Source organism: Helianthus annuus, chromosome 5 (genome assembly GCF_002127325.2).
Source record: "Helianthus annuus cultivar XRQ/B chromosome 5, HanXRQr2.0-SUNRISE, whole genome shotgun sequence".
NCBI classification, from domain to species: domain Eukaryota; kingdom Viridiplantae; phylum Streptophyta; class Magnoliopsida; order Asterales; family Asteraceae; genus Helianthus; species Helianthus annuus.
The window spans coordinates 87242064-87314152 of record NC_035437.2 but is presented as its reverse complement, the minus strand read 5'-3'; the positions used below and the strand labels follow the sequence as shown (position 1 = coordinate 87314152).

General features: G+C 40.2%; 2 protein-coding genes across 3 annotated transcripts; both read left to right on the top strand.

Annotated features, from left to right (window-relative positions):
- Positions 1 to 14840: 14840 nt before the first annotated feature.
- Positions 14841 to 58029, top strand: LOC110940361 (sucrose transport protein SUC3). Of its 2 annotated transcripts, XM_022181908.2 has the most exons (14): positions 14841 to 15356; positions 17753 to 17818; positions 36221 to 36319; positions 36402 to 36466; positions 54371 to 54455; positions 54543 to 54576; positions 54697 to 54796; positions 54919 to 54994; positions 55718 to 56026; positions 56085 to 56228; positions 56820 to 57050; positions 57139 to 57202; positions 57295 to 57338; positions 57513 to 58029. In XM_022181908.2, the coding sequence occupies exons 1-14, from the start codon at positions 15126 to 15128 to the stop codon at positions 57681 to 57683; spliced, it is 1719 nt and encodes a 572-aa protein (XP_022037600.1). In that variant the 5' UTR covers positions 14841 to 15125; the 3' UTR covers positions 57684 to 58029. The 2 variants fall into 2 exon arrangements, with proteins under 2 accessions (XP_022037600.1, XP_035846099.1); XM_035990206.1 differs by lacking the exons at positions 14841 to 15356; positions 17753 to 17818 and having other exon boundaries at positions 36253 to 36319; positions 36427 to 36466.
- Positions 58030 to 61401: 3372 nt separating this feature from the next.
- Positions 61402 to 62118, top strand: LOC110942955. The gene has a single exon (XM_022184717.1). The coding sequence runs from the start codon at positions 61402 to 61404 to the stop codon at positions 62116 to 62118; it is 717 nt and encodes a 238-aa protein (XP_022040409.1).
- The last annotated feature ends 9971 nt before the right edge of the window (positions 62119 to 72089 follow it).

Sequence of the window (72089 nt, the reverse complement as noted above, 5' to 3'; positions counted from 1 at the left end):
TGACACTGATGTGATATTGTTTTTGACGGGGGTGATGTAGCCCCTATTTGATTTGTGATTGTATGATACAGTGACGTACTGATACCCTTACCACATTATGGTCTCGATATATATAACAATCGCCGTATTCTCACCATATCTGATTCACTTGATTGCTTATTTATGTTTTGTGACATGGGATGTTGTATGTATGATATTTGCAACATGGGATGTTGGGACATGGGATGTTGTGTGTATGATATTTGTGACATGGGATGTTGGGACATGGGATGTTGTGTGTGATATATAGATAACATGAGATGTTGTATGCTATTATTATTACTATATACGTATATTTATTATGGCCTAATCGACGTACGCATCTTTAGAAGATGGCACCAAGACGTCAACCGCAGCCGATGCCCACTACTCCTGAAGAACTACAGCAAGTTATTGCAGCCGCCATTGCTCAATATGCTGCCTCGCAAGGAAGACCAAGCGGAAGTAGCTCGAACATCAACGGCAACCAAAATCCTCCTCATGGGTGCACCTACAAACAATTCTTGGACTGTAAGCCCATAAACTTCGACGGCACAGGTGGTGCTGTTGCTTTCGTCCGCTGGGCAGAGAAGACCGAGTCCGTACTTCGCATGAGCAAGTGCGCTGTGGATCAGCAAGTCACTTACATCTCAGGGCTATTTGTGGATGGAGCCCTATCCTGGTGGAATCTACAGGTCCAGACCCTTGGCGAAGCCGCAGCTTACGCACTGACCTGGACAGAGTTGAAAGAGCTTATGCGCAAGAAGTACTGTTCTCGTGCTGAAATTCAGAGGTTAGAGACCGAATTCTGGCACCTAAAGATGGAAGGTTCCAAGATAGCTGAGTATGTCCAGAGGTTCCACGATTTGTCGCACGTGGTACCCTACATGGTTACACCGGAGTTCAAGAGGATTGAACGCTTCATCTGGGGATTGGCTCCTCAGATAATCAGCATGGTGACTTCTTCCAAACCTGCAACCATCACAGAAGCCATTGATCTGAGTGTGGCTCTCACCGAAGAGGCGATTCGGTTGAACAAGTTTGATGGGGTTGAGCCCAAGAAGAAAGAGACTCATGTGGAGTCATCTGGTGGTAATAAGCGAAAGTTTTCGAGTTTCAAGCAGAGCACCGGGATGGTGGTTAAGAAGGGAGAATCGAGTGCGCCAGCTCAGGATTCAGCTGGTGGTAGAAAGAAAGGGAAGGGATACATGGGTGCACACCCCAAGTGCAACACATGCCAAAAACATCACTCTGGTCGTTGCAGCCTGAGAGTTTGTGAATCATGTGGGAAGACTGGTCATACGAAGGATTTCTGTTGGGCTAATGCCGGTCGGGGAGGCCAAGGAGGAAATGGGAATAGGAACAACCGTGGTGGTGCTGGGAACCGCCCACAAGGAAACTTGGGAGGTGATGGAAACCGTGCCAACAATGCTAACCAAGCAGGCGCCATGAATCGGAACCAGGGAAACCACCAAGCTGGGAACAATGGTGGAAACGGGCAGAGGCCCGGATGTTTCAACTGTGGAGATCAAGGGCATTACAAGAGGAATTGCCCAGAATTAAACCAGGCACGTGGAAGAGTGTTTAACATGGAAGCCAGGGAAGCGCGCCAGGATCCCAACGTTGTCACTGGTACGTTCCCTGTAAACCAACGCTATGCATCCGTTTTGTTTGATACTGGTGCCGATTATAGCTTTGTATCGCTAGAATTTAAGAACATGCTTGGTTTAGCCGCTAGTAAGTTAGATATTCCTTACTCGATCGAATTAGCGAATGGGAAGTTAGTAGAAGCTAACGAGGTGATTCGAGGTTGCGTAATCAAACTGGGAGAGCGTGAGTTTGCTCTCAATCTACTACCAGTCCAGTTGGGAAGCTTCGACGTGGTAGTAGGGATGGATTGGTTATCGAGTAATAGAGCGGAGATAGTTTGTCACGAGAAGATTATTCGTATCCCGACCGATGATGGTGAGACCATTGTTGTTCATGGGGAGAAGCGTGAGACGCCGTTAAGGATGATTAGCTGCCTGAAAGCAAGGAAGTGTTTGAGGAAAGGATGTGTTGCTTTTCTAGCACACATTATGGATAAGAAGGCTGCTGAGCCGAAGATCGAAGACATCCCTGTCGTGAGGGAATACCCAGAAGTCTTTCCAGAAGACTTGCCTGGCTTGCCACCTCAAAGGCAAGTGGAGTTTCGCATCGACTTAGTTCCAGGCGCTGCGCCTGTGACTAAGGCACCCTACAGACTCGCTCCGTCTGAGATGCAAGAACTGTCGACACAACTTCAAGAGTTGTTAGATAAGGGTTTTATCCGACCAAGCTTCTCGCCTTGGGGAGCTCCAGTTTTGTTTGTGAAGAAGAAGGACGGTAGTTTCCGTATGTGTATCGACTACAGAGAGTTGAACAAGCTGACAATCAAGAATAGGTATCCCCTGCCAAGAATCGACGATCTGTTCGACCAACTTCAAGGTTCGAGCTTCTATTCAAAGATCGATCTTCGATCTGGATACCATCAGCTACGGATACAGGAGGAGAGTATCCCGAAGACAGCCTTCAGAACTCGATATGGACACTACGAGTTTCTTGTTATGCCATTTGGATTGACAAACGCACCTGCAGTGTTCATGGATTTGATGAACCGAGTTTGTAAGCCATACTTGGATAAGTTCGTGATTGTATTCATCGATGACATCTTGATTTATTCGAAGACAAAGGCTGAGCACGAGCAGCATCTTAGAGCCATTCTGGAGCTGCTAAAGAAGGAACAGTTGTATGCCAAGTTCTCTAAGTGTGAGTTTTGGCTACGTGAGGTGCAATTCCTTGGGCACGTGGTGAATGGAGATGGAATCCACGTGGATCCCACCAAAATCGAGGCGATCAAAGATTGGGAAACACCAAAGATGCCAACCGAGATTCGGCAATTCTTGGGTTTGGCTGGCTATTATCGAAGGTTCATCGAGAACTTTTCAAAGATCGCTCAACCGTTGACACTCCTCACGCAGAAGGATAAGAAGTTTGATTGGGGAATCAAACAGGATGAAGCGTTTCAGACATTGAAGGATAAGCTTTGCAACGCGCCAATATTAGCTCTACCAGAAGGTACTGATGATTTCGTGGTATACTGTGACGCATCGCGTCAAGGATTGGGTTGTGTGTTGATGCAACGTCAAAAGGTTATCGCCTACGCATCATGCCAACTGAAAGTGCACGAAAAGAACTATACCACTCATGATCTGGAGCTAGGCGCAGTGGTCTTTGCTTTGAAGATCTGGAGACACTACCTTTACGGTACAAAGTGTACGATCTTCACAGATCACAAGAGCCTCCAGCATATATTCAATCAGAAGGAATTGAACATGAGGCAAAGACGATGGGTCGAGTTGTTGAACGATTACGACTGCGAGATCAAGTATCATCCAGGGAAGGCGAATGTGGTCGCTGATGCCCTAAGTCGTAAAGAGAGAATCAAGCCCATAAGGGATAGGGCTATGGAAATGATAATTCAAACCGACCTTTCCTCGCGCGTTCGTGCAGCACAGAAGGAAGCTCTCAAGGAGGGAAACCTTGAGGCAGAATATCTCCGTGGGATGGAGAAGATGTTGGTGCCAAACAGGGAAGGAACATTGTGTTTTGGGAAAAGGATTTGGGTTCCTCTGTTTGGTGGTTTAAGAGAGGTTATCTTTGATGAAGCTCACAAGTCGCGGTACTCTATCCACCCTGGAGCGGATAAGATGTACCAGGATCTTAAAGATTATTACTGGTGGCCTAGGATGAAGGGCGATGTTGCCATTTACGTGAGCAAATGTTTAACTTGCGCCAAAGTTAAGGCGGAATACCAGAAGCCTTCAGGACTTCTGCAGCAATCGAAAATTCCCCAGTGGAAGTGGGAAGAAATCTCCATGGATTTTATTACGAAGTTGCCAAGAACGCCAAAAGGCCATGACACTATCTGGGTGATAGTGGATCGCTTAACGAAGTCAGCACACTTCTTACCTATCCGCGAGAAGGATAATACAAGCAAATTGGCTGAAATCTATATGAGAGAGATTGTTACACGCCATGGAGTACCTTTCTCGATTATTTCTGATAGAGATGGGAGGTTCGTATCGAGGATATGGCAATCCTTCCAGGAAGCTTTTGGCTCAAAGCTGAATATGAGCACAGCTTTTCACCCGCAGACCGACGGACAAAGTGAGCGGACGATTCAGACGTTGGAGGACATGCTGAGAGCATGTGTTATGGATTTAGGCGGTAGCTGGGATAAGCATTTACCCCTGGTTGAATTTTCATACAACAACAGCTACCACACCAGTATTGGTGCCGCGCCGTTTGAAGCTTTATATGGACGCAAGTGCAGGTCGCCGCTCTGTTGGTCTGACGCAGGTGATAGACAATTGGTAGGTCCCGATGTAGTTCAGGAAACTACAGATAAGATTGCGCAAATCGAAGATCGCATTAGTGCGGCTCGTGACCGCCAGAAGACCTACGCAGATCTGAAAAGGAAACCTCAGGAGTTTGAGGTTGGGGATATGGTTTTGTTGAAGGTATCACCCTGGAAGGGTGTGGCACGCTTTGGGAAGCGTGGGAAGTTGAATCCACGCTACATTGGTCCTTTCAAGGTTTTGGAAAGAATTGGGACCGTAGCATACAAGTTGGATCTACCTGCCGAACTGAATAATGTTCACGATACATTTCATGTATCCAATCTGAAGAGAAGTCCAACTCAAGTTAACGTTGCCATTCCTACCGACGAAATTCATATTGACGACACGCTCCACTTCGTTGAAGAACCTGTCGAGGTCACGGATTGGAAAATTAACAAGACCAGCCGGAGCAGTGTCAAGCTCGTCAAAGTTCGCTGGAATGCTAGACATGGTCCTGAGTTCACCTGGGAGCGTGAAGACCAAATGAAAGAGAAATACCCCCACTTATTTCCTGAGAACCCTGCTTCTACAAGCAGAATTTAAAATTTCGGGACGAAATTTATTTAACGGGGGGAGAATGTGACAACCCTCACCAAACCAGGTATCCGTACGACTTAATTTACTATTAATTGTTGCCTAATTACTGTGCTTAACAGAGATTTCTGATAAACTGCTACTTGATTGTTGATACTTGTACATATCTGCATCATACTTTGATTTCCTGTCACTACATTATTTACTTACTAAACTCTAGTGACAAACATGATGCACAAAAGCACAGTAGCATTTGAACGGATAACCTATTGAACATGTTGATATAGCCAGCATCAGGCAAATACTGCCTCTAAAGGCCTGTATGAGCCAGAAATATTTTACTGCACCCATAGTGTGTGTAAGGATACAAGGGTTGTATAATTGCGTCTCTAGGAATAAGATATAGAGATTGGATGTGCCTAAAACGTATTCTAAGCACGAAACACAGCACTTTCATTTACATACTAGCTTCTAGCTAACTAATAAAGTGCCAAAACATGAGGAATTATTCCTGACACTTTGCAGAATAAATTGTGTCGCTAAAAATATTATTTACGACGCTTAAAGGATTACTTAAGCACTTTAACGGATTACTATCCAACTGAACAACCGGACTATACCCGGAACATAAAAATATTGCCAGAAATATTATTGGTATTTTTCTGAGCCAGTTAGGGTCCCTGATTACCCTAACACCCGCTTTATAACGCATTAAACAACTAACGGGGTTAATCCCTAAAGTTAACCGACTTAACCAAACTAAACTCTAACTGAACGATCAAGATCCAACCGGGTGACCCCACCCCCCTTAGGGCCGGTTTGGTCCCTTTGGAACTAGAGGGTACACCTTTTTATTATTTTATTAGTTTCGTGGATATCTAGAGCATGAAACCGATGGACGATGGCACTTGATTTTTCTATATAAACACACACACACTACACAAGATCACACACACTAATCACCAACTCTCTCTCTCTTGCTCTCCTCCCTCTCTCGGCCGTAAACCACCACACCCAACCATCCATCTTCGAGTTCTTGTCTTGCCATTCCAAGTGTACACAAGTGTTGGGGATCACGTACGAGGAAGCTTGAAGCAAACGGAAGTTGGAGGACCACGTGCATTTGCTTTTATCCACGCCATTTTCGCCAAAGATCTTCCCTAGCCCCGAGCTAGAGGTATAACATTTAAAACTTGTTCTTGAACGTATCTAAAGTGGTTAAAAGGATTTTTAACGGTTAAAAGTCGGTAACCCATCTTTTGAATCTAAAAAGTCTACAAAAACTCGAATATTGTTGGTTAAAAGCATATAACGCGTGTAAAAGTCGTAGTATTCGAATATGTTGGTTGTAGAGACCCGATCTACGATGTGGTGGCTCTTATCATCGTTTAACCCGACTTTGTTAAGATCCCGAATCTTGACATACACTTGTTTCTTTTGTACAAGGGTTAAAAGGTGAAACTCCACCACACGAGAAACATGAACTTGTGTAAAAGTGTTTTGACATGTAAAATAGTATTTAAAACGAGCCGATCTACGTATATACAAGTGGTATATTCGTAGAACCGGGTGTCGAGAAAATCATGTTTTATATAAGTTGGATAACATGTTAACAAAGATGATTTTTATAAACTACAAGTGTATAAATACTTGTGAAACGAAAGATCCGACAAAATAACAATTTTTATAAAAATTGTCGGGAAGTTGTAAAGAGTGATTTGTTCCAAAAACGGGGTTTTTGCAAGACTAAACTATTTTATACATAGATCCACTAAATGTAACGAGATCTACACAATAGTTTTAGAAAAACTACAAGTTCATGTAATAATGTGATTTTACATACTAGTCTACGAGTTAATGTGTTGAAACTAGTTTGAAGTGTTGGAAATTGATTGGTTGATTTAAAGAAATTGTTGAAGTGATTTTGTAAAAGAAAATGATACGCTTGAAAGCGTGGCCACCTCCAGTTACAGGGGAAACTCTGGCGAAATTTTTCTAAAAATCTAACACTTAGAATTATTTACAAGTGTTAAACTATTTTGAAATGTTTTCAAAATATATTTCGCCATGACTTTATTTATTAAATAATCGGAGGTGGGATTTTCACAAAAACTAAACGTGATAAATATTTATTCGATAAATATATTTTTCATCACACTGTTTATGATTATTTTGTGAAAATATATAAATATTATTTTTAGAGTAAAAATAATATTTACAAACTTTGTCGAACCCAAAATAATACCAACGCCTTCACGACAAACATATAAGTACAACGGTAATTACTATTACCACTTAATCGCCAAAACGTAACTTACGCTTTATACGGAAATATTCATGAATGCGGATATTGTCAACGTATTATTTTGAAAAGTATTATGTAAAAAGAAAATATATTATTTTTGAGAAAAATAATTATATTTTGGAATGAGAAATAAAATATATTAAGTGAGACTTAATATTATAAACGCACATGTATTTATTCCCCCATCCTTGGGAAGGAAATTAACTACCAAATATATACAAGGAACAGTTGTCGAACTGTTTCCCGAAAACTTAAACTATGAAGCTAAAGCACGGCCATCCGTCTAATAGAATTAGCACATGTAGGTCGTTGCACAGCTTTCGGACATTTGGAGTGCTTGATTTAGCTACGCACTGACTGTGAGTTCATGTCCCCCTTTTCTCTTAACTGTTTTCAGTTTTATAAACTGCGGGGGTGAAATACATGTTACAATGATTATGAATATGTTTATACATGGTATGGTTTGCGTAAGGAGGTTTGTTACTCAGATCATGTGAGTGGGTAGGCACAACTTGAGGCCATTAATCCTCGTAGTAGGACCGAGGGACAGGAGCGGTAGATCTATCTGGGTGTAGCGAGCCCAGCCCCAGGTCCAGCATAACGGACCTCGGGGTGACTTAGTGCCCGACGCATAAATCCGCTAGGTTTGAGTCATCCCTACTTGCACTTCACACATATCAATGGCCTTGCAAACCATTGGTGATCTCTTTTCTTTTTCCTTATTTGCTACATACCAGGTTTTTGATAAAGATAAAGGTTTGTTTACGCACTTTCGCATGAACTCGCTCAACATTATTGTTGATTTTTCAACTTACATGTATTTCAGGAAACTAACGATCTGGCGCGGTATGGCTTGTTTTCCGCTGCATTAGGCCCGAGGTCATCCAGGGTTCGAGGCTTGTGACTCTTTCCTGGACAAGTCACAGTCCTTGAATCATGTTTATGTTAAGTTTGCATTTGTAATGTTTAGACAAGTTATGGTTGTTGGGTGTTAACCCGTTAAGACAATGTTTTACTATTTTACTTTTAATGGATGATCTTGCATATTTTTAATTCATATAGCTTGTTATGATTAAGCTATGGTATTAAGAAGTCACACCAAATTAACCACGCTTCCGCAAAGCCAGGGTGTGACAGAAGCATTGTGAGCAGAAGAGTCTATGCACAGTAATCAGTCACATCAACTGATACCTCACCAACTCAGGTGAAAAAGTAAACATGTGCAAAAGAGAACACCCTTTTGTCCGCGGGTCCAAAGCCTTCAACCTCTAAAAGGGTAAGCCCCCTACTGTAGCAAGGTTCACTATGTCAAAGGTTTCCCCTTTGGGAGAAAACCTTCCCTATAAATGACACTTCATTGAATGCATTTCGGACATTCTTGATCAGCTCAGATCTTCTTAGGTCTCTGATCTTTCTTCTTGTCTCTCGAGAACTTGTTTCATACAAGTCTCTCTTCTTCATTCCAACACACATAATATACTGGCCCTTGCATCCAAGGTTGAACACCCTTCAGCCGAGGATCTTAAGTAAATAACAAACATAACTAGTGAACCTCTCTCCACGTCTTGCAAACGTGGGGGGACCCCACGACCTGCGTTAGGCAAACTTCAACCCTTGAAGTCTTTTGCCTAACCAGTCTGATCACTACTTCAGGTCTCATTCTCTTTATAACAACAGGTTCTGCATGGACTTTTCAACTTCCCATTTTGTCCAAATTAACCTGATCGTAGACTTGGTCCATATTGCTTCCGACCCCTCTCCATTTCCAACAGCTAGCAATTTCAAGCATACTCCTACCTGTGGTGTTTTACCAGGTCGTTACCACTATCATATCTTCACTCTGATACTCAAGCGTACTACCTGTGGGGTGATGCACAAGTAGTTCATTGCAACATAGATGGTGTGACACCGACTGTAACAGTGAGACTAAATCACGATGTCTTGTTTGGTTTACTCTACAAAGTACCTGATATATGTTCAACCGCTGATGGATCGATCATACCTTATTTTATGGTGGGTGGTTTGTGTTATGCTTGTACACCATCTCATATCGGTTAAGGATTCAACCAATTTCCGTTTTAAGTATATGACAAGTTTTTTGGCTCAATGAGTATCTTGGTTAATGTGACAACTTTTAGAATGTTATCATGAGTTTACAAGTGTTCATTTCCAAGTTTACAAGTTCTGGAAATCTGTTATTTACATGTTTACATGCTTGTTGAGTTACCTGTTCCCGAGAATTCAGGCAGCTCCAAAAAACGTGCCCCAATTGCCACCCAAAGAAACATTAGATGTTGTTTAATTTTTTTTTAAATCAAATGGGTACTGGGCTATATAAACATAATGGGCTAACTTCTAAAACTTAAGATTTGTTTTGTAATATGACTATCAATAACTTGGTCTTTGTATAAGTATACTAATTAAAAAAATATATATAACATATATATATATATATATAGGATAGTGTTATATGGAAAACCCTTGAATTTGAGAAAACCTTGCAACCCAATGCATGGTCCACATTTATCTACGTGTGCATAGAAAAAATCATCTTACATTTGTAGAGAAGGGCATAATTGTATTTTTACTTCTGACTTACTTTACCCAAGAAGATTACTTGCTACCTTTGATTTGACAACCATAATTATACAACTCACTTCCCAGTGTACTTTCAAAACCTCCATCTTTATCTTTTACCTTATAATAAAGACATTTGAGTAGAGTCCATGAACTTCATCTCTGAAACATATATTCCTTCCACCATTAATGTCCATGGAGACTCCACCAACAACGCATGAGTTAATGTCACCAGATCGTCTGATCCCAACAATTTTCATCTTGTTCATCTCGGGTGTGTTCATGCTTATTTCGAATCTGATTTTCGGGTGTGTTCATGCTTCATCTCACGTCGTCATCTTCATCTCGGTTGTGCTCATGCTTGTTGAAAGCTGATTTCTAGAGTGAGAAACAACAATCTTCATCATGTTTATCAAGAACACCAAGAACACGCAGAGAGAAGCAAGTTTGAAGATCTTCATTGTGTTCATCACATGGTTCTAGATCCGTTAAGTGTTTTAGAGAGAGAAAGTTGCTGTTTTAGAGAGAGAAACAACAATCTCTTGAGTATTTTATTTTAAAAAAATCATTTCACACTTGATGTTTTTGTTAAAATGGTTGTTAATAGGTTTTTGTGTAATGATTGTTTTAGAGATGAAACATGATTTTTTTTTTGTTAAAATGGATCTTAAAAGGGGTAAATGTTTATGTAATTTGCAGGTTTTTATTTTTGTGTTAAAAAGTTGTGCTTGGTTTGGTTGCTTGTTTGGGCTTTTGATCTGAATAGTAACTGTTTTTTGTTGGTTTGGTTGCATTGTTTGGGGCTTTTGATCTAAATAGTAACTGTTTTTGTGATGTTATTTGAGAAAAAAGATTTTCTGGCTATGAATGTGTTAATATTTATGTCTGGTTAACGACTTAACGGTTATCTTATCTTTTTGTTATTAGGACGGTGATGGATACAAGGGAAATAAGATCCAATTCTCGGGACCGTTGGTTTCGTCAAATGTGGATCAGATGCTCAAGGATCATGACCATGTTTATGTTACAGCACAACACAACTAACACGTGTTATAGTTTGAACTTCTCGGACATGCATGTGTTACATGTGACATGAAACCCATGTACAACGTAACACGTGTTACGTGTGACATGAAAACACATTTTTATAACTTCCCTGGCATACGCACACCCACATGTTTACAAACCGTTTCAAGACCGACCCAAACAATAAAGCAAGGGTAGCCGCTGAAAAGCTAAGGCAGCAAAGGTAGTCACTTAAAAGCTAAGGCAGACTGTCAAAGGAAGCTCCACCATTTTCTTAGTGCTATGTATTTTCGTTTACTAGTAATATGTAATGTGAGACTCTTATTGTTTTGTCTAGTACATGATGTTAAAACGGTATGGACTTAACACATTCTGGAAGTCTTAACACACGTTATAAAAGAGGCTTAACACACGTTATATCAGGTATACTATGTTGTTATTAAGTTAATATTGGAGTTTATGCATCCATTCTGGAAGTCTTAACACACGTTATAATAGAGGCTTAACACACGTTATACATGTCAGGCGCGTAACACATGTTACAGTATGTATATACAAATCCTGGTGTTTTGGAAACCACTAGCTTATACATGACACCATGTTGGGTTAAACCAAGATTATAATAGAGGCTTAACACTTGTTATCCCAGGTATACGGTTTTACAATATTAACTTGTATGTTCCATATTAACTTGTACACGTGTTACGATCAGTATATGCACATCATGGTGTTTTGCAAACCACTTTCATATACATGAATACAAGTCGGGTTATAATGGATGCTTACATGTTATCATATGTATACAAGTAGGGTTACAACAAGATTACGATATTAACTAAGCTCACCATTAAACTCATCGCCCCCGTCAACTGTTTTCACCCTTGTCACATGTTAAGCAATTACATGTTCCGAACAGACAAATTGTAACACATGTTAGATCAGTATATACACATCATGATGTTTTGTAAACCACTAGCTTATACATGAATACATGTCAGGTTACAAAAAGATTATAACAGAGGCTTAACACATGTTATACATTCCAAAATGTGCAAAACAAATGACCTATTTCATATTATATATTCCAAAATTATCGGTACATGTGTTACCATAAATGGCTCGTTTCATATTACACGTTACATACTAACTTGTACATTTATTACTTGTACAAGTTTTACGCTCAGTATCCACATTATCGGATATTTTAAACATCAACAAAAATAAAATAGATATTACTTGCTTTTTTTTTAATTAACAAAAGGTTAACACACGTTATATATCATTCTAACAGGGGCTTAACACATGTTATACATGAACACATGTCAGGTTACATCATGGTGTTCTGTTACAGCATGAACCACTAACACATGTTATAAATGAACGAAGAATTCTTTCCCAAAGGATGTGACTTATTCAATGTCCCCGCATTAACGTCGCCTACATCCATCCAGCTTGTCAATTGAATATCTTTTATGGATCTGTTTCTGTAAATCAACACACGTTATATATCATTCTAACAGGTGCTTAACACATGTTATGGGTCTGTCTCTGTAAATCAAGCAACCCAACAAAAAAACACTTATTGTTCAGATCAAAAGCCCAAACCAGCAACCAAACCAACAAAAAAACAATTATTGTTAAGATCAAAAACCCCAAACAAGCAACCAAACCAACAAAAAAACCCGTTCAAAATCTCATCCTAAAGTTTTGGATTTATTTAAAATACATGAACATTAACCATTACTAGAACACTTTCAGCCTACAAAAACATATTAACAACCATTTCAACAAAAAATCAATTATGAAATGATATTTCAAGAACACTTACCGGATCTAGAACCGTCCGATGAACACGAAGAAGGTCTTCAAACCTTCTTCTCCCACACACACTTGAACATTCAACTCTCTCTCTCTCTCTCTAAAAAATAAAGATTATTGTCTCTCTATCTAAAACATCAACTCTCTCTCTCTCTAAAAACATTCATCGTGCCATCGTTCTCTCTCTAAAACAACAAATTATAGAGACATTCAGACCCTTCATTTGCTTCTAAAGGTTGAAGCTTTTTGTAGAATTAGACGTAGAGGAGATAGATTGGCGTGGCTATGGTTGTTAGATGAGTTGAAAATTGAGGAGAGAGAGGGCCGGAGAAGAAGCCCGGTGAGTTTCGCCGGAGGAGGTGGTTGCTGGTGGTGGTAGTTTGTTTCTCTTGGAGAAGGTGGTTGTTGGCGGTGGTTGTTTCTCCTGTTTGTTTCTCTTCAATATTAGGGAAGAAGAAATGGGAAAGAGAAAGAAGAAAGAGAAAGGGGTAAGAGAAAGAGAAGCTTTTATGGTGATTTGATGGTACTTTCAAACTCAAAAGTAACGTTTTGTGTTTTCCAAAGTCAATAAAGTCGCTTTTTCATTACCCATATTGCCCTTAACTTGTACTAGCATGGACTATTATATTGTTTTTAAAGGCAAGAATCCTCTAAACAAATGAGGGCCATTGATCTATTTAGATCTATTTAAATCAATGGATGAGGTTGGGTTTCCAAGATTTTCTCAAAAAGATGGGGTTTTCCATATTACCCAACCCTATATATATATATATATATATATATATATATATATAGGGTAAGGTTCTTGCGAGAACCACCTTTATTACGAGAAACGCGAGAACCAATGTGAACACAACCTAAAATAGCTAAAAAAACCTACCCCCCCCCCCAAAGCTGAATGGTAAAAACTAAAACCCCCAAAAAACCTAAAAAAAACCTAACCCCCCCCCCCCCAAGCTAAAATGCTAAAAACTAAACCCTCAAAAAACCTTAAAAAATCTAAAAAAAATAAAATAAAAATCTAAATTTTTTTTTAGTATTTTTTATGTTAAAATCGCTACTTTTAAAAAAAAATTTAAAAAAAAAAATTTTGGCTACTAAAAGTAGCGATTTTTTTATAAAAAATATTAAAAAAAAAAAATTGTGTGTTTTTTTAGCTATTTTTAAGCATTTTTGGTTGTGTTCACATTGGTTCTCGCAATAAAGGGTGGTTCCTAACGGATCTTTGTCCTATATATATATATATATATATATATATATATATATATATATATATATATATATATATATATATATATATATATATATAGGGTAAGGTTCATGCGAGAACTACCTTTATTGCAAGAACCGTGAGAACCAATGTGAACACAACCTAAAATAGCTAAAGAAACCTAAAAAAACCTAACCCCCAACCCCCCCCCCCCCACACACACACACCCAAAAACCTAAACCCCTCCCCCACCCCTCAAAAACCTAACACACCTCCCCAAGCTAAAATGCTAAAAACTAAACCCTAAAAAACCTAAAAAATCAAAAAAAAATTAATATTTTTTATGTTAAAATCGCTACTTTTAGTAGCCAAAAAAAAATTTTTTTTTGCTATTAAAAGTAGCGATTTTTTTATAAAAAATATTAAAAAAAAATTTGTGTGTTTTTTAGCTATTTTTAGGCATTTCTTTTGTGTTCACATTGGTTCTCGCGGTTCTCGCAATAAAGGGTGGTTCCTAACGGATCTTTGTCCGATATATATTGTTTTTTTTAAATGTGCCGCTTGGAATCACGCCCTGGCCGGTGGTCCTCCTTGCACACCCTAGGGCCGCCCATGTTTTGGACTTTACGACTTTTCATGTTTACAGGATTAGATGCTTACACTGTCGCATGTTTTACAGGATTACATGCTTACACTGTCACATGTTTACGAATTTCCAATTCTGCAAACTTACATGTTTACAAGTTTTGAGATTTGAAAGTATATATACAAGTTACAAAATTTTGAATACTCTCAAATTTACAAATCATGTTATATCAGTAGTGTATCTGTATTATTATATTATAATTATCAACATTATTTGTTCACTTTCATTATCCGTTGGTGGCATTTGCTTCTTTGCTTTCTTTCTTTTCAAAGTGATAAAAGGGGAACGGTGAAGAAAGCTAAAATTCACATAGCTAACAGCATAACTTTTGACAATTAGTAATATATTTAAAATATTAGGATCTTTTGTAAACACTTTTAGATATTTATGGAATTATGCTTTTTTTATCTTACTCGAAGGTGATACGCGTCTGCCAGTTGCAGAAATCCAAAGTCTGATATAAATCCACATGGCAGAATTCAAGTGTATGTGAGTGTCTAGAATCCACGTGTTGGTCGCTGCTAAAATCCTCAAATAATCAAAGCAGCTCTACAATTGTGATTTGAAGGGATGGATGCGGTGTCGATACGTGTGCCTTACAAAAACCTCAAGCATGATGTGGACGCGGAGGTTGAAATGACTAGTTTGGGTGAAGACCGTATTGAATCTGGACATTTGATCAATTCTTCACCACAAGGGGAGAATTGTAGTTTGATTACGTTGATTTTGAGTTGTACAGTGGCTGCTGGTGTTCAATTTGGTTGGGCCTTGCAACTCTCGCTTCTTACGCCTTATATCCAGGTTTTCTACTTATATTTACCTTCATTCCAGAAAGTGTTATACGTCTCATATGAATTGAAACCGAATAACCGATCGATTCAATTGAAATACATAGCTTTCTTAATACAAAATGAATGTGTACAAAATTTATAACTTTCATCTAGCACCATGTCTTTTTATAATATGTGTAACCTTTATGAATATCAATTCAAATATTGTTCACTAGTAAAAATAAATCTATAGTGTAACAATCAATTTCTTTTTACATTTTTTAAAGTGGATAATATATGACACTATGGTTATTAAAATGTGACTTTTTTTAAAAAAAGTTGCCGGCATTTGTTGTCGTTACACTTGTACAACACAAAATCACTCTATGTGTAACAGATGTGTTAGCATGTGTAACACAACCAGCGGCATTTTTCATCGCATGTACAATTTTTTTATTTTTCGTTTTTGTAATACCTTATAATAACATATATTACATAAATAAAAACACAATTTGTTTGTTTGATAGGGTTTCATGGTTTCATCAACTCAAGTGGGTTTCCATTAGACTAAAGGGTATGGGGCCGGCTGAGGCCCGGCTAGGACCGGCGCCGGTCCCCCACACCGCCCCCGGGCTCGGCTCGGCAAAAGCGACCCCCCACAGCCGGAGAGGACGGGCCTCCTTTCTCTCACAATAACCTATACATATATACATATATATACATAAAAAGGCTCATCCCCCACCCCCTAGGTCCATCCTCTCCAAACCAAGCCTACGTGGCGCTGACGTGACGTCTCATCCCTTGAGGATGAGGCTCTCCATACCCACTAGCCTTATATCCGTCCCGGAAGTTGATTAGTTACGTACAAAAAAGTCAGAACGCTATATCCTAGAGCAGTGTGGTGTCTACCAGAATGTTGATAAGCTTATCTTATACACATTTTGTTTACACATTTCTTGAAAAACAAATAAAAACCGGTCTAACCCCACATAATTGAAGATACACGTGGTTGATTTATGCCCACTAAAAAATAACATGCATCTGCCATCTGTGCACAAGTTGTATGGAGGTGTTATAATATTTGTCATCAATGCATTTTAAGAGATTTATTATTTTGTCATCAATGCATTTTAAGAGATTTATTATATTTTTCTTAGACCACCCGTAGTGGAGGCATTATTGGAGCATTATTTGCAACCCCTCCCCCACACCATTACATAGGGCGTTTTTGGGCAGTTTTTTTGAAAAAAATTGGTTTAGCTTTATATATAAAACGCCTAAAATGGTTTGTGGAATGGTTGACTGGGTTTGACCCACCAATGAGAAACTAGTTTGTTTTTTTTTTTTTTTTGAATGATTGAAAGGGGCATTATTCCCACTACGCCACTTTTGCAATAACGTCCCATGCTGACTGGACTGCCACGTGTCGAATAATGCCCTATGGTGGGGGCATTATTTGGCTAAACCACTACACATGGTCTTAGTGTAAATGTAACAATCTAAGTAAACCTGTACCAAGATAATGTCCGCTTTGTCCTCGATGAGTTACCCATCTAGCAACTCATGGTTTAATTTCCACCCGACGAATTTGGTAGAGAAGATTTTCACTCCCGACCTTACAATGAAAACATTTATATATCGTCTTTACTCAACCACATCCCCAAACGAGAAAGATACAACCATACCCGCATAACGTCCATCAAGAAGATACCCAACACGTATAGGAGAAACAACATAACTAAAACACCTTGGAAAACAAATCTTTCGAGTTGAAAAATAGATTTTTTCCTTGATCTTAATTCATACATGCATACATTCATACAAATAATAGAATACCAACAATTTGGCTGAACCAAAAACCATTTAAACTGTAAAACGATCCATAACTTTTCAAATTTTCGGTTCACCAACTTAAACCAAATTAATACCTGAACAAACTTGAACCCAATAACCTATTTAACGATTCGTAATGGATTTTTAATAGCCAAATTGGTCAGTTTAATTAGTTGATGTGTAAATTGATGGATAGATGTCTATGATAGTATTGAGTTATCCGTGTATCGAGGCTATCGAATGTTGAAGCAATTGTAATTAGTTTCGAGTATATGTTTGGTGATTAGATCACCCTTGGTAACAATACCTTTACGTAGAAACAAAATCTAGGAAGTTTGAAAATCATTTGGGAGGCTATTTATATATGATTGTGTTTGTATCTAATTGTTGGTGTTCATAATGTTGCTACCACCTGATACATAAAATTTCAAAAGAAGAAAATGAAACGTGGCCCGCCTGTTACATTGTTGGTGTTTATAATGTTGTTACCACCTGACACATGTCTATCTCGATAATGCTCATAGTCACATTTGTTTGAAAAGGAAACGTGGCCCGTCTAAAACTTTCTATTGACATGTTTTTTGTTGAATGTAGACACTGGGAATAGGGCATGAATTCTCTTCGTTTATCTGGCTTTGTGGTCCTATTACGGGTCTTGTGGTAAGTTATAATGCTAATCTATATAGAATGAAGGATTATCGTTGCTCTCTGTCTATGAAGTTTTTTTCTTTACATTTCTTGATTGAAATGATTGTAAATGTACCATTTGCTTACCTTTTCAATGACCGAATGTGCGGCCACATGCAAACACCCAAATTGGTAGCCCTCTAATACGATTAAAAATAGTTTTGTCTAATTAGTTAAGTTGACTCATTGAAACCTTTTTTTTTTTTTTTTTTTTTTTTTTGAATTTAACAAGTAATTAATTAATATTTAGAGATCGGTGATTGTGAAAACCTAGAATCTGGTAGAATGTTAGGAAACAAATTGCTGCATCCACTTCAAAATCACATCTCTGTAGGCTTATCTTTTTTTCAATGGCATCTCTATAGGCTTGTCTTTTTAGATAAATTTGCTTATGTAGATTAAACATCTTTGACATGAACTTTGTACAATACGATGCATGAATTGACTCCATAATCATAGTTCTTTGCTTTCTATTACCCATGTATTGACCACTTATTTATGTCCTTATATTCACTCATTTACATTCTCACATCTTCTTAGGAAGTGGAACTCTTTTAACGCTATTATAAATGTTTTTTTTTTTGAAAAGTAGAACTTCATTAACAACAAAACGCCGACCCAAATCGGGCCGGAACAGGGCAACAAAAACCGACTACATATTTACAAAAGAGCACCACGCCTCCCAATCTATTCCTCTATACTTCGACCTATTAGAGAACCAAAGGAAACTTAACGCCTTAACCTCGCTAACTATACAGTCAATTTTTATCGGAATATTTGAAAATTTAAAACGGTTCCTAGCACGCCAAATACTCCAACAACCAATCATAATAATACCTTGCACCGCCTCCTTTTTCTTCTCGGACACTCTCAGATTCAAGTGAACCCCAAGAAGATCCCTCAGCGAGAATGCGAAAATGCTAGGAATCTTACACCAAGTGATGATCGCGTTCCAGACCACGGAAGCAACGTAGCACGAGATGAAGATGTGGTCCGCCGATTCGTCGATCGAGTGACACATCGAGCATGTAATGTCTTCAATGTAAATATTCCTTCTTCTTAATGCGTTTCCTGTTGGAATCTTTCCCATTTCCATACGCCAAGCATGGATATTGCACTTCACAGGGATCCAATTGCACCAGCTCATAATAAACGGGGCATCCGACGGCACATTAGAATGGAGCAGCCTTTTTACAGCTTTGACCGAGAACGAGCCAGCAGAACCCGAGCACCAAAACCACCTATCGTCACAGTCATTAATCCGAACACCATTCAGCAAGGAGGTCAACTGATTTAGGTCGTTAACCAGATCCGGAGAAGACGGGACTGATCTCCATTCCCACAGAAAAAAAAGAAACAGCTCCATCATGTTTAACCCGGTCCTCAACTTTACACATCTTGACAGATTCTAAATGGAACAGTTCAGGAAATCTTGACTTAAGAGGCTCGCCTATAATCCACGGGTTCAGCCAAAAGGAAATCTCCTTACCATTACCGACAATACCTTTGATAAAATTTCGCAACGGAACCCCCCCCCCCGGCCTTAGTGTTGATGAAGACCTTAGCAATATTACTCCAAACACCACTCAGGGTTTTTTTGAACGGGATGCATTCCCACCCCACCCGACTCGAGTGGAGGGCATCAATGATTCTCTTCCACAAGTTAACCTTTTCTGATTTATAACGCCACCCCCATTTGGCAAGTAACGAGGTATTCATTTCCTTAAGCTTGTTCAAACCAAGATCACCCTCCTTTTTATGACGGGCGACCCGATCCCATGCAACCCAATGGGTTTTCCTATCGTCATTAGAGCCTCCCCATAGGAATTTCTTGATCATAGATTCCAAATCGGCAATCACCTTCTTCGGCGCTTTGTAAAGAGAGAAATAAAAGGTTGGAAGACTTTCCAAGACCGACTTGATAATAACCACTCTACCCCCGATAGACAAAAGGTTAGACTTCCACTTAGCGAGCCGAGATCGGAAAATGTCAAAAACCGGTTGCCAATTAGAAATGCGATTCATGTTGGCACCCACATTTAAGCCAAGGTACTTGAATGGAAGGGAGTCCGATTTGCACCCCACAACCGAGGCTAGCTCAATACTCTCCTCCAACCCTACACCGATGCCATACAAGTTAGACTTGTCAAAGTTGATTTTTAAACCCAGACACACGTGAAAAACCCTTAGGATTCTAACAATATTTGCCACCTCATCCTTAGACCATTCTCCTATAACTAGAGCATCATCCGCATACAAAAGGTGAGAGATAATTGGCCCGGCGTTGGGGGTACGGATACCCTTGATAATTCCCTCCTCCTTAGCACGATCGAACATACACGAAAGGGCCTCCATGACGATCAAAAAAAGAAAAGGAGAGAGAGGGTCTCCTTGTCTCATCCCTTTCTCACACTTAAAAATAAACGTAGGCGATCCATTAACCAAGACCGAGGAACTAGCTGATTTAAGGATGCCAGATATCGGGAAACCCCATTTGTCGCAAAATCTCAAGCACAAAACCCCAACTCACATTATCATAGGCCTTTTCAAAGTCTAACTTGAGGAGGAAAGCCTTCGATTTTTGTTTCTTAACCCAAGAAATGATTTCGTTGATGATGAGAGGCCCGTCTAAAATGTATCTACCAGAGAGGAACGCCGACTGAGAGTCGGAGATGATTCCATCCAGAACCATCCTAATTCGATTAGCAACAACTTTAGAAATCACTTTGTTGATAACACCAACAAGGTTAATCGGCCTGTAGTTGTTAAGCGAAACTGGATCAATAACCTTCGGAACAAGAGTGATAAACGAAGAGCCACTACCCGCACTGATATCACCGCTACTGTAAAACCTCTCAAAAATTCTGAAAAAATCGCCTTCGAAGATCGCCCAAAAATGTTTAATAAACCTAAGATTCATACCATCCGGGCCCGGGGCCCGGTCATCTCCGCACTCAAAAACGGCATCTTTAATTTCAAACTTTGAGAAAGGCTCAACCAAAAAGTTCTTGTAGGCTTCCGATATCTTTTTTATATTCTCGCAAAGAAGCTCCGGCCTACTATGAGTGTTTTCTTTGAATCGATCCCTAAAAAACGAGAAAATCTCCTTTTTAATTAGGGAAGGCTTAGTGCACCAACTACCGCTAATGTTAAGACCATGGATCGTGTTCGAGGCTTTCATGTTATTAATGAGAGCATGGAAGAATTTTGAATTCTCATCGCCTTCTACCGCCCATTTGGAGCAAGCTCTTTGCTTAATATGTGAGTTTCTTCTCAGTTCCACTTCTTTGATAATTTTTCTGTTTTCTGCCATAACCCATTCCTCCTCTTCCGAGAGGTCCCTCAACTCCATCACACTTTCCAACTATTCCAATTCAGCCAATGCCACGGCCTCGCTATCCTTTTCCTTTGATAAAAAATCGTCTCTCCAAATTTTCAATTCTTTTCTGATAAGGGCGAATTTAGCCGTAAGACTAGAGTCTGGAGGATCAGATGGGACAAAGCCTTCCACTGCCGACATGATAGCCTCTTCGAAACCAGGCTTACCAATCCATGAACTAAAAATCCGGAACGGGCGCGGACCATATTTTAAATTCACGACTTCAAGGACAATGGGACAATGGTCGGAGAACCGGGAAGGCAGGACACGAACACAAGCCGTGGGCCATTTGTTGAAAAATTCAGAGCTGACCAAAAACCGATCCAATTTGCTAAGTTTTCTTCCGTTGTCTCTGATACAAGTAAATCTCTTCCCCTGCATCGGATACTCAACCAAATCGTTGTTGAAAATAAAATTATTGAAGTTATTGGAGCAAACCGGTTTGAAAGACGACCTTTTCCTTTCGTCCGCCGACCTAACGGCGTTGAAATCCCCAGCAAGAAGCCACATCCCCTCATCCGAATCAATATGCGTAGACAGCTCATTCCATAGAGAAAGTTTAGCCGCAGTACTCTGCGGAGCATAGACGTTGACCAGGTTGATAGAATCCCCACTCCCAATAACCGAGCCTTTGATGATCAAAAAAGACCTGCTGTGAATAATCGAATTTATCTTCAAGACCTTCGGGTCCCAAATCCAAGTTAAACCTCCAGAAAGCCCCACCGAAGGCACCTGAGCGGACTCGAAGTTCTTATTCCCCCAAATACCCGCAATACAAGCATTAGATACCTTCTCAACCTTCGTCTCTTGAAGGGCGATAACACTGATGTTATGACTTTTCCTAATCTCCTTTATCCAAGCCGCTTTTACACCCCCGGAAATTCCTCTAATATTAAGGGACAAACAATTCATTGATTCACAACATTGTTACCTTCTTTTCTGATTGAGTCTCTGATAAGGGAGCTGTGATTGATTAAACTTGCTCCTACCAAGTTCCCGACATGGATTGTTGCTGAAACCTCATCTTCCTCACTGTTCTCGAGAGTGTCATTAACTAGCACAGAACCCGGATCAAACTGCACCTGGGGACCAGAGTCATCACCCTGCTCGCCCGTGTTGGCCATACCGTTGCGGTTTAGATTAGGAGAAAGAAATTGAGAACCTAGAGGAGAAGAAACCTCAGCGGAAGGATCCGCCTGATGAGGTTCAGGAGCGGCGTCATTAGCTTTCAGGTTAAGGTCAAAACGGAATTCACCTGGTCCCTGTTTCTCTTTCTGGGCCTTTCCTCCGAATTAGGGCTCAAAACACCATGGAGAGCTGACTTGGGCTTTCTAGGTTTGTGTCTAAATGACCTTTTCTTGGGCCTGGCCCCATTATCTTGAGAACTAAAAAATAAAATATCTCGGTTAGGGGAAACATTAAAACCACGTTCACCTTGGGCCCCACTACAAGTCTGCGCACATCCCACGTTAACACTTTGCCCGACATAATGATTATGGATTTCATTGGAAGACTCGTTCACGTCAGCCGCAATAACGGTAGGAGACTTTTCGGCTTCACAATCCAAATTTTCAGTTTCCAGCCGGACACCAGACGGACTTCCCTTATCCGGCACTCCGCCGTCACCCGAGACGTCGTTGAGATTGTTCTCACCCTCTTCATTCGAAAACAGAGAATCCAAATCAACGCTAGGACCGGACACTAATCCAACAAATTCAGGAACCCAAGCACTGAATTCTTCCTCAATCCATACCCGGAACATCTTGTTCGACCACTTCAGAGTGATGAAATCACGGATCCTCTCACCTTCTCCAACCAGCAGCCCTATCCAGCTTACCGACAGATTCCCGTCCTCAGCTTCCAGGTTCGAACCATGAACAATCTTGCCGAAATGTTCTGCAATATTATTCAACACGTCGTTGTCAGCTAAATGCATGGGAACACCAATAATCCTTATCCATGCAAGTCTTTCAAACAGAAGGGATTGGCCGTTCCAAGGATCCAAACTAGAGAACCAAGAACACCAAACTTTGTTATCAAGCAAAAATTTGGAACAACTGTCTTCATTTCCAAACTTAAGAAGCATCGATAGTCCCCCCAAGTAGCTGAGGAGATCCCCGAAAAATTGTTGTTCGCCGTAATAATATTTAACTTCCTCTAGACCCCGATATCTTTGCATCTCCCAACCAAAGCAAGCCCAATCAGGTCCCTGAAAGCAAGGGTGTTATCTGAGATATCAATGACCTTACCCGTCGCCGATGGGGAGTTGAACTTGACGTCGTGGCTAGGCTTATCTTCCTTAAACAAGTCACTAAAGAGTTTGCCTTTTCCTCGATCCACAAACGAATTATTCTGGATGTAATTATCCATCTGAGGATTGTGATGATTGTACACGTTGCCCACAGACTTATCTTTAGAATCATAAACAACACCAACATTCTCTTTGGCGAATCTAGCTAGGTTAGCAACAATCTTAGACCCACCCATCTTGGTTCCGCTAAGAGCCCGTTCCATCCCTTTAACATCCGAGACATTTTTAAAGCTAATAAAGCCAAACTTCCTCCCCCTTTTGTCAGTTTTCCTTGCGATATAAACCCCGCAGATATCACCGAACACCTTGAAAAACTCTGCCACATCCCAAGGCCTACAGCCCGAGGGGAGGTTTGTGATGAAAAACTTAGTCACGTTCCGGTTAGAATTCCTTTCATTCCCAACTCCTTCGTCAAAAGCCTGGTTCTGAGCGTTAGCTTTCTTCCGCAGATGACGGGGAATCACCCACGGGTCTTCCTCCTCCATATAGGACACCAAGGAAATCGATATCCCGGAAAGCGAATGGATTCCGTGGAACACCAGATAGAGGGGGAGGTGACGTTAGATTAGCAGCCGATATGCAATCAGGTCACACCTTACACTCTATCCCGAGCACACTTCGTCGTCGAGCCTCCGGCGATTGGTTTCCGGAAACGTGCCGAGTCCCAGACGGCGAATGGAAGTAGGGTATTATCACGTTAGAGGGAAAGGTCAAACCACAGAGAAGGGTGACCTCGCACACTAACCCAACGTACCTTCCTTCGTCGAGCCTCCGGCGACCGGCGGAGAGGGTGAGGGTGGGGGGGGGGGAGAGCGACCAATTAAGGGGAACTCTTTAACCCTATGATAAGTAGGATGATGTGTGTAAAATGCAACATATAAATCACATCAATTAAGGCATAAAACTAACCCTTTTTAAGTACTAATGTTGGAAAAAGAGTGTTTTTGTCTTCCTTTTGTATTTTCAGGATGAAATGAGCTCAAAATCACAAAAGAAGCAAAAAGACAACTAATTCTACCATAAATACAAGAAAAGGAACAAAAGTAGACTGCCCGGACCCTCAACGGCACCTCCCAAAGCAAAGGAGAAGAAACAGAGTCTGAACACGCCCCGTGTCCAGCGAACACGGGGGCGTGCCCAGGAAGCAGCAGAAAAGACAAACCAGTAGAAGCTTCCATTGCCCACCACGGGGCCGTGTCCAGCGGGCACGGGGGCGTGGTGAAAGTACAGCAGGCGCATTAATTATAATTCGCAATTACAATTAATGAAGAGAGAGAATGTCAGACGGACACGGGGCCGTGTCCAGCGGACACGGGGCCGTGTCCAGCCTTCTGTTCAGCCTATAAATAGAGAAGCTTGGCTTCATTCTCTCTCATCCCTTGGCACACCACCTCTCTCACACTTCATCCACCACCCACCACCACCATAACACCATCATCCACCACCATCATCCATTGTCCATCGTAGAGTGTGTGAGTCGTCTCGGGATCCAAGATTGATCGTAAGAGTTCTTGACAATCAAGGCCATGTTTGCCTAAGTCTCTTACATCACTTGGTGAAGACAAGTGTTTAGTATAATACTTTTTATTTTTAATCTTTTGCACTTTTTATTTGGTTTTGTATTAATGACTTTAATAACTAGTTACTTATGTTGAAGGTGATCTTTCCTTATCGTTTGTCCGTGGTGTCTTGGCATTATTTTACTGTCTATATAAAATAAAAGATTTTCACCATTCATATCTCCACGGTCTATATGGAGGTATGTTGGCTACCTGGTCGGGGGTTAAGGGAACGGTTTGGTAAGGGTCTTGCCCTTGTTCAGCGTTTAGAGGTCCTGCTTGGGACCTGGGTCAAATTTAGTAGGATCTCCTTCAATGCCCATAGGTATTGGATGGCGGGGATCCAAACTCTTTGACCCCCTCATAAGTTAACTACTATTAATACTATAACCCGGCTATTTAGGACTGTATCCCTGCTGACTCAGACTACTTAGCCGAGGGTAACGTCACCGCCAAAAGCGGGGCCTACCACAATTTGCATTAATAACTTAATTCATTATCTTTCAATAATCCGACCCTTTAGGATTGTATCCTTGCTGACTCAAACTACTGGGTTGAGGGTAACGTCGCCTTCAAAAGAGGAGCCTACTACAATAACTAAGATAATCTCTTAAACAAGTGCAAAAGTGCGAAAATAATCAAAGGTTATACTAATACACGTGTCAGATCCAAGTGATTCATCTTGTCTGTCTGTTTTTATTTTATTTTTATTTTCAGCATTTAGTTAGTTTTTATTTTTCTTAGTTTAAAACATTTTTCTAACTTTTTGATTTGATTAGACGTTGAGGATAAACCGGTATTAAAAGCTCTTGTGTCCTTGGACGACCTCGGTATCTTACCAACACTATACTACGTCCACGATGGGTGCACTTGCCCATATGTGTGTTTAGTGTTAGTAAATATCGTGTTTTATAAATTTAAAACTTGGCTAAAAGTGTAAAGGGGCTTAAATACTCATCAAAATAATATTACACTACACACGCATCAAGTTTTTGGCGCCGCTGCCGGGGACACAAGGATTTTAAGAAAGTTAGGAATCAGCGGCCTAATCATATTTTTATTTTTCTTTAATTTTTTAGGATTTTTTTTAGTTTTTCAGCTTCTGCAGAGCTCAACACGGGGCCGTGCCTGCTGAACACGCCCCGTGCTCAATCATTGGAACCGGCAATCCTGTTTTAAGTCAGACAGTAGGCTGAACACGGGGCCGTGTCCACTCAACACGCCCCCGTGCCCAAGATTCAGTTGCTGAAAACAGAACCGTTAGATCCCGGCGGTTGGTAATTTCTGACACAAACATGAGTGATAGTAATTCTTTTTACTTTCGGCACTCTTATGGTTTGTGGTGTCGAATATGTGGAGGCGAACATGAGGAATTAAAATATTATTTTCTCACTTAGAGGCCCCACTATATAGACCCACCGATTCCTTATAACCTTAAGAGAGGCGAAAGTAAAAATAAGCACTATTTCTCCCTCGAATGCGCCCAGCCAGATATTCTAGGAGAAATGCTCCTTGACGAGTTATTTCAACTAGAAGAACTACTTCTCAATTGGTCAAAAGAACTTAGGAAGGATTTTTTAGATCCATCCCAAGATGATGACCATGAGGAAATGTTGGAACCGCATTCCGACAACCTCGTTGCTCCCGAAAATACCTTCTTTCCTAGAAAAGACGTGGACGATAGTCGTCCCTGTGCCGATTGTGCCGTGAAGGACTCCCCATCGACCTCGTTCGGTGCATACATAGACCTGAGCGATTCGGCATACACCTTCTCTAACGAGAGCCCGGGAAAGGGTTGGACTTGTCCACCTAGAATGAAAATAGGAATCACCCTCACCGACAACCTCTTGCGTTCTCGCCTTAGTATAGGACAATTAAGGTATCTTAGGCACTTTGGGGTTGTTCCAACAAGTCAAGAGCCACCCGATATAAATTAACTCCTTAGTAAGAGACAAAAATCCATAAAACAGCCTGCCGACACGGGGCCGTGCCCGGTCAACACGCCCCCGTGTTCACTCAGAAGATTCTCTGCTGATTCTGTCAGAATACGGACAAAATGTGTCAGGATTTTCTCTGCACACGTGGCCGTGTCCAGCGGACACGGGGCCGTGTCCAGTGTGCTGTCGTTTTCTTTAAATGCAGCCTGAATCCTGCTCATTTTTTACCACTTCACCAAGCAGAGATTCCTGGGATCTTCACATATACCATCCTAGGTAAGTGCTAAAAGAAGGTTCCTAAAGACCATCTTGTCTTTTCCACTTTTGTTCATTTCTCCTTCTTCCAAAATTTTTCAAACCTTACCTCCATGGAAGCTTGGAAACCCATGATTCCAACCTTCTATGAAAGGTTTGTAGGAGTTTTTGCTACGGATTCTTGTCTAAAGTTAGTTCTATAACTTTGTTTTAAATTATCTGAGCTTAAAACACAAATAAAAGTGTATTAAAATAATTTAAAAACCTGGAATCGTTAGACAAAAATCCTTCAGACAGCTGAACACGGGGCCGTGCTCACTGATCACGGGGCCGTGTTCGAGGTACTGTTTTGCAAAAAGTTTAGTTATCTTCGGCTTATTTCGCAGAAAATGGCCAGCAGAAACAGCGGAACATCTTCAAGAAATAACCGAAATGGAAGGAGATCGTCCACGGCGGAGGATTCCCTAGTAAACTACGTTTACGCTTTGAGGGAAGCCATAGACGAAATGACGGGGGTAGAAGAAGCATTGGTGGACCGTATTAATCATCTGACGGTAGGTTTGGAGGGCTGCCTGCGAGAAGTAAACCTCCTGCACCAAAGGTTAAACCTTCTCGCTTCCCCGCCTTTGGTTCCAGTAATAACCCAAAGGGCGTGGAATGTAGTACCCGAGGTCATCATTCCAGCCGAATGGCACGCCATGCACCAAGTACCTCAACCAAGGGTGGTGCAAGGAGTCCCGGTGAGCGTTCCTCCTCGAGACACCGAAGAGAATGAAGCTACCTTCTACCTCCCAAGGGAGATAGAAGAATGGCTTTGAATGACAACCGAGGAGCCATCGGCTAGAGAGTGTTACTACATCGGGAAGCTATTCCGGAAATTTTCTTAAATAAGTAGAAACCTTATGATAACCTTATGTATCCCCTAGTTATTTAGCTAACTTAATGTAATGTCTCTCTATGATTTGCAATGCTATGATGGTTTTTAAGATTGATGGTTGTTTTGAGAATAAAACACACTCATGGTGGTAATGGATGAAAAAGGGAACGAAAAAAATGGAACCATGCAAGAAGAACAGAGCAACCCGACAAAAATCTCCATCACAGAAGGCTCAACACGGGCCGTGCCCAACCAACACGGCCCCGTGCTGAGCCCCCTGCAGAAAATCACCCAGTTCAGGTAACTGGACACGGGCCGTGTTCAGCGGACACGTCCCCGTGTCCAGGCTTTTGTTTCAATTCTCTAATTTTTGTTACTGGCACTTGACCACGGGGCCGTGCCCGGTCAACACGGGGCCGTGTCCAGGATGCCAGTAACACAAAACTTTGCTTTTAAACCCACTTTTACACATTCTAATCAACCAAAAACTTTATTTTTGGACACATTGAGGACAATGTGTAATTTAAGTGTGGGGGGGATGCTAAAACCTTGAAATTTTGCAAAATCCTAAACACAAGCCTTACACAAAACTCTATTGGAACCGCTAAACACCCCAAATTTTTTCAAAAACTTTTTCATTTTTTTATTTACTTGTCTTAGTTTAAGTTGGGAATAACAAGTTCTAAAAAGGTTATATTTTTACAAGTTTACAACCGATAGCGTCGTGATAAAAAAAGAACCAAAATAAGAAAATTATGAAAGGGCATAACAAGTCTAGTTAAAAATTCGATTATATATACTTGATCACATTAAAAACCCATTCCCACAAAAGTGAGTTTTGAGCCTTTATTGAGCACAAAAATATACATATTTAGATTAAATGCTCATTTTTCGTTTCTTGTGTGAATAGCCGCTCGGTTCTTACAAATCTAGAACTTGCCACGACAATACATTCCCGGTCCTTACCAACTTAAACCCAAGTAAGTAAATGATGGAGGCATTAGGACTAACCATTTTTCTTTCAAAACCATTATTTTTCATTTTTTTATTACCTACCCAAAATCCCCCTAGATAGCCCCTTTGAGCCTAAACCTTTCATTTCATTACCCAAAACTCTTTTTACCCACCAAAAACCCTTTTTATTTTTCACCCTTTATTTTAGTAACAAGCTCGGTTTTTCGTAAACTCGCCTTTTCATATGAAAAAAAAATGATGAAGTCAAAAACAAACAAAAGCTATAAAAAAAGCTTGTTTGGAGAAATACTTCAAAATAAAAAGTCACTAAAAACAAGGTATTTTACGAAAACCGACGCTTTTTACGATTTTCGCCCTTTTTACTAACCACTAACCCAACCACCCACCTTTAACCCAAGCCTAACCCTTCACCCAAAAGTCCTCTTGATATTTACAAAGGTAAAAAGTTAAAAAGGAGGAGGATTGATTGCTTGGCAAGCCTATGGAAGGCGTAAGTTCCGTGCCGCTCTCGAGTGATTCACTAAAATATACACCTTCGGCCGAGTGTTGAGTGATCTCCCGTGAGGTATGTGAACTTGTATATAAATGGAATTTTAATAAGGCATGCTATGCCCAAATAAGTAATCTATCTTATGAAACGTTCAAAATAAATCATAACGAATAGGATTGTAAATAAATAAAAATAAAACTTACAAAGACCTTGGATTCCCGACACTCTAGGACAAGCTAAAAACTTCTCTTCTACCTATTCCATTTGGGAGTGTAAGCCACATTTAAAGAGTTTTGCTTGAGGACAAGCAAAAGTTCAAGTGTGGGGGTAGTTGATGTGTGTAAAATGCAACATATAAATCACATCAATTAAGGCATAAAACTAACCCTTTTTAAGTACTAATGTTGGAAAAAGAGTGTTTTTGTCTTCCTTTTGTATTTTCAGGATGAAATGAGCTCAAAATCACAAAAGAAGCAAAAAGACAACTAATTCTACCATAAATACAAGAAAAGGAACAAAAGTAGACTGCCCGGACCCTCAACGGCACCTCCCAAAGCAAAGGAGAAGAAACAGAGTCTGAACACGCCCCGTGTCCAGCGAACACGGGGGCGTGCCCAGGAAGCAGCAGAAAAGACAAACCAGTAGAAGCTTCCATTGCCCACCACGGGGCCGTGTCCAGCGGGCACGGGGGCGTGGTGAAAGTACAGCAGGCGCATTAATTGTAATTCGCAATTACAATTAATGAAGAGAGAGAATGTCAGACGGACACGGGGCCGTGTCCAGCCTTCTGTTCAGCCTATAAATAGAGAAGCTTGGCTTCATTCTCTCTCATCCCTTGGCACACCACCTCTCTCACACTTCATCCACCACCCACCACCACCATAACACCATCATCCACCACCATCATCCATTGTCCATCGTAGAGTGTGTGAGTCGTCTCGGGATCCAAGATTGATCGTAAGAGTTCTTGACAATCAAGGCCATGTTTGCCTAAGTCTCTTACATCACTTGGTGAAGACAAGTCTTTAGTATAATACTTTTTATTTTTAATCTTTTGCACTTTTTATTTGGTTTTGTATTAATGACTTTAATAACTAGTTACTTATGTTGAAGGTGATCTTTCCTTATCGTTTGTCCGTGGTGTCTTGGCATTATTTTACTGTCTATATAAAATAAAAGATTTTCACCATTCATATCTCCACGGTCTATATGGAGGTATGTTGGCTACCTGGTCGGGGGTTAAGGGAACGGTTTGGTAAGGGTCTTGCCCTTGTTCAGCGTTTAGAGGTCCTGCTTGGGACCTGGGTCAAATTTAGTAGGATCTCCTTCAATGCCCATAGGTATTGGATGGCGGGGATCCAAACTATTTGACCCCCTCATAAGTTAACTACTATTAATACTATAACCCGGCTATTTAGGACTGTATCCCTGCTGACTCAGACTACTTAGCCGAGGGTAACGTCACCGCCAAAAGCGGGGCCTACCACAATTTGCATTAATAACTTAATTCATTATCTTTCAATAATCCGACCCTTTAGGATTGTATCCTTGCTGACTCAAACTACTGGGTTGAGGGTAACGTCGCCTTCAAAAGAGGGGCCTACTACAATAACTAAGATAATCTCTTAAACAAGTGCAAAAGTGCGAAAATAATCAAAGGTTATACTAATACACGTGTCAGATCCAAGTGATTCATCTTGTCTATCTGTTTTTATTTTATTTTTATTTTCAGCATTTAGTTAGTTTTTATTTTTCTTAGTTTAAAACATTTTTCTAACTTTTTGATTTGATTAGACGTTGAGGATAAACCGGTATTAAAAGCTCTTGTGTCCTTGGACGACCTCGGTATCTTACCAACACTATACTACGTCCACGATGGGTGCACTTGCCCATATGTGTGTTTAGTGTTAGTAAATATCGTGTTTTATAAATTTAAAACTTGGCTAAAAGTGTAAAGGGGCTTAAATACTCATCAAAATAATATTACACTACACACGCATCAAGTTTTTAGCGCCGCTGCCGGGGACACAAGGATTTTAAGAAAGTTAGGAATAAGCGGCCTAATCATATTTTTATTTTTCTTTAATTTTTTAGGATTTTTTTTTAGTTTTTCAGCTTCTGCAGAGCTCAACACGGGGCCGTGCCTGCTGAACACGCCCCGTGCTCAATCATTGGAACCGACAATCCTGTTTTAAGCCAGACAGTAGGCTGAACACGGGGCCGTGTCCACTCAACACGCCCCCATGCCCAAGATTCAGTTGCTGAAAACAGAACCCTTAGATCCCGGCGGTTGGTAATTTCTGACACAAACATGAGTGATAGTAAGTCTTTTTACTTTCGGCACTCTTATGGTTTGTGGTGTCGAATATGTGGAGGCGAACATGAGGAATTAAAATTTTATTTTCTCACTTAGAGGCCCCACTATATAGACCCACCGATTCCTTATAACCTTAAGAGAGGCGAAAGTAAAAATAAGCACTATTTCTCCCTCGAATGCGCCCAGCCAGATATTCTAGGAGAAATGCTCCTTGACGAGTTATTTCAACTAGAAGAACTACTTCTCAATTGGTCAAAAGAACTTAGGAAGGATTTTTTAGATCCATCCCAAGATGATGACCATGAGGAAATGTTGGAACCGCATTCCGACAACCTCGTTGCTCCCGAAAATACCTTCTTACCTAGAAAAGACGTGGACGATAGTCGTCCCTGTGCCGATTGTGCCGTGAAGGACTCCCCATCGACCTCGTTCGGTGCATACATAGACCTGAGCGATTCGGCATACACCTTCTTTAACGAGAGCCCGGGAAAGGGTTGGACTTGTCCACCTAGAATGAAAATAGGAATCACCCTCACCGACAACCTCTTGCATTCTCGCCTTAGTATAGGACAATTAAGGTATCTTAGGCACTTTGGGGTTGTTCCAACAAGTCAAGAGCCACCCGATATAAATTAACTCCTTAGTAAGAGACAAAAATCCATAAAACAGCCTGCCGACACGGGGCCGTGCCCGGTCAACACGCCCCCGTGTTCACTCAGAAGATTCTCTGCTGATTCTGTCAGAATACGGACAAAATGTGTCAGGATTTTCTCTGCACACGGGGCCGTGTCCAGCGGACACGGGGCCGTGTCCAGTGTGCTGTCGTTTTCTTTAAATGCAGCCTGAATCCTGCTCATTTTTTACCACTTCACCAAGCAGAGATTCCTGGGATCTTCACATATACCATCCTAGGTAAGTGCTAAAAGAAGGTTCCTAAGGACCATCTTGTCTTTTCCACTTTTGTTCATTTCTCCTTCTTCCAAAATTTTTCAAACCTTACCTCCATGGAAGCTTGGAAACCCATGATTCCAACCTTCTATGAAAGGTTTGTAGGAGTTTTTGCTACGGATTCTTGTCTAAAGTTAGTTCTATAACTTTGTTTTAAATTATCTGAGCTTAAAACACAAATAAAAGTGTATTAAAATAATTTAAAAACCTGGAATCGTTAGACAAAAATCCTGCAGACAGCTGAACACGGGGCCGTGCTCACTGAGCATGGGGCCGTGTTCGAGGTACTGTTTTGCAAAAAGTTTAGTTATCTTCGGCTTATTTCGCAGAAAATGGCCAGCAGAAACAGCGGAACATCTTCAAGAAATAACCGAAATGGAAGGAGATCGTCCACGGCGGAGGATTCCCTAGTAAACTACGTTTACGCTTTGAGGAAAGCCATAGACGAAATGACGGGGGTAGAAGAAGCATTGGTGGACCGTATTAATCATCTGACGGTAGGTTTGGAGGGCTGCCTGCGAGAAGTAAACCTCCTGCACCAAAGGTTAAACCTTCTCGCTTCCCCGCATTTGGTTCCAGTAATAACCCAAAGGGCGTGGAATGTAGTACCCGAGGTCATCATTCCAGCCGAATGGCACGCCATGCACCAAGTACCTCAACCAAGGGTGGTGCAAGGAGTCCCGGTGAGCGTTCCTCCTCGAGACACCGAAGAGAATGAAGCTACCTTCTACCTCCCAAGGGAGATAGAAGAATGGCTTTGAATGACAACCGAGGAGCCATCGGCTAGAGGGTGTTACTACATCGGGAAGCTATTCCCGAAATTTTACTGTCTATATAAAATAAAAGATTTTCACCATTTATATCTCCACGGTCTATATGGAGGTATGTTGGCTACCTGGTCGGGAGTTAAGGGAACGGTTTGGTAAGGGTCTTGCCCTTGTTCAGCGTTTAGAGGTCCTGCTTGGGACCTGGGTCAAATTTAGTAGGATCTCCTTCAATGCCCATAGGTATTGGATGGCGGGGATCCAAACTCTTTGACACCCTCATAAGTTAACTACTATTAATACTATAACCCGGCTATTTAGGACTGTATCCCTGCTGACTCAGACTACTTAGCCGAGGGTAACGTCACCGCCAAAAGCGGGGCCTACCACAATTTGGATTAATAACTTAATTCATTATCTTTCAATAATCCGACCCTTTAGGATTGTATCCTTGCTGACTCAAACTACTGGGTTGAGGGTAACGTCGCCTTCAAAAGAGGGGCCTACTACAATAACTAAGATAATCTCTTAAACAAGTGCAAAAGTGCGAAAATAATCAAAGGTTATACTAATACACGTGTCAAATCCAAGTGATTCATCTTGTCTATCTGTTTTTATTTTATTTTTATTTTCAGCATTTAGTTAGTTTTTATTTTTCTTAGTTTAAAACATTTTTCTAACTTTTTGATTTGATTAGACGTTGAGGATAAACCGGTATTAAAAGCTCTTGTGTCCTTGGACGACCTCGGTATCTTACCAACACTATACTACGTCCACGATGGGTGCACTTGCCCATATGTGTGTTTAGTGTTAGTAAATATCGCGTTTTATAAATTTAAAACTTGGCTAAAAGTGTAAAGGGGCTTAAATACTTATCAAAATAATATTACACTACACACGCATCATAGGAAACGCCCAGCCATCTCTTTAAAGTTAGATAACATGGCAACATTGAATGTTATGCATGCTTGGATCTCTTTGCCACAAGAATCATTCGTGTTTGTCCTAAGCCCTCAATAATAAGCCTAGTCAACTCTTCAAAATTGTCTTACCACCCTAAGAAGTGAAACTCTTTAATTCTATGATAACTAGGATGATTGAGATTTGATTCTTAGAAGTAAGCCCAATCATCTCTTTATAATTATTTAACAATGCAACATTGAATGTTTTGCATGCTTATGAGTTCTTTTCCACGAGCATCATTGTTGTTTGTTTTCGATTTGTGTTGTTTTTTTTTTTTTTTTTACCTTTTTCTCGTGAACAAATGACCCTTCACATTTTAATTCATTCTTTTCTCTTGTTGATTAATATGTGCTCCACTCTTTTGATGACTTGATGCCTCCACTATATCGACATCCTCTTCTACTTCCTTTTCAAATCCACCTTGTCCACCTTTTTCAAAATCCAACTAATGGTGAACAACATTAATCATCTTGACTTTTGGTTTGCTATATATAATTCTGGTTCATATTATAACGTATTGGGGACATTTAGAACATGCTTTCCCATTTTTATCACCCATTATTATGTGTTGTTTCCCGGCTTGTCATCGAAACACATTGTCAAATTCCACCTATGAGATTTGGCAAAACTTTCTTTGTCAGAGATCATGACCTCGTTACACTAAATTAGATTTGAACTCATGTAATGTATGGCAACACTTTTAGGTTAAAAACTCGTGTATTACCTAGGTTGAATAAAGAAAATATTAAATAGTTTGTATTTGTGATTTTGGAATTATAAAATGATATAAGATGTAAGGCTGTCCAAAAAGCTCGCGGCTCGGATTTAGCTCGGAAAAAGCTCGCTTGATATGGCTCGGTTTGAAAACGAGCCGAGCAGGCTCGACTCGGTTGGAAAGTGAGCCTAGCTCGGTTCGATTCATAACGAGCCAAATTGACTCGGTTTGGCTCGCTTGTTAGGTCGGTTCAGCTTAGCTCAAATTATTTTACTTTTTATATACTTTATTTTAATTTACATATAATATATTTTTAGAAAAATGGTTATTATTTCAAGTATTTAGAAGTGCACTTAGATATCTATGACATGTTTGGAAGTTGATTTGGATGCTAATAAACTTGTATTGTATTTCGTTGAGATTTGAAACTTCGCTTATTTGTATATGGTTGATCTTGAATTTGGCTTATAATATAGCAGGTTGAACTTATTTTTTGATATGTCTTTTTGAATTATTGAATCGTATCTTAAACTATTGAATTTTGAAGCAATGTATTAATATCTATTTTTAAATTCGAGCCTAATCAGCTGAGCTTGAGTTAAGATTTTTAGTTCGGTTTCAAATCCGAGCCGAGCGGCTCGGTTTATAATCGAGTCAAGCCTGAGCTTGGCCTGGCTCAGCTCCGATCGGCTCGTGGGCAACCCAATAAGATGTGATTAAAATTACGTGGGAAAAAAATCTTGGGCTCACAGAATTGTGACATGTGACGCCCTATCCCATTCTAACATGTACCCTGCATTTACTACACACCTCAATATCTACAAGCCCTTTGTTTTTCTGTTTTTCTTCCTGGTAAACTAAGCATGTGTCATTGTATTTTTTTAGGCTCAACCTTGTGTTGGCATATGGAGTGATAGATGCTCTTCAAAATATGGGAGAAGACGACCATTTATTTTTGTTGGAACTCTCATGATATCAATCGCAGTAGGCATCATTACAGAATATGTGATTTTAGCTAATTTTGCTTGATGAATCTTGGATCCCTAAACTACACCTTCCACTTTAGGTGATATCTATTGGGTTTTCTGCTGACATTGGATACTTGATTGGAGATACAAAGGAGCATTGCAGGTTTCTACTATTCTTTATGTTGTTTTGTTTCATAAGGTCAGGGGTGTGGTATACCGCCCTGGCCAACACAGCTTCGTTAGCCCCCCATAGTGCCCCCGTGCCATCCCCTGAGCGCCAAAGGGGGGGCACCATTGAAGGCTCGCCAGCCCAGTAACGAGCGCTAGAGGGAGGGGCTGGTGGGTCCCATTGTTTTTGGCCAATCAATTTTTTTTCTCTTTATTTTTGTTTTTTGTATTTTGTTTAATAAGGGGGCTTTAAAGGGGCTTTAAACCATTGCATGCAAGTTAAACAGAGGGACTTTAAAGCCCCTATGTGACATGGCGCTGACGTGGATCTGATGTGGCGTAATACAGCCCCTAGGGGCTTTAAACCACACCACCTAGCCTAAGTATTAGTTGTATAACCTCGTAAAGAATACTGAATATGAAGAAGTTGAATCGAAATCAATCAGGAAGAAGGCACTAACATTGCCTAAATCTTTAATGGCATATTACAATGAAATCACAAGTAATTTCTCATCCAAAAATAATACAAACCTATAATCTCAAACACTTGTACCAAGAACACAAAGAACAAAATTCTCTCCTAGATTCGCAGCAAGTAACCTCATGTGCCCAGCTTCAGTCGTCGTTGACACATTAATCAGTTGTAATCATGCCCTCGGAATATCCAGCTCTTCAACACAAGTGACCAAAACTCAATAATCTACATTTCACCCTTAAAATTTAGACATATTGAACTAGAACAAAAAGCCATACAATAGAGCTGAATTGAATTGAAAAATATGAATCTATACTATACAAAGTATATTTTACTACACCCTGTAAAGTTAAAAAAATGTATGCACATTTTATTACAATGTGTGCATCTCAGAAAAAGGCCTCATTAGAAAGCTATTTTTATTTTTAAAGGTTTTTGACACTATAGCAATTTCATCAAGACGATAAGAAGCAGTATTAGTCTAATACTTTGATTATAATCAAATATCTCTTTTAATGCGTTACACGAGGATGCAAGTTTGTAAGAGAATCGATTTTTCTCCACATAGAAGTCAAATTGAAGTCCCATTTTGACCAAGTACTAAACATGTTTTTTTTTTGTGTAAACTAAACTTTAGAGTTTTAAATCTTTTGTAAACATATGCAATGTCTGGATAACATCTCCTAAATATAAATCTTACTCAAAACGTCTCACAAGGATTTTTCTTTTTTTACAAGAACCATCAACAAATTCAAGCATATTTTTTTTATAATAGACAAGTTACTTTTTTATAATAGATAAGTTACTGGCCGGTGTCACTTGCATGGTGATATAGAGGATACCCAGTTTAGTTATATGTGTTTCATGTGAATTTCTAGACTAGTCGTACTCGACACATGAGTAGTAACTTATGAGTGTTTCATATGAATTTTGTAGGAGTTTTTTCCCAAACTAGTGTAGATACAAAAAGTATTTACCTATTTTGGTACTTTGAAAAATATTTATTTATTTGGGTACTTTTCTATATCCCTTTAATTTTTTACCTAATTTATACATTTCTTTTTATTTTTCTACCGAGTTAATTACATAGTTAGTCCCTGTGGTTTGTACAAAGTAACATACTTAGGTACTAATAGTTTAAAATCACATTCTAGGGTATTAACTTTTCATTTTGTAACGTTTGGAGGTATTAACGTTATTTGTAGGTTTAAAATCACATTCTATTAGTACCTAAGTATGTTATTTTGTGCAAACCACAGGGACTAACTATGTTAATACCCTAGAAGTTAATACCTCCAAATGTTACAAAATGAAAAGTTAATACCCTAGAAGGTGATTTTAAACTATTAGTACCTAAGTATGTTATTTTATGCAAACCACAGGGACTAACTATGTAATTAACTCTTTTTCTACCCAAAGTAAAATTAGATTACTCACAGAATTAGAATCAGCAAAAATATGAGTAATTATTTTTTCTAAAAAAATAAAAAATTCTGCAAATATTCAAAAAAAAATCTGCAAAAATTCTACACAAAAATCTGCGAAAAATCCACAAAAAATCTGCAAAAATATATTAAAAATTCTACAATAATTGTGCAAAGTTAAAAAAATTCTACAAAAATTATTATAAGAAAAACCATATAATCTATAGGGTAATAGTTGGTGGATTTGATGGTCCACATTATGTAGTTCATTTAGGGTTAATATCTATATAAAAAAAAAAACTAAACTACTTATACGTACAGAATATTGAAGAAATAATCACTATTAATAAAATTGAAATAATTAAAATACTTTGGATTTTTTCTCAAAACTCAAATTTCAAGAAATTCGAAATTTGTAACTTTATTTTATAAATTGCTTGAATTTAAATAAACTTGTTTGAAATATAAAACTTTCCACCAGATTACTATCACTTAATCGATATAACTTAGGGGGTAAATTTGTGAATTTATTGTTTTATTTTTTTTATGAGCTTAGTTTAAACGGGGCCTAGACAATTTCAGGTTATAAAAAGAAAATAAAACGGAAAAAGAAATAGAGTTTTTTCCCAAACTAGTGTATATTATATGGTTTTTTTTATAATATTTTTTTGCAGATTTTCTTTAACTTTGCACAATTATTGTAGAATTTTTTAATATATTTTTTTGCAGATTTTTTGTGGATTTTTCACAGATTTTTTTGTAGAAATTTTGCAGATTTTTTTTGAATATTTGCAGAATTTTTAGTTTTTTACAAAAAATAATTACTCATATTTTTGTTGATTCTAATTCTGTGAGTAATCTAATTTTACTTTGGGTAGAAAAATAAAAAGAAATGTATAAATTAGGTAAAAAATTAAAGGGATATAGAAAAGTACCCAAATAGGTAAATATTTTTCAAAGTACCCAAATAGGTAAATACTTTTTGTATCTACACTAGTTTGGGAAAAAACTCAATTTTGTAGAGTAGTTGTACTTAAAACATGAGTGGTAACTATAATAACTGAATGAATATTGTTATTTGATGATACATACAGTACATGATACAAGTGCCATATATAGGCAAAATATAATAGAGAAAATGCATCTTTACAGAAGTGACACATGCTCCTAATTTAGGTATGTAGACCAGTAGGTTAGAATGCAATATTCTAATTATACATTCCATATTATGTTCCTTGAATTACGTTATGCCTTATACGCCCCCGCAAGATGGAGGATCCGTCGGATATACCAATCTTGGATTGGTTACGTAGAAACGGTGCGTGTGACAGTGGTTTGGTGAGCATGTCAGCAAGTTGGTCTTGAGAGCTGATGTGAAGGACACGTAAACGGCCAGCCGAGACTTGTTCTCTAACGAAGTGATAGTCAAGGGCAACGTGTTTCATACGAGAGTGGTAGACCGGATTTGCGCATAGATAAGTTGCACTTGTGTTGTCACAAAATAACGTAGGCATAGAAGAAGAAACGATACCCAGTTCTGTAAGTAGACTTCTAAGCCATGTAAGTTCGGCTGCAGCATTAGCTAATGCTTTGTATTCGGCTTCCGTAGAGGATCGCGAGACTGACTTTTGGCGCGTAGATTTCCATGAGACAATGTTGGTGCCAAGATACAAGATATAGGCTGTTGTTGACCGACCGACATCATGTACACCCCCCCCCCCCATTAGAATCTGAGAAAGCTGAGAGAGTAAGGGAGGAATTTCGCTTTAAAAAGAGACCATGATGAAGTGTTCCTTTTAAGTATCGAAGGACCCTTTTGAGAGCTTGCTAGTGAGTTTGGCGTGGATTATGCATGAATTGAGAAAGCTTGTTGATGGCGAAAGAAATATCCGGACGAGTGAAGGCTAGATATTGGAGAGATCCAACAAGTTTCCTATAAGGTGTGACATCGACCGGAGGAGACGAGTCAGAAGAGGATAGAGGTTCAGTGGCACTAAGAGGTGTGGTGACATCTTTTGCGCCATCCATTTGAAATTGATGAAGAATATCTTGGATATAGCGGTGTTGAGATAGGAAGAGGCCCGTGGGCATTGGGATGACTTCAATGCCTAGGAAGTGGTGAAGCATTCCAAGGTCCTTAATAGAGAATTTGATACTTAAGGCTTCAACAAAGTGGTCAAGAAATTGTGTGTCGTTGTCGGTGAGAACAATATCATCTACATAGACCATGAAGTGGCAAGTGACTTTTTGTTTTTGGTAAATGAACAAGGAAGCATCGGCTAAGGACTTGCGAAATCCAAAGCGAAGAAGAAAGTTCGTAAGCTCAAAGTACCAAGCGCGTAGGGCTTGTTTTAAACCGTATAGGGACTTTTTGAGCTTACAAATGTGATGAGGAAATTGAGGGTCGACATAGCCCGGTGGTTGTGTCATAAAGACATCCTCATGAAGAGCACCATGAAGAAAGGCGTTGTTGACATTGAGTTGTCGTAACGGCCAATTTTTCGAGAGAGCAATCGAGAGAATAGTGCGAATGGTGATAGGTTTAGTGACGGGGCTGAATGTCTCAAAGTAATCCTTCCCGTGTTGTTGGAGAAAACCTTTCGCCACGAGACGGGCTTTATATTTATCAATAGAACCGTCGGAATTGCGCTTTATTCGGAAGACCCATTTGCAACCGATTAGTGTGTGAGAATTTGATGGTACAAGTTCCCACGTTTGATTCTGGATAAGCGCGTTGAATTCCGAATCCATAGCATGTTGCCACTGTGGATCTTTGGCCGCTTGATTGTGAGTGGTGTGTTCAAGAGTAGGTGGTAGAGGGTGGAGAGTAGTGGTATTCACAAGGTTTGGGTTGTAATATTTAAAGTTTGGTTTTCGAGTTCGGTCGAGTCGGGGTGCGGCAGACACATGGCACTCCGCATAATTTAAAAACATTTTAATTTAAAAACATTACATTACATAAAACAGGAGCATCGGTTACAACGTCTTCGAACTATCACATTACAAACCATATATTAAAAGCGGTACTACAAGCCATTATAGCTTTTATTATGCTACGTCCGCCTACTAGATCCTTCCATACGTACATATTCACTCCTGTTTCGTTTTACCTGAAATGCATGTTAGTTTTAAAAAAAATTCAGCTAAACGATGCCGGTGAGTTCCACTGGTTTGGTTGTTTCGTTTCAAAATGTATCAACATGTTTAATTGCACATATCACGGTTCATGGATGGAATTACACGAATGTCACAAGTGAAACCTAGACTGTTTTAATCGTACTGTGTCACACAGACACTTAATCGCACCACTTGCATCACATGCAGTTTAATGCCCTCGGGTAGTTATGTCTAACAACATAACCTAGTTAGGAAGCGTGCAGTTGCCTGGCTGCCGGCCGCTCCTGTCCGGCGGGCAACTAGGTTTGTCAGACCAATAGTACTATCCACTGCCCACGGCTTACGTTAATCACTTGTATCGGGGCTAATGTCGTGTGTTAGATAATTCACATCATAACAAGTTGGGGTAATTAACGCAGTTTGTAACATACAAATCACCCCAGAAAACAAGAAAACAGTTTAAAAGTGGGGGAAGTGAAACTCACAGTGCAAATAGTAGTCTCGGCTAAAGAGTGTTTAATCAACGAAATCAACTTTAATAGCACACATGCAAGTAAGGACTCAAATCAGTATCTAAGTCGGTAATGGTTATAACTTGGATTTAGTTAGGAGTTTTCACCCCGGATTGAGTCTATAGGACACGGGTATGGTGATGGAGGTCAGGGTAGTATTAGTTTTCAGTTTGGCTTCCGGGCACCAGTTCGTGTGCCGGCCAATGTCAGTAGTTTAACGTGTTCGGATAATGGTACGGGAATACCAATAGTGCCAACACGTTGTTATTTAAGAATTATTAACTTCTCATTAAGGTAGTTTGGGTGTTTGGGGAGTCCAGGTTGCCCAATTTTGAGTTTCCGTTTCCACCGTCGGAGATTTTCCCGAATTGGTATTGGACACACCCCAAGTGTCCACTCCGCCCTGGAATCTTCCAGAATATTCCCCGTGTTCCAATTATAGTATTGGTCGGGTTGGGTCAGTTCCCAGTTCCGGCAGGTTCATTACACGGTAAAAATCTGTAGAATATGGGAAAAATTTCTAGGAATTTATTTTGGCATTTTACTTGTCTAAATAAATTATTTATAAAACCATATTTAACCACCTAATTAACATTAATTACCATTAGTGATCCAAAAATTCCCAAAAATTTCCTGGACATCCCTTATGTTTCCAGAAACATATCCAAAATTTTTACGATTTTTCCAATTTCGTTTCGGTGCGTTTCCGGCTACCGAAAATTCGCAAAAAACGCGGATTTTTATCCCAAATCAAAACTCAACCAATGGACTCCGAATTTTCTCAGAACATTCCTCATATGTTCCTTAGTGTCTCTGTAAAATTTGGTTATTTATTGAATTCGTTTAGAATTTTTTCCAGAATTCCTTTGGTAAAACAGTCAAAATTTTACCAAAAATCGTAGAAAATTCCAAAAATTCTAAACTTTTACGTGGACCTTCCTGAGACAACCCTTCATTACCACCCCAAATTTCAGCTCAATCCAAATAACAGGGACCAAGTTATAGCCAAAACAAAATTCTGCCTATCCTAGATTCAGTTTTCGGATGTTATACCTAGCGCAAGCTTCGATTCCAAGCGTTCCTTGTGAGTGAAGAAGTATGTGTGGGCTATATTCAGTACCTACACATCAAGTACAATCCAAATATGCTAGAACTTAGATCAATCAAGCCTTATTTCATTGTTTTTCGGTTAATCGACTAGTTAAGCGATTTCTGTCGAATAGGTGTTGGTTAGGGTATCAAACCCCAAAGATTTGTAACCATGGATGCCATATAACACCAGGGAATCCATATGGTGTTCATATTCAGCCCATAAATATGTTTAAACTTCCAAAAATCATGGATTAAAAAGGGTTTTCATGGCCTAAACCATGTTTAATCAAGAACCCATGCTTAAAACTTTATGGTGTTGATTAGGATATCAAACCCCAAAGATTTGTAACGATGGCTGCCATATAACACCAGGGAATCCATATGGTGTTCATATTCAGCCCATAAACATGTTTAAACTTCCAAAAATCATGGATTAAAAAGGGTTTTCATGGCCTAAACCATGTTTAATCAAGAACCCATGCTTAAAACCTTATGGATTTGAGTTAATACCTTTGATTTGTTGAAGTTTCTTGTGAATTTAGCTGGTTGTTCTTGAGAGAAACCAGATTTTGGAAAGGATTTTGTGTTAAAATGAAATAAATAAAAGAAATTTTTGATTTTTTGATTAAATAATGGGGGTGGGGGCGGTTTGGGTGTGGGTCCCCCAAGGGACACCTCGTGCTTCGTTTTGAGCGCTAAAAGATGATTTTTATCTTCCGTTGAGTGTTTAGGTTCGTTTACGGGTCCCGGACGCGTTCTCGATTTGCGTGATGGACTCCGTTTCGCGCGTAATTAGTGTCAAAAGACTCGGTTTTAAAAATCATGCATAACCGTCTTGAAATCCGAACCCAGTTACGTTTTAATCATAAAACTTGTATTAGGGTGGTTTAAGTGTTTTTAAGCTTGATCGATCTTTGATTGCCTTATGTTATTCCTGAAACGAAAGCGTTTCCCTAATCGGGAAGCTGCTTCGTTTTGCGTGCCTGATCTCTGATTGGCTTCAAACCTTATGCCACAGTCTAAGGCACAAAACTAAGTTGTTCCTGGAACTCGAAATCTTAAATGATGCTACCGATAACCTAATAATCAATGTCAAAGGTTTAGTTCGCTGTTAAACGGAAAGCTCTGGTTTAACACGTGTTTAAAGTCTAAGGATACCAATTTCACATCATGGGTCCTTATTAGTGTCATGTCATTCATAACGTGTTCTCGGATTCCTCCGAGACATAACAAATATCGTTCAAGCAAGCACATAAGTCACACATGTTGTTAGGGTTTTCGTGTAATTAAAGTGTTAAGTGTGCTTTACAGTTTTGGACCGTTTAGGGTGTACCTGGTTTCGCCATGGGTGTCACAGTCTCCCCTGGTTTAGAAATTACGTCCCCGAAATTCCCTGCTTGACATGCACCATAGTGGTGCAAAGTGCACTTTTTGCATTTTGGGGCTGTTCCTTTATAGCCACCAGAGTTTCCCGTTGGTGTAGTCATGGCGTAGCTTTGAGTAGTGGCTCTCCCCCTCTTCGGTATGGCTGCCCCCGCTCGACTACTTTCCGGGGCCTCTCGCTTATTTCCTGCCGGCTCTCCCGGCATTGTCAAAATCTTCCGTCTAACCATGTCGTACGTAACCGTGCCTGACCTAGCTACCACTTCGTGCATGGTCAGGTGCTCCACCGAATTAATGATACTCCTTACTTCCGGGACCAATCCCCAGATATACCTCTCGATCCTCTTGGACTCCGGTCGAACCATATCTGGCAAGATGCGTGCCAGTTCATTGAAGCGATTTGTGTAACCTGCATGATCCGCACCTTGCATCTGCAGGTTCCAAAACTCATGCTCGAGTTTCTGAATTTCGTGGGTTGGGCAGAACCTTTCTCTCATTAGTATCTTAAGATCATACCAAGTCATAGCATTAATCGCATCCTTCCCGCGAGATTGCACAATAGCATTCCACCAGTTCAAAGCGTGGTCGGTAAAAATGCAAGCTGTATACTTTACCGCACAGTCACCCGGACAATTACTTATGTTAAGGACCGATTCCGACTTCTCGATCCATTTCACCAACTTGTTCGGTCCTTCTGTTCCATTAAACTCCATTGGTTTGCACTCCATAAAATGTGTTTACGTGCAAACTGGCCTAACATTTTTTTGATTATTGTTCTGATCTCCCGGCCCTGGTTGCGGGTTCGGTTGCGGGTTCGCATTGATGCCAGCATTAACCTGCGCCACGATAGTGGGGTTAACGGCTTGAAGTTGTTGTGCTATCAATTGGGCAATTTCTGCCTCTGTCATTTGAGGTACACGTTTCGGGGCCATTCTATTATAAACAATAGATATGTATGTATCAATGTCACATAGTTAATCATCACTTATCACATTTTCAGTTACCACATACCACACAATTCCATTACACATCATATAATTTCATCACACCCATAGATCCACGACACATATAGTCAAAAGCATTGTCATGTATGTATATATTATCATCGTCATACAATCGTCAAAATTTGCACATAGACTTAACCCAAAAGGGTCAGTGCTTAAATGTGCGGTCAAAACTGGTCACTAAAGTGACATACATGCATCATACCACACGACACAAACTACGAGAGTCGAAAATACTATGGCTACATCCCTACCTCGACATAGGCATAACCCAGTGCTTGGTAGGATGTACAAAAGGTACATCATCTCTATCTATACTAGAAAGAAGACCATACTAGGAACGCCACATCCACCACGTCAACCCTACAAAACCTGCTACCAAACCTACAATAGTGCCAGTACATCCATACACTAAAGCTCGAAAATGATCCTGCTCATGATGGACGTATCCCATACCCTGCTGTAAGGCAATGATCGCCTGCTTAGACCTCCGCTGCTGCTCGTCCTCATCGCGTGCCATCCTCAATAACGAAATCTGCTCAAACAGGAACCCCATCAGGCTGCTCTCAGTGATGGGAGCAGGCACCTCCTGAGGAGGAACTGGTATGCCCCAAACAGGTGGGGAAGGCTCCCTGAATGGCTGGGAGGGCTACCATGCTCATAAGTGTGGAAAGGGGAAGGGGAGGAGCAGCAGCGGAGGTCTATGGGAGATTACTTGATCATCTTTCAGCATGCGATCATTGCCTTACAGCAGGGTATGGGATACGTCCATCATGAGCAGGATCATTTTCGAGCTTTAGTGTATGGATGTACTGGCGCTATTGTAGGTTTGGTAGCAGGTTTTGCAGGGTTGACGTGGTGGATGTGGCGTTCCTAGTATGGTTTTCTTTCTAGTATAGATAGAGATGATGTACCTTTTGTACATCTTACCAAGCACTGGGCTATGCCTATGTCGAGGTAGGGATGTAGCCATAGTATTTTCGACTCTCGTAGTTGGTGTCGTGTGGTATGATGCATGTATGTCACTTTAGTGACCAGTTTTGACCGCACATTTAAGCACTGACCCTTTTGGGTTAAGTCTCTGTGCATATTTTGACGATTGTATGACGATGATATTATATATATACATGACGATGCTTTTGACTATATGTGTCGTGGATCTATAGGTGTGATGAAATTATGTGATGTGTAATGGAATTGTGTGGTATGAGGTAACTGAAAATGTGATAAGTGATGATTAACTATGTGACATTGATACATACATATCTATTGTTTATCATAGAATGGCCCCGAAACGTGTACCTCAAATGACAGAGGCAGAAATTGCCCAACTGATAGCACAACAACTTCAAGCCGTTATCCCCACTATCGGGGCGCAGGTTAACGCCGACATCAATGCGAACCCGCAACCGAACCCGCAACTAGGGCCGGGAGATCAGAACAATAATCAAAACAATATTAGGCCAGTTTGCGCGTATAAACACTTTATGGAGTGCAAACCAATGGAGTTTACTGGAACTGAAGGACCGAACGGGTTAGTGAAATGGATCGAGAAGTCGGAATCGGTCCTTAACATAAGTAATTGTCCGGGGGACTGTGCGGTAAAGTATACAGCTTGCACTTTTACCGACCACGCTTTGAACTGGTGGAATGCTATTGTGCAATCTCGCGGGCAGGATGTGATTAATGCTATGACTTGGGATGATCTTAAGATACTAATGAGAGAAAGGTTCTGCCCAATCCACGAAATTCAGAAACTCGAGCATGAGTTTTGGAACCTGCAGATGCAAGGTGCGGATCATGCAGGTTACACAAATCACTTCAATGAACTGGCACGCATCTTGCCAGATATGGTTCGACCGGAGTCCAAGAGGATCGAGAGGTATATCTAGGGACTAGCCCCGGAAGTAAGGAGTATCATTAATTCGGTGGAGCACCTGACCATGCACGGAGTGGTAGCTAGGTCAGGCACGGTTACGTACGACATGGTTAGACGCAAGATTTTGACAATGCCGGGAGAGCCGGCAGGAAATAAGCGAGAGGCCCCGGAAAGTAGTCGAGTGGGGGCAGCCATACCGAAGAGGGGGAGAGCCACTAGTCAAAGCTACGCCATGACTACACCAACGGGAAACTCTGGTGGCTATAAAGGAAGAACCCCAAAATGCAACAAGTGCACTTTGCACCACTATGGTGCATGTCGAGCAGGAAATTTCGGGGATGAAATTTCTAAACCAGGGGAGACTGTTACACCCATGACGAAACCAGGTACACCCTAAACGGTCCAAAACTGTAAAGCACACTTAACACTTTAATTGCGCGAAAACCGTAACAACATGTGTGACTTATGTGCTTGCTTGAACGATATCGGTTATGTCTCAGAGGAATCCGAGAACACGTTATGACTGACATGAGACTAATAAGGACCCATGATGTGAAATTGGTATCCTTAGACTTTAAAAACGTGTTAAACCGGAACTTTCCGTTTAACGGCGCACTAAACCTTTGACATTGATTATTAGGTTATCGGTAGCATCATTTAAGATTTCGAGGTCCATGAACAACTTAGTTTTGTGCCTTAGACTGTGACATAAGGTTTGAAGCTAATTAGAGATCGGCCACGCAAAACGAAGCAGCTTCCCGATTAGGGAAACGCTTTCGTTTCAGGAACAACATAAGGCAATCAAAAGTGCAAGGAACGATCGATCAAGCTTAAAAACACTTAAACCACTCTAATACGAGTCTTTTATGATTAAAACGTAACTGGGTTCGGATTTCAAGACGGTTATGCATGATTTTTAAAACCGAGTCTTTTGACACTAAGTATGCGCAAAACGGAGTCCTTCACGCAAATTGAGAACGCGCCCGGGACCCGTAAACGAACCTAAACACTCAACGGAAGATAACATCATCTTTTAGCGCTCAAAACGAAGCACGAGGTGTCCCTTGGGGGACCCACACCCCACCCCCCATTATTTAATAAAAAAATCATTTTTTTTCTTTTTTTATTCATTTTAACACAAAATCCTTTCCTAAATCTGGTTTCTATCAAGAAAAACCAGCTGAATTCAAAGAAACTTCAACAAATCAAAGGTATTAACTCAAATCCATAAGGTTTTAAGCATGGTTTCTTGATTAAACATGGTTTAGGCCATGAAAACCTTTTTAATCCATGATTTTTGGAAGTTTAAACATGTTTATCGGCTGAATATGAACACCATATGGATTCCCTGGTGTTATATGGTAGCCATGGTTACAAATCTTTGGGGTTTGATACTCTAATCAACACCTATTCGACAGAAATCGCGTAACTAGTCGATTAACCGAAAAACAATGAAATAAGGCTTGATTGATCTAAGTTCTAGCATATTTGGATTGTACTTGATGTGTAGGTACTGAATATAGCCCACACATACTTCTGGACTCACAAGAAACGCTTGGAATCGAAGCTAGCGCTAGGTATAACATCCGAAAACCGAATCTTGGATAGGCAGAATTTTGTTTTGCCTATAACTTGGTCCGTGATACTTGGATTGAGCTGAAATTTGGTGTGGTGATGAAGGGTAGTGTCAGGAAGGTCCACGAAATATTTTAGAATTTTTGGAATTTTCTACGATTTTTGGTAAAATTTTGCCTTTTTTTAACAAAAGAATTCTGGAAAAAATACCAAACGGATTCAATAAATCACCAAATTTTACAGAGACAATAAGGAATATATGAGGAATGTTCTAGGAAAATTCGGAGTCCATTGGTAGAGTTTTTATTTGGGTTAAAAATCCACGTTTTTGAGAATTTTCGGTAGCCAGAAACGCTCCGAAACGAAATTGGAAAAATCTTAAAAATTTTGGAGATGTTTCTGGAAAAATAAGGGATGTCCCGGAAAGTTTTGGGAATTTTTGGATCACTGATGGTAATTAATGTTAATTATGTGGTTAAATATGGTTTTTTAAATAATATATTTAGACAAGTAAAATGCAAAAATAAATTCCCAGAAATTTTTCCCATATTCTAACTACTTTTACTGAGTTATATAAAAAGTTTCAGAATTTTATTCAAATTATAGATAAAATGGGAATTTTTGGGATTAAAAATGGGTTATTTTAAATCAATTTCGGCAGTTTACCGTGTAACGAACCTGCCGGAACTGGGAACTGACCCAACCCAACAAATACTATATATAATTGGAAGACGGGGAATATTCTGGAAGATTCCAGGGCGGAGTGGACACTTGGGGTGTGTCCAATACCAGTTTGGGAAAATCCCCGACGGTGGAAACGGAAACTCAAAATTGGGCAACCTGGACTCCCCAAACACCCAAACTCCCTTAATGTGAAGTTAATAATTCTTAAATAACAACGTGTTGGCACTATTGGTATTCCCGTACCATTATCTGAACACGTTAAACTACTGACATTAGCTAGCACGCGAACTGGTGCCCGGAAGCCAAACTGAAAACTAATACTACCCCGACCTCCATCACCATACCCGTGTCCTATAGACTCAATCCGTGGTGAAAACTCCTGACCAAATCCAAGTTATAACCATTACCGACTTAGATACTGATTTGAGTCCTTGCTTGCATGTGTGCTATTAAAGCTGATTTCATTGATTAAACACTCTTTAGCCGAGACTACTATTTGCACTGTGAGTTTCACTTCCCCCACTTTTAAACTGTTTTCCTGTTTTCTGGGGTGATTTGCATGTTACAAACTGTGTTAATTACACCAAATTGCTATGATGTGAGTTATCTAACACACGATATTAGCCCCGATACAAGTGCTTAACGTAAGCCGTGGGCAGTGGATAGTACTATTGGTCTGACAAACCCAGTTGCCCGCCGGACAGGTGCGGCCGGCAGCCAGGCAACTGCAGGCGTCCTAACTAGGTTATGTTGTTAGACATAACTACCCGAGGGCATTAAACTGCATGTGATGCAGGTGGTGCGATTAAGTGTCTGTGTGACACTGTACGATTAAAACAGTCTAGGTTTCACTTGTGACACTCGTGTAATTCCATCTATGAACCGTGATATGTGCAATTAAACATGTTGATACATTTTGAAACGAAACAACCAAACCAGTGGAACTCACAGGCATCGTTTAGCTGATCTTTTTAAAAACTAACATGCATTTCAGGTAAAACGAAACAGGAGTGAACATGTGCGTGTGGAAGGGTCTAGTAGGCGGACGTAGCATAATAAAAGCTATAATGGCTTGTAGTACTGCTTTTAATATATGGTTTGTAATGTGATAGTTCGAAGACGTTGTAACCGATGCTCCTGTTTTATGTAATGTAATGTTTTTAAATTATGAGGAGTGCCATGTGTCTGCCGCACCCCGCGATTGTCTTCCGCTGCAAGTCGGGGTGTGACAGAAGATGAGTGGTAGCGGAAGGCGGAGGTGTGGACAATGGTGTATCGGGTGTGGTAGATTGTTCATTTGAAGGTGTTGAGGTGTCGTTGGTAGGTGTAGTAGTGGGAGAAATTGTGGTGTCAATTAGGTTTGGTGAGGGAGTGGAGAGCGAGAGCGATGGGGAAGGAGTACGAGAGGTATCGACTGAATGGTGTGCATGGTTAGAAAAAGTTGATGGGGAAGAGTGATGCATGGGGTTGGGCACGATTGGATGAGGAGGAGGATTGCATGAGGTGGGTTGTTACATGGGAGTGGTCCATGTGTGTGAGGAGGATGAGTTAGTGGGGTGGAAGAGGGAATATGTTGTGGTGGTGGATGGGTACGTACATGAGGTGTAGGAATAAATGTGTTAGGTGTTGGAAGTGGGATTGGAGGAGCACCATCCATGGTAAATGGAAAAATATATCAATAAATTCCACATGCGAGTGATAAAGTCGATGCGATGTGGGATCGTAGCACTTATAGGCTGATTTGGAGGAGGAATATCCAAGAAAGATACACTTTAGTGATCGAGGATGAAGTTTAGATGGAGCATATGGACGCAACCATGGAAAACATAAACAACCAAAAGGTTTTAGTTTTGTGCAAGTGGGTGGAGTTTTGTATAGTTTCTCATAAGGTGATTTAAAATCTAGGATTTTTGTTGGTAGACAATTAATAAGATGAACAGCCGTTTGAAACACGTGTGACCAAAAAGTGAGTGGCAAGTTGGCATGGTGTAGTAGGGATAACCCGGTTTCAACAATATGCCTATGGTGTCGTTCGGCCACGCCATTTTGTTCGGGAGTGTGTGGAGGAGTGGTAAAGTGTGAAATGCCATTTTTTTGAAGATAAGGAATGAGCCCAATGTATTCTCCTCCGTTGTCGGAAAAAAGTGAGACTAGCGGTGTTTGAAAAAAAAAATTTCAACTAGCATTTTAAATTGTGGGAACAAAGTGGAGAGATCTGATTTTCTTTTAAGTGGATATAACCATGTATATTTGGAGTAGAAATCAACAAAAATAACATAGTATGCATATCCATCGTTAGAGGTTTTAACCGGACCCCAAACATCCGAGTAAACAAGTTCAACCGGTTTAGATGCTTTAAAAGAATTTTCACCAAAAGGCAATTTATGACTTTTATTTAAGGAGCATGCATTACAATGAAATAAAGCATTGGACAGTTTATTGTAATCAAGACCTAAATTATTGAGTAAAAGCTTTAGGATTTTGATGGATGGATATCCAAATTTGTGATGCCACGAGAGAAGTGATTCGGATATCTTGATGCTTGAATTAAGTTGTGTGGGAGAAGGATGGGAATTGGGAGATGCGTAATATACGTCATTAACGTTCACTCCCCGCATGAGTCGCGCCCCAGTGCGAAGATCCTTAACAAAAAAATGAAAGGGAAAAAATTCAACCGAAACATTGTTAGTCTTGCAAAGTTTGGCAACTGATATAAGATGGTTACGTAATTGAGGAACAAGCAAAACATTTTTTAAATTCAATGAGCGGGATAGAGTAGGAATGGATGCATGGCCAGTGTGAGATATGGGAAGAATATTACCGATTCCGAGTACAATCTCATCAGGCCCTCCATATTCTGAGGTGGTGCAAAAATGCCTGGTCGGGTGTGGCATGATTAGATGCCCCAGAGTCAAACATTGGTGAGGATGCTTGTTGTGATGAGCTTGCCATGGAAGCATTTACGGTCGGATTTGTTGTTGATGTCGCAAGAGCAAGATTGTTGTTTTGTAAGAAACGCACGAACTTCCGACAATCTTTAGTATCGTGACCTGGAATATTGCAAAATTGACAAAAAAGATTGTTACGGTTAGTCCGAAAGTTGGTTGCATGCCCACTGTTGTTATTTGGGAATTGATGATTTCGTGGCCCAAAGGTGTTGGGTCTGGTATGATTGCGGGCTGTAGTGTTGGGCCGTGAGTATTGGCGAGACCCTTGCCTTTGTGTGTTGTTAACCGTAGCAATAACGTTAGTCGATTGCGAGTCATGAAGTGAGCGTTCATGATCAACCAACTTTTCATACAAATCTGAGAAGGTGATTGGTGTGTCTCGAGTTTTCAGGGCTGCAACGATTTCTTTGTAGTCGTCACCTAGATGGGTGAGTATGTGAACCGTGAGGTCATCGTCATCAATCGGCTTCTGCGCCAAGGCTAATTCATCGGCTATGGCCTTCATCTCCTTAAGAAATTCAGCAACGTGTTTGGATCCTTTACTGTTAGTGGCGAGTTTGGTTCTAAGGGATATAATTCGAGACCGTGAGACGCTGGCGTATCTCTCGGTCAAGCGTTGGAAGAGCTGGCGGGATGTTTCAGCCGACGAGACAAGTGGTTGAATCGTATCGGAGCAGCTTCCAAGGAGCGCCCCAAGAAGAATTTGATCCTGGCGTAACGAGGAACGATAGGCTGGATTTGGTTTGCCCTCACAAATTTTCGGTGGTGCTTCTGTTTTGCCATCAACAAACTGTTCAAGTTCAAAGCCCATGAGTGTTGATAAAACTTGTTTACGCCATGAGGGGAAATTGTGGGCTGTGAGTTTGATTGGGAAGTTGGTGTGTGTAGATAGTTCAACAATGGTGGTGGAAGTAGCCATTGAAATAAAAATAGATGAAGAACAGGTGTTGTGGATCGGAAAAGAAAAACTCAGAGGAGGTGGAGTGCTCTGGATACCATATAATAATTGAATGAATATTGTTATTTGATGATACATACAGTACATGATACAAGTGTCATATATAGGCAAAATATAATAGATATGTAGACCAGTAGGTTAGAATGCAATATTCTAATTATACATTCCATATTATGTTCCTTGAATTACGTTATGCCTTATAGTAACTTTAATCATATTGCACACAAGTATCAGATATGCTACCTTACCACACACATTAATGACAAATTAGCAGGTATAAACCAATTAAGGAATCAACAAAGAACAATAGAAAACTTAATGAACATGCCAAGTCAAATATGATCAAGGAGCCACAAATTTCTTAAGCCTTCCAAACATGTTTCGAGGCTGAGACGCATTCCAACGGATAAATTCTACTTTAAGCAGTAAATGTAAGTAACAAAGAAACATAACACCTTGCTCATATGGCAAGTGGTTAACCAACTCCCATAATTGTGCCCGCCACAGGAGCTTGTTGGAGAAGATACCGAGAGTTTAAACCAAAACAATTAGGAAGAATACACTCCCTAACAGTATATAATATCAAAAATGTAACATGGAAATATAATCTCAATTGACACTTCTACAACATAAACACTCAAGAGAACAAAGAAATTATATATCCAACAGTCCACAAGCTTTAGTCAATTGCCCACATGCCCTCCGTCCACCATTCGGGCTCTTCAACTTAGATAATCTGTAATTTAGTGTAATTAAACCCCTGTAACTTAAACAAATCATAGAAAAAAAAGCATAAACATAAAATTGACTTGGTATATATTTTTAACGAACTTGGTTAAGTAACGCAGCACATTCAAAGGTACAAGGACAAGGGCTGCTTTTGTTTTCATCATAGGTTTCTGGATGCTGGATCTAGCTAATAACACTGTTCAGGTAAGGATTTCTAAACACATGTTTTATGTCTATATATAGCTTGACTATACTGTTTTTAAGTATCACGTATACGTCCAAATATTGTAGGGCCCTGCTCGAGCTCTGTTGGCTGATTTAGCAGGTTCATACCCATGGTTCCTTTTTTTGTGAGATCATGAGATGATACTTCTTAACCTTGTTGTTTAATAGCTCAAGATGAGATGACATAAAAGAAATGCTAACATTAAAGTTTATTTGATAGGCCCTGATCAGCGAAACTTAGCAAATGCCATATTTTGTGCATGGATAGCAATTGGAAACATTTTAGGTTTTTTATCTGGTTCATATGGAAACTGGCACAGGTATAAATATTCATTTGTTACTACAAAAATTTTTATAATAGTTTTATTTTAACTCGCTTATCTTTTTAAGTTCTCTATTGCTAGTGCTGTGTTTTATTTTTCTCACGGTCATTGAATGGCAGATGGTTTCCCTTCTTGAGAAGTAGAGCTTGTTGCGAGGCATGCGGGAATCTGAAGGCAGCATTTTTAGTTGCAGTGGTAAGCTAATGATATCCATGTATGAAGAAGCACAATTGTTAATGCATCTTTAAATTTTCACAAAACAAGGTATTTTTTCAATCTGCATGCAGTTAAGGTTATGTTTCGACTGCTCTAGATGTCTGACATTACATAAGCGTAACCGTATGACTAATCCATTCAGTGTGACTCATGGTTGATGCATTTCTTACCGCATCTTACCTTCAACTTTTCCATGCATCAATTTTCATGTTAGGCGTACTTTTAGGCGCGCGTGTAAGAAACATGATTATGTTTGGTCACACTTTTTCATGTAGTGACACCTTATCGCACATCTCTCCGTTTACCCAATGTGTTATCACAACTTATTGGATCTTGGTCTTAGATGTTGGTCTTAGTAGCATAGGAAAATCTTCAACTTTGGGGTAGTTCTGTTTCGAGTAAGTTCGCATTGTACGCCTAGTGATGTTTGATCAGGGCTCTCTTTCTCATTCTTTTGTAACAGGCACAAAGTCTTCTAAGCCTTTACCAAGCCCAATAAGCAAAGAAATTCAAACCCAACATTATACTCCCTCTATCCCCGAAACAATTTACTTGAGAATGAGATGGCTCTTATAAGTTGTAATATGTTGCATAGGGTTTATGAGCCTTTTCTATTCTTTTTCTACTTCTAGTTTGTTTGAACTAGATTTTTAAAACTATCGGATAAGTACATAACATACGTTGTTGGTGTGTGGTTGACAGATTTTTCTAAGTTTGTGTACATCGGTGACACTCTACTTTGCAAAAGAAGTTTCATTAGCACCAAAGCAGCATCACCGATCATCGTTAGGATCTTCTCCACTTTTAGATGAGGTTGGGGAGTTGAAAGGGAAAACAGGTCTTGAAAGGGATACCCCAACTGAACATGCTACTACTAATGTAATGGATGCGGAAGACGGAGTTGAAACTTTCAATGAAAGTCCTGGATCAGTCTTGGTTAACTTGCTGACTAGCTTACGACATCTACCAAACGGGATGCACTCGGTGCTTATTGTAATGGCTCTTACATGGGTGAGTTTAAGGCAATGCAAAGTATAACATACTATATTGCTATTATTCACATTTGCAGTTTTCATGGTTCCCCTTTTTCCTTTTTGATACGGATTGGATGGGCAGGGAAGTTTATCATGGCAACCCAGAAGGGGATGTTGCTGAAATTCACTCTTATGATCAAGGTGTCAGAGAAGGTGCATTTGGTTTGCTATTGAATTCAGTAAGAACACAAATTTGACTATCGACAACCTTCTCTTACCTTATTTTACCATAACATTTTGGTTCAGAAATATACTTAACTTGACATGTTTTAGTATTACCTTTTTAGTTGTTTATTTTCGAGTAAACTGCCGAAATGGTCCCTAAGATTTGGTCACTTTTGCCACTTTAGTACAAAACTCAAACCTTTTGAACCTGGGTCCCTGTGGTTTCAATTTTATTGCCATTTTCATCCAAAATCAAAATCTAGTCAGATTTTTTAGTTTTGTATTTTTCCTCCCTTTTAATAAAGGGCAAAATGGTCTTTTAACGTTTATTATAACAAATTAAGAAAATCTAACCATTTTGCCCTTAATTAAAAGGGAGGAAAAAGACAAAAAAGCTGGATGTTAACTAAAAAATCTGACCAGATTTTGTTTTTGGATGAAACTGGCAACAAAATTGAAACCACAGGGACCCAGATTCAAAAGGTTTGAGTTTTGGAGTAAAGTGGCAAAAGTGACCAAACCTCAGGGACCATTTTGGCAGTTTACTCTTTATTTTCCTTTTGTTGTCGCTCGTCTCACCACAATATCCTTGTATGTTGGGACAGGTAGTTCTTGGTATCAGTTCTTTTCTGATTGAGCCAATGTGTCAATGGATGGGTTCAAGATTAGTGTGGGCATTTGGCAACTTTATGGTGTTTGCCTGCATGGCTGGAACTGCCATCATTACCTTAATTTCTGTCAAACAATCTACTGAACAAAACATGGTTGCTGGAGAAAATGAGGCGATCAAGAATGCATCATTGGTTATTTTTGCCATTCTCGGTGTTCCCCTTGCGGTAACAATTACGAATTTACTTCTATGTATCATCCATTCAAACCTCCTTTTTTTCATTGACAAGTTTCTTTTATGCAATAAATTTACAGATCACTTCCAGTGTTCCCTTCTCTATCACTGCAGAATTAACTGCTGATATAGGAGGTGGCCAAGGTTTGTACGCTAGTTTATACATCAATTCTCCTTCCTCTATTATAAGGAAACTGAACATGTGCAAATTTACATTTGTTTATTGTTGTTTCCAGGATTGGCGATCGGAGTGCTAAATCTTGCAGTTGTGGTGCCTCAGGTACCTTGATTGTTTTTCTGCAGCTTCTTGTTTTGTATAATTTCAAACATTAATTAGTGGTTTGGGACAACAAAAAATGAACCATTGGTGGCCAAAATAACAATTTACAAAGAAAAAAAAACATGGCAATCGTTTGTTTGTAGGTCATCGAATAACTAAGTGTTCAATCTACAGATTGTGGTCTCACTTGGCGCCGGTCCTTGGGATGCCTTATTCGGTGGAGGGAATGCACCAGCATTTGTTCTTGCTTCCTTGAGCGCCCTTGCTGCCGCTGTGTTTGCAGCTTTAAAGCTTCCAACTCTTGCTGGCACTTCTTACAAACCAAGAGGTTTCCATCATGGGTGACACTGGCTGCATGCATGGATTCGATTTTGTGATTCCTCTACTTTCCGCCTTGCTTTGTGTTTGTACCTTATCAATATAACCACTGTATAGCGAAGTGCAGATTTGGACAACCCGTTGATGAACTTTTACCAATCATAATCATGTAATCTATAATTTGCAGATTGGTAACCAGAACCATAAACAAAACAGAACAGAAATTTAGATCATAAACCCATACATCCCACATGCTCGGGTATATATAGTATTACAAAACTTGGGAAAGCAAGAAAACTGACTAGGTCATGATTGCAATTACTAAAGGTTTATAATGTAAAAAAAAACCAAGCCTTGCAGTGGTTTAAAGTTCTGCAATTGTTCAAGAATCACAACTAGTAAGTCTAGTATCTAGTATTTAACGACATAATGGATTGTCACGGATATGTCTGTAGACTTGAATCAGAATTCAACAACTATAAGGGGAGTGGGGGTGGTATCACTTGCAAAAATTTCATCACTCACAAACATCCAATCAAGTTTCGCTATGTCATCAACCACTATTCTATCACTTAGACTATCTCCAATGCAGTGGCGTCTCTGAGAATTCACGTACCCTGTTCGAGCTCGAAAAATGGGCCCATATGCTTTAACGATAAACAACATAATTACGAAAAATGACAAAAATTTAGTATTGGATTGGCCCCAATAAACCTATTGTTAAGTTAGGTAAATTATAAAAAATACAAATCATCTTTTGATAATGGGCCTCTATATTGGATTTGTTATGTGTGTACAATTTTTTTAAAAGAAATAACATATATATATATCGATTTTTTTTAAATCTCGTGCCCCTCGAAAAAACGGGCCTTGTGCGGAAGTCCTCCCCGCACACCTAAAGAGCCGCCCATGCTCCAATGCAAACGGCGTCCTTAGGCGCCCTTACTGCCTAATCAGCTGCCACATCATATCCTTAAAAATCCTTACAAATCCTTAAAAACCACCAATTTCATCTCCAACCATACAAACATCCTTACATATCCTTACATTTTCCATATCATCACCCATTTTTTATTTAAGTTTACCCATTTTTTTAAGTTTACTTACTTAAATTATTAAAATATATTCAAATAAATTAAATGATTAGATAATTAAGTTAAATAATTTAAGTAAAATAAAAAAACAAAAGAACGTAGAAATTGCATTATCTAAAAACAAAAGTAAACTAGATTTAAAAACAAACATTTTAAAAATAAACATAAAAACATAGAAATTGCATGCATAAGAATGAAATTGGTTAATGGTGGATGTAAAGTTCAACCGGTTTTCTTGTTTCGTTTAAAGTTGTAGGTTGCAAATTAAATAAACTCAGTATTGAACTGAACCAAAATATGACAAATAAATGAATTAAAAGAAGTTGATAATGGGACGGTTGAAATAAAAAAATTAATAAACATTGCTTTAGTGGCACAAGAACCAAAACTTACCTTGCCCTTGTAGTCGGATATTAGTTTGTTTCAGATACACTTCAATGGGCCTTTAGATAAGGATATTATCCACCTCGTCACGGATGAGAGATTTACGGATGCAATGGAGTTAGTCTTACAAGCTTTTTTTAAGTGGCGGTGGTCATCACTAGTGATGTAATTCCATCACTCACAACTTTTTTTTAAATTAAAAATTAACAATAAAACACTAAATTATAAATTTCATTAAAATACTCTTCGTAGTCGCCTCGCTCGCTCCACTTTATGGATTTCGGTTCTACAAAAAATATGAAAAGTTATTTAAAAAATAAATAACAGTTTTAAAATTTAAAAACTTCACTCCAATTAGTTTTAAATAAAAAGAAAACATTGATAAAGATTTGATTCTGATTTGACAAAAAGAAAACACCGATAAAGATTTGAGAAAAATTGTAGTACAACACTTAGGGGAGTGGGGGTGTTTTTGGGATAAAAGTATAAAGTGTAGGGGTGACAAGTGTAATACTAAGATGTTGTTACGTGGATTATATAGATGCTGCATGTCCAAATTTGATGAAGTTCAACGCGTGAACTTTTTCACGAGTTATAAGTTTCACGCGTGAAAATATGAGGTGGCGGCAGTGTTTCTATGTTCATCACTCGTGATGAAACCTCCATCACGGACCACCCCAGTCCCCTAAGTGGCCGCTGATTAAATTGCCAATAAACTTAAGTTTTGATTATAAGATTGGTTGTTGCTATGTCACGAGAAAGCCATTTTAATAATAAAAATCGTTCTCTTTTTTATATATGAGATTAATGAGCATTTATAATAGGGGAAATCACGAAAATAGCCAAGTCAATGCCGTTTTTTCAATTTTGGCCAACTGAAATGGCTCCCCAAGCCTTTACACGAATTCCGACACGGCTCAAGACATAACTTAAGAGCTTTCCTCATCAGCCACTCACCTTTTGCCACGTGTCCGACAAACTTCTGAAACGACTTGGGTCACCTCAGGTTACTGTGACGGCTTGAGTACTTGCCGGAAATGGCTTGAGTACTTGCCGGAAACGGCTTGAGTACTTGCCGGAAACGGCTTGAGTACTTGCCGGAAACGGCTCGGCTTGAGCACCACCGTAAACCACCACCACCCTCCACCCACCACAACCACCACCCGGATTAGTATAGATGCGGCGGATTAGTATAGATACGGCGGAGTTTGTTGAGTTGTTTGAGTTGCTGAACGACGATAAAGACTAGGAAAGTCTTGGCCGATGTGAGCGCGCGATTGACATCCGTGATGAAGATTGCTGCACCCAAAGATGAAGTTGAAGATGAACAAGAAGGTGGAGAAAGATACCGATATCAGAGAACGGATTAATTTGATTCTGGAACAGACCCCTCCCACTCCCTCTTCTTCAACCTTCTCCACCGTTCAACCTTCTCCACCGGTCAATATTATCATTTAATGCAACTAAAAACAAAAAAAAAAGTGGGAGAGCTCATTCATGTCAGTGATGATGATGGAGAGTACAAGTCCATTTAATGCCTTGACAGTTAACGTGTGCAGTGGATAAAGGAGTGAGGGAACATGATAGAGACCGCAGTACACGTGTGAAAACCTGACTGGTCTTTGAGGAAAGTTCTTAACCTTTGTCTTGAGCCGGGTTGGAATCCGTGAAACGGCATTTTATGGGGTGTCAACTGGCTATTTTTGAAAAAACGGCGTTGACTTGGCTATTTTCATGATTTCCCCTTTATAATAAGATCCAAACATGATTGTTGGCTATTGGATATTCATGATAACCCTATAGATCTACTTGTCGCCACAGAGTGTAGTGTTGCTATGTTATGAAAAAACCGTTACTATATATTACCTTACTATATATTAATAAACGAATTTAAATGAATATGATTTTAATATTATAATAATTTATAGTTCTTTTAATATTTTTATTATTTTAATATTATAATTGTTAACCAATAATTGTGGATCACAATTATCGCCACCCATGATTGAGGATCTCCAGCTATTTGCAATCAATTGTATTGATGTAGATTGGCTTGTTTCCGTATATAGTCTCTGTATTGTAACTATTTATAGGGGTGTATTATTGAATAGAAATCATTCAAGCAATTACCTTCAGTTACATGGTATCACCCTTCTTGGTTGTTCTCGAACAACCCTCCTCATCCTTTCACTGATTTCGATCAGACTCCTTCACACATACCTCTGTTCCTTTTCTTTTTTTTTTCTTTCCTATGCTGCCTTGTCTCCATGGGTGACCAACAACCACCTGCAGACACTACAGCTGCCAACAACACCCACAAACCTCTTCACCCTGTTTACACTGTGTCCAATATTCAACACAAAGTCCGCGTGTTAGACGGAACCAAGGTTTCGTATGCTTCGTGGGTACGTCTCTTTATGCTTCATGCTAAAGGATATAACATACTCTGTCACATCGACGGTTCGCCGTCGCCCGCCAAAGACTCTCCTGACCTTGCTTCTTGGGAGAACATAGATTCCATCGTTTTGCAAAGGATCTATGGAACCCTTTCGGATGAGCTTATCGTCCGGGTTTTAACCGATAAATCCACTGCCCTTGAGGCTTGGCAGCGGGTCAAACGCCTATTTGAGAACAACAAAGGCCCTCGTTCCCAAGCACTCCAACATGAACTCGCAAATCTCACCCTCGCCTCTATGCCCAGCCTCGATGCGTATTGTCAAAAGATACATGAATTAACCGACCAACTTTCTGCTTTAGACTTTCCCATGAATGACCAGCAACAGGTCCTTCATCTCGTTAAAGGTCTTCGTAAGGAATACGATACCATCGTATCCATCCTAAATAACTCGCTACCGACTTGGGAAGATGCTATCGACCAACTCATCTCCGAGTCTGGTCGACTCAAAACCTGCGATGCTGTCACCAAATCTCCTGCTCTTGCGGCTGCCATACCCTCTTCCACCCCATCCGAACCACCCGTGTGACAACTCGAGTTTCCAAGATTCCATCTTCACAATAATTGCACGTTAATTGTTTAGTTGTTTACTTACACGACTTGTTTGCCTTGTAATTGTACACGTTGGATTATATGTTGAGATGTTTATTTGATATGTTACCTATTTAATGTGATTAAAGTGTTTGGTTACATGAACTTGTAAACTGTTTGAGATTCGGAGCTATACCCGACGAAACAACCCGACGAAACAATTACAGTTTCGCCATAAACCACTTCGACGAAACAGGGAGTGTTTCGCCGTCTTCATCTCGACGAAACACAGCGTTTCGCCGGCCCACTATTACGCCGAGGCCTAGTAAAGGCCCAGCTCGATTATATAACAATATAGGGTAGCACTGAACACGTATTCGGCTGATTTGCAAACCCTAGCTTTCTTTTCCTCTCTGTTAACCGACGGCAACCATCACTGTCATCCTTGGAGACTTTCAAGCCCTTCGTTCTAATCCCTATACCTTTCGGTTAGTTATTTTCTAATATCTAATTGCTTATGAAATTAGTATGTATATCGCGATGATCCAGGAATGCATGACTCGTATGCTTGATTGTTAACAGTTCGACATAGAATAGGGTTCAATGATTATAAATGGTGATGAATGTTTGTGATCACGACGATTTGATTAGTGATTGATTAGGGTTCTTGTTGCTTTTGATCGATGAGATAGGTTGTTTGATATTGTTGAATCCGTGAACTTGTTCTCATGTAATGGCCATTGTATATGCTAGATTGTTTAAGGTTATAACACATGATTCTGTTATGATTGGTATGATAAATGGTATTGATGATTGCTTTATGATCGTATGATTTCTGTGTGATGATGATCGGCGGTTAGGGTTTCTAGGTAATCATCAGTTACACGACGTAACTGACTTAATGGACGAAATGCCGATGATGACGAAACGGGTGCGTTTTGCCGGAGGATAATCACGACGAAACAGGCACGACGAAACAGGCACGACGAAACAGGGGAGTTTCGCCGAGGGTAATCACGACGAAACAGGGGATGTTTCGTCGAAGGGGATTCACGACGAAACAAGTGAGTTTCGTTGAGTTATTAAACTGCACAGTAAACTCAGTTAAGTCTGTTAAGGATTAACTAGGTTAGTCATGTGCTGTTATATGTAAAGTATGGTTGCATGAGCCTGTATAACTGATAAATGCTATGTGTTAGTTGTTACCTACATGTACGTGATGATCTTGACTATTAGTCGAACTTTGCGAATGTCAACTGATTGTGTATACGTGCCAAATATAGGCCTTGATTGATTAATTGTGAGCACATAGTTTAGCATACCGAGCAAACCAAGGTGAGTTCACACTTCTAAGGCATGGGATTCCCGGCGGGTTGGGAATGGGATTGAATAACTACGACAAAACTTGTACATTTACTACTACTAGACTACTTACCACCATCCTCAGATTGGTAAGGACGCCAGCGCTAAATCTACGTACTCGCTACGTACCACTGTCCTCGAATTGGGAAGGGCACTTACGTAAAACCTACGTAATCTCATACTTACCACTGTCCTCGGATTGGGAAGGGCACTTAAATAAAACCTACGTAATCTCATATTTACTACTGTCCTCGGATTGGGAAGGACACCTATAGATACAACTAGTCTAGTAATACGCAACATGGGAAGCCCCCACTAAATATCGTAAAGGTTTGGGAAACAAGGATACTGGGTAACACATGATTCTGAAACAAACTTACGATTTCTGAAACGAACTCAATAACTGAACAATCAACTGTGAACTCGCTCAACTTTGTTGTTGACTTGTTGTTACATGCCTTGCAGGTCGATAGGTACTCATGGAGCTTGCACAGGGAGGCGCGGTCGTTGTGGGACATGGACAGTGGGTGCCATGTTAAAAACATTATAACATTTTCGAACTTAATACTTATGTTGGGTTTTCACATTTATGCTTCCGCTAAACACTTAACTATGTTTTGTTTGAACACCTTTCGCATTGTTGTGTTGAATTTTATTTATTGCTTACAATGTTCAATATGATTGGTGGCTTGATCCTGGTCAGTCACGCCTCCAAGCGGTGATACTCCGCGTGTGGATTTTGGGGGTGTGACAGATTGGTATCAGAGCCATTGGTTATAGTGAACTTGGTTTTAAAAAGGGGAAAACTTTTGGATAAAACCAGACTATAACCAGAACAGTGCTCAATGATCCACAACGACGCTTCGCTCCACGTGCAAGACTCGACACTATAGGTGATATTATTCCTGTTTATATTACCTACTTGTTAGTTACATAGAACATTACTCATGGTATGCTTAGATAACGTAGTAACTACTACTCGAAAACTTTGTGTGTTCACTCTCTTCTGTCATCCCACACTTGCGTATTGATATGACGCACTTCTCACTCATGTTCTCTGTATTGTGAAGATCATGAGTGGACGAATCAACCTCACACAAGCCCAGCTGACGGCTTTGATCAACGAACAAGTTGCTGCGGCACTTGCAGCCGCTCAAGCAAGAGGTATACCCTGTAGACGCAACTCACTCTAGGATCTTTAGATCCTGCTCTCATAAACCAACCCTTGTGTTTAACTTTGTCCTGTTCTTATATACACAACAGGTCAGAACGCTCAGCCACCTGTATGCACATTCAAGACGTTCATGGACTGTCGTCCTAGTACTTTTAGTGGCACTGAAGGGGCCGTTGGACTCCTCCACTGGTTCGAGAAGCTCGAATCGATCTTCGAAATGTGTCAATGCCCTGAGGCTCGTAGGGTGAAGTATGCCACTGGTACTCTCGAAGGCGTTGCGTTGACTTGGTGAAACGCGCAAGTTCAAATGTTAGGGCTGGCAGCTGCTAATGCCACCCCATGGAACGACTTCAAGGAACTGATCAAGCGAGAATACTGTAATCGAGATGACATCCACAAGCTGGAAGTGGAGTTCTTTAACCTGAAGATGACGGGATTAGAGATAGAGGCGTATATGAAGCGATCCAATGAACTGGCAGTGTTATGTCCAACTATGGTGGATCCTCCCATCAAGCGTATCGAGCTGTACCTCAAAGGCTTAGTACCAAAGATTCAAAGCCATGTGACCTCTGCTAACCTTGCTACCATCCAGGATGTTACTCGTCTTGCTCATCACCTCACAGACCAGGCAGTGGAACAGAACAAGCTGCCTAAGCGTATCGGTGCTACTACCACTATTGCTACTTCTGCTATTCCCAGTGACAATAAGCGAAAATGGTATGGAGCCTCCAGCAAGGGTTCGACTAAGGTTCAGTCCCAGGCACAGCAGCGAAAGACTGATGACTACCAGAGTCCTAGTCAGCAATCTTCTGGTAGCCAAGGGCAGGGTGGATATTGAGGAAACCACCCAAAGTGCAATAAGTGTAACAGACACCACAGTGGTCAGTGCAACAAGGGACGTTGTCAGAGGTGTCTCAAGATAGGTCATGAAGCCAAGGATTGCAGGAGCTCACGGCCTGCAAATCAGAATCGTCAGCAGCAACAGCAAGCACCGCAAAATCAGCAACAGGGCAACAAGGGATGCTTTCAGTGCGGCGCTGAAGGCCACTTCAAGAGACACTGCCCACAGTTAAATCAGAATCAGAATCAGAACCACAACCAAGGAAACGGGAACAATAATGGGGGCAACAATGGGGGAAACAAAGATGGCAACGGTGCCAGGGGTCGAGCGTTCGTGCTGGGTCAGGGTGATGCTAGGAATGATCCTAACGTAGTGATGGGTAAGTTCCTTCTCGACGACTTTTATGTTACTGTTTTATTTGATTCGGGTGCTGATACCAGTTATGTGTCTATAAAAGTTAGTCAAATGCTCAAGCGCACACCAACACTTATGAACACCAAGCACATAGTAGAGTTAGCAAATGGGAAAAGCCTAGAGGCCACGCATATAATTAAGGGTTGTAATCTAGTTTTAGCGGGCCAGACCTTCTCCATCAATCTTATTCCTATAGTTCTGGGTAGTTTCGACATCGTCATTGGGATGGATTGGTTATCCCAACAGCAAGCAGAGATCCTATGCAAAGAGAAGATTGTTCGTATTCCTCGTTCTGGTAAAGAACCTCTCGAAATTCAAGGTGATAAGAGTGGTGCTGTGGTGGGCATCATCTACTTTCTTAAGGCCCAGAAGTGCTTGCGCAAGGGCCACACCGCTATTTTAGCACTTGGTACTGACGCATCAACGAAAAAGAAGAGAATAGAGGATATTCCTGTAGTACGTGATTTCCCTCAAGTGTTCCCTGAAGATTTACCTGGGCTACCGCCTCATCGCCAGGTCGAATTCCAAATCGAGCTAGCTCCTGGAGCAGCGCCCATAGCTCAAGCACCTTATCGCTTAGCTCCAACCGAACTGGAAGAACTGTCCAACCAATTACAAGAACTTTTGGATAAGGGTTTCATTCGTCCTAGCTCTTCGCTCTGGGGAACTCCAGTGTTGTTTGTGAAGAAGAAAGAAGGTACCTTCTGTATGTGCATAGATTACCGCGAACTCAACAAGGTGACCGTGAAGAATTGCTATCCTCTTCCACGCATTGATGACTTATTCAACCAGTTGCAAGGGTCGAGCTTCCATTCAAAGATTGATCTGAGGTCAGGCTACCATTAACTAAGAGTCCGGGACGAGGACGTCTCCAAAACAACATTCAGAACTCGCTACGGCCACTACGAGTTTCTGGTCATGCCATTCAGGTTAACAAACGCACCTGCGGTTTTCATGGATCTTATGAACCGAGTGTGTAAACCATACCTGGATAAGTTCGTTATCGTATTTATTGATGACATTCTGATCTACTCTAAGAGTCAGGAGGAGCACGAGCAACATTTGCGACTTATCTTGGAACTTCTTCGAACAGAGCAACTTTATGCTAAGTTTTCCAAATGCGACTTCTGGCTTCGGGAAGTCCATTTCTTAGGCCACGTGGTAAATGGGAATGGGATTCACGCTGATCCATCAAAAGTCGACTCGATCAAGAACTGGCCTGCACCGCGTACACCAACATAAATCCGCCAATTCTTGGGTTTGGCGGGCTACTACAGAAGGTTCATCAAAGACTTCTCGAAGATTGCGCAGCCGCTTACTCTACTGACTCAGAAGGGGGTCTCCTATCGTTGGGGTGATGCTCAAGAATCAGCGTTCCAATATTTGAAGAGTAGACTTTGTAGCGCACCTATTCTCTCATTGCCTGGGGGCACAGACGATTTTGTGGTTTATTGCGACGCGTCCATCCAGGGACTTGGTTGCGTGTTGATGCAACGTGACAAGGTCATAGCCTACGTATCACGCCAACTTAAAGTTCATGAAAGAAATTACACCACACACGACTTGGAGCTGGGAGCTCTTATTTTCGCACTTAAGATATGGAGACATTACCTGTACGGTACCAAGTGCACCATCTACACCGATCACAGGAGTCTCGAGCATATCTTCAAGTAAAAGGAGTTGAACATGCGACAACATCGATGGGTCGAGCTATTGAATGAATACGAATGTGCCATCAAGTACCATCCGGGCAAAGCCAATGTTGTGGCCGACGCCCTCAGTCGAAAGGATACTACACCTAAACGTGTGCGAGTATTACAACTCACCATTCAATCGAGTCTTCCTTCCCAGATACGAGATGCTCAGGTAGAAGCATTGAAACCAGAAAATGTTAGGGCTGAAGCCCTACGCGACTCAAGGCAGTGGTTAGAACAAAAGGAAGACGGCGCCTACTACGTAACAGGACGCATCTGGGTCCCACTCTATGGAAATTTATGAGAACTTGTAACGGATGAAGCACATAAGTCTCGTTACTCAGTACATCCTGGTTCGGATAAGATGTACCACGATCTCAGAACTACGTATTGGTGGCCTAGCATGAAAGCTCTCATAGCAACTTACGTTGGCAAATGTTTGACTTGTGCGAGAGTCAAGACTGAATATCAGAAACCATCGGGCCTACTCCAACAACCAGAAATACCACAATGGAAATGGGAGCAAATTTCCATGGATTTCGTTACTGGCCTGCCTAGATCCCAACGTGGGAATGATACTATTTGGGTGATCGTGGATCGACTCACAAAGTCTGCACACTTTTTGGCTATCAAGGAAACGGATAAGTTCTCCACCTTAGCAGATGTTTACCTTAAGGAAGTTGTCTCGAGGCGCGAGGTGCCAACCTCTATTATTTCCGATCGTGATGCATGTTTCACTTCTGAACTGTGGCAAGCAATGCACAAATCTTTTGGCTCTCGATTAGACATAAGCACAGCTTATCATCCACAGATGGATGAACAGTCTGAACGCACCATCCAAACTCTAGAAGACATGCTTCGTGCATGTGTAATCGATTTCAGCAACGGCTGGGAAAAACACCTCCCTTTGGTGGAGTTTTCGTATAACAACAGTTACCATACTAGCATCCAAGCCGCTCCGTTTGAGGCACTGTATGGGCGTAAGTGTCGATCACCTCTTTGTTGGGCAGAAGTTGGCAACAGCCAACTCACTGGCCCAGAACTCGTAGTCGATGCTACAGAAAAGATTGCCCAGATACGACAACGCATGGCGGCAGCTCGTGACCGTCAGAAAAGCTACACAGATAAGCGTAGGAAACCTCTAGAATTTCAGGTCGGGGACCGGGTTCTACTTAAAGTCCCACCCTGGAAGGGTGTGGTTCGCTTTGGAAAAAGGGGCAAACTCAATCCGCGTTACGTCGGACCGTTCGAAATCATAGAGAAAATAGGCAAAGTGGCCTACAAACTAAACCTACCAGTAGAACTCAGTGGAGTTCACAACGTTTTTCACGTGTCAAATCTGAAGAAGTGTTTGTCAGATGAGATCCTCATAGTTCCTTTGAAGGAGCTCACTATCGACGATCAGTTGCGATTCGTCGAGGAACCAGTCGAAATCACAGACCGAGACGTGAAGGTTCTCAAGCGCACCAGAATACCTCTTGTTCGAGTTCGTTGGAACTCCCGTCGTGGCCCAGAGTTCACCTGGGAACGAGAAGACCAAATGAAACTCAAGTATCCCCAGTTGTTCGAGAACAATGCAACTACTACTGAGGCTGAAGCTACTACGGAATTTCGGGACGAAATTCCAAATCAACAGGGGGATGACGTGACACCCTAGGAAAACCAGTAAACCACGCAACTTAACTAGCTTCCTCAGTAACCGCATGCTAAATTTCGGAACGAAATTTCTTTCAAGTTGGGGATAATGTGACAACTTGAGTTGCCAAGATTCCATCTTTACAATAACTGCACGTTAATTGTTTAGTTCTTTACTTACATGACTTGTTTGCCTTGTAATTGTACACGTTGGATTATATGTTGAGATGTTTATTTGATATGTTACCTATTTAATGTGATTAAAGTGTTTGGTTACATGAACTTGTAAACTATTTGAGATTCGGAGCTATACCCGACGAAACAACTCGACGAAACAACTCGACGAAACAATTACAGTTTCGCCATAAACCACTTCGACGAAACAGGGAGTGTTTCGCCGTCTTCATCTCGACGAAACACAGCCTTTCTGTAACACCCCAAAACTCGAATTATTAAATTCGTTAGTAGGTTACCTTATGTAATTAGATGAAGTACAATAACTAAGTTACTAGGCCTAGTTAAGTGTCTAATAAATAAATAAAAGAATGAGGTTTGTGGCAATTAAAATAATGTGTTAAACTTGAGGGACTAAGGGTGCCAAGATGGAAACTCAAGTTATTAAAACTAAATATCACACACACACAAGGTGTGTGTGCGTGGGGGATCGTCCAGGAGAAGAGCAGAGGGGGTGTGAACCCTAGCTCTCAAGAACAACACAAATTCAGCCCAATCAAAGCCAAAATCGAATGGAAAGCTATGCATGGATGAAGATTTCTCATAATCTAACCCTAACAAACATATGGTAAGTTGTAATTTTGAGTTTGATGATTTTTGTATGAAGTGGCTTAGGATCAATCCACAAAATTTACTGAAATTAAGTATGAATATATGTTAGAATTACCATTTGGAATGTGAATTATACAAGATTTGATGTTAATTGAGATTTGGAGATGAAACCCACTTGGGGTTAGTAGAAATGGCGACATGGGTATGTCACCCATGTCCAACCTTTGTTTGATTCTTGATATGATATGTTGCATGTGACCAAATTGTTAGTTGTATTGAACATGGTATGAAATTGAATTGTTATTGGTAGTTTGGATGATTGAAAACAAGAACTAGGAAGAAAAGAATGAAGATTACTTGTACATTATGCTTAGAAACTTGTACGCATGCCAAGTGTTCGATGAAATGACTAGGTGAATTTAGAAGGTGAAATAGTATGCAAGAAAGTGGTAATTAGATATGGAAGATGATAAAGGGATGTTTGATAGTAAATTAACATGAGAATTGAGTTTAGATATAGTTCATGGCTAAGTATGGATTATGGTGTAATTGTAGAATTAATGAAGTTTCTAGTATGGTGTGTATATGTAAACAAGTGTTCATGCGATTAAATGAGTATATCACCATAGTGTACCACATGCTATTGATATGATTAATGGAAGTCGAAGGTGAATTGTGAATTAATATGGTTGTTCTCTTGTATAATTTCATATGCTAACAAGAACGTGTGTATAACGAAACGAATGTATGTGTGAGTAAATATGTATGCGTGTATGATTATGTGATTATGCAATTGTAAGTACGTTTGCATCATAAGTAGGAAATGCATATAGTGTCGTGTGTATAGCCTAATATGATGTGGCGATTATATGAAGTTGAGTCGGAAGTTTATACATTAAACCGTTGACTTTTGGAAGTCAACTGCACATAAGGGACATAACTAGATTTTGACACAATTATAAGATCTTGGAATGTCATATGGCATGTGTTAAATTAATATGCGTTTTATGTGTTAACATGATGGATTGTATGAGTTTGAAAAGATATGATTTGGGCGTATGCCTTATGTTTGTTAGACTTAACTATGAAAGCTAATTGCGAGTTATGCATTCGACATGATCATTTATATGTAATATCTCGTATGCTAACAAGAATGTAAATGTGGTGACATGTATGGATAAGCGTTTAGTCAAAGGGACGTAAGCACGGAAGGCTCAAGAGTCAAAAGGACACAAGAAAGTGAACGCGAATACGAACGCAAAAAGGTAAGTGATCCCGACTCACTTCTTAGTGTAAATGTAGAATTTTGATATTTATATGTGTGGATAAGAATCATGCAAGGGATATGTAATGATTGTAAGTTTTTAAGTTAAAGTGTTATTTTAGTATAATGAAGGAATTGTTATAACAAAGGAAATTTGATATTATTAAACGGGTCGAATAATCGTGTATAAGTAAGGTAGCAATGATGAAGTTTGTAAAGATTAAGGACCCGGGGTAAGGATTCTCAATATAAGTTATAGGGAAATGTTTTACGGACAATTAGAAACAAGTTCCAAGTGATTCGGACGCAAAACGAACGAGTTATGCAAGTTTTAGTGTGAAAAAGGAAGGCTGATCTGGGCATCACCGTAGCTTACGGTGCCCACCGTAAGCTACGGTGGGTGCTGGGGATTTGATTTCTGCCGTAAGGCAGTATATGACTGCCGTAGGACTTTTGGGGCCACCGTAAGCTACGGTAGCCACCGTAGCTTACGGTGGAGGTCAGGTGCAAATTGTAAATTATGTTTTTTCTTTGTTTTCCCTTAATTTCGGGCCTCGTGAATTCGTCCCAAGCCCCGATAAGCCTCTATAATGCACCTTAACTCTACCAAATGGCTTGGTAAGCTACGGTTAAGTATGGAACTCGTCTTTAAGATCCGATGTGTACCCGAAAGTCACCTAAAGAGCGTTTAGGAAGCATGAGTGAGAATGGAAAAAGGGTAAGCGTGTGTGCGGGAAACGAATTAAGTATGTGGGTCAGTATGTATAGGTCTAACTTCTTCCCAATACGCTTAAGCTAA

Bases quoted from the DNA above. Each gene is read 5' to 3' on its own strand.
- LOC110940361 (XM_022181908.2), top strand. From the start codon at position 15,126: ATGGATGCGGTGTCGATACGTGTGCCTTACAAAAACCTCAAGCATGAT. The intron at 17,819-36,220 runs GTAAGTTATAAT...GTATTTTTTTAG, and splicing joins GTCCTATTACGGGTCTTGTG to GCTCAACCTTGTGTTGGCAT. The intron at 56,229-56,819 runs GTAAGAACACAA...ATGTTGGGACAG, and splicing joins TTGGTTTGCTATTGAATTCA to GTAGTTCTTGGTATCAGTTC.
- LOC110942955 (XM_022184717.1), top strand. From the start codon at position 61,402: ATGGGTGACCAACAACCACCTGCAGACACTACAGCTGCCAACAACACC.